At 37.2% G+C, this 60446-nt stretch overlaps 3 protein-coding genes and 1 long non-coding RNA gene across 5 annotated transcripts; 2 read left to right on the top strand and 2 right to left on the bottom strand.

Moving 5' to 3' along the window:
- Positions 1 to 12389: 12389 nt before the first annotated feature.
- On the bottom strand, positions 12390 to 19824 carry LOC117396055 (suppressor of cytokine signaling 5-like). Its single transcript, XM_033994716.3, has 2 exons — positions 19299 to 19824; positions 12390 to 17539 (listed from the first exon to the last, which is right to left on the bottom strand). Exon 2 carries the CDS (start codon positions 17324 to 17326, stop codon positions 15746 to 15748), a length of 1581 nt encoding a protein of 526 aa, XP_033850607.2. The 5' UTR covers positions 17327 to 17539; positions 19299 to 19824; the 3' UTR covers positions 12390 to 15745.
- Positions 19825 to 20262: 438 nt separating this feature from the next.
- On the bottom strand, positions 20263 to 30503 carry LOC117395237 (RNA polymerase II-associated factor 1 homolog). Its single transcript, XM_059004560.1, has 14 exons — positions 30321 to 30503; positions 29402 to 29431; positions 28592 to 28684; positions 27550 to 27671; positions 27079 to 27145; positions 26528 to 26629; positions 25576 to 25681; positions 25104 to 25172; positions 24418 to 24521; positions 23541 to 23657; positions 22883 to 23011; positions 22151 to 22256; positions 21473 to 21557; positions 20263 to 21348 (listed from the first exon to the last, which is right to left on the bottom strand). The coding sequence occupies exons 1-14, from the start codon at positions 30362 to 30364 to the stop codon at positions 20897 to 20899; spliced, it is 1626 nt and encodes a 541-aa protein (XP_058860543.1). The 5' UTR covers positions 30365 to 30503; the 3' UTR covers positions 20263 to 20896.
- On the top strand, positions 30294 to 33713 carry med29 (mediator complex subunit 29). Of its 2 annotated transcripts, none has more exons than XM_033994128.3 (5): positions 30294 to 30383; positions 30941 to 31164; positions 31684 to 31742; positions 31947 to 32031; positions 32673 to 33713. In XM_033994128.3, the coding sequence occupies exons 2-5, from the start codon at positions 30970 to 30972 to the stop codon at positions 32898 to 32900; spliced, it is 567 nt and encodes a 188-aa protein (XP_033850019.1). In that variant the 5' UTR covers positions 30294 to 30383; positions 30941 to 30969; the 3' UTR covers positions 32901 to 33713. The 2 variants fall into 2 exon arrangements, with proteins under 2 accessions (XP_033850019.1, XP_058860544.1); XM_059004561.1 differs by having other exon boundaries at positions 30315 to 30383; positions 30871 to 31164.
- A 19620-nt stretch (positions 33714 to 53333) lies between these two features.
- LOC117395255 (uncharacterized) lies at positions 53334 to 60092 on the top strand. Its single transcript, XR_004543484.3, has 4 exons — positions 53334 to 53499; positions 56163 to 56362; positions 56887 to 57174; positions 59044 to 60092. It is a non-coding gene; the product is annotated as an uncharacterized LOC117395255 (long non-coding RNA).
- Positions 60093 to 60446: the final 354 nt, after the last annotated feature.

Below are 60446 nucleotides of genomic sequence, written 5' to 3'. Positions count from 1 at the left end.
AGTACAAACACAGGCTGTTTGGTCTGTGAGTTCAGGAGCCACTCTGCACTTCCAGTTGTCTGCCAGAGACATATATCAAGTAGGCTAGATCAGCTAACATTAGCATCATTCTAGTACCCAGCAGAGTATTGCCAGCAAAACTGAGGGAGGCCTTCCAAGGTCCTAGATCATTGGAGGGCACAGGCTGTTGCTTCAATAATAATAATAATAATAATAATAATAATAATAATAATAATAAAAGCACTGGCTGGTCTATGAGTCCAGGAGACGCTTTTCAGTTCTCGTGGCCTACCATCGATAATGTAGGTTAGATACAAAGTGTCTTTCTATTAGTAAGAACTAATGCATGCGCTGGCTGTCTCCTAAATAGACACTGATTTAGCCTGTGTATGGCAGGCATCTGATTAACAGCTTCCAAACTCAAGTGATAAGAATCACTCGGAATTATTTCAAACATACTAAATATTAAGAGACTTAAAAAGAAAAAAAAATAGGAATTAACTTGAAACTACTTTACAACCTTAAATAAAGGTCAACAGAGGAAACCAGTGTTTGGGCTCCATTAATCCATTGTAGCCTAGAGATCTGCTTTTGTAAGTGCTTGAACCTGCAATTAACAGCAATCCACTGTTGAAATTTGAATGTTTTTTTTTTTTTTCTTCCCAGCTTTTAAATGTATTTCTGGTAATGATGAACTAGATCAGTTTTAGAGAGGTTATCACAATCAAAGCAAAAGGGTGATAGTTTAAAGAAACTGGGAGATCAACCAGTTATAAAACATTCTACTAGAGAGAAGTGGGTGTTCTTAGTGCTGCTGTATTTTTTTATGTGTTTCGTAAATAAACTTTCTCTTTTGGCTTGTAAAACTGAATCTCTTCGTGGATTTTAAAGTCGGAGATGGGGAGCAAGAAGGTTTTTTTTGTTTTGTTTTGTTTTTTGCCCTGCCCTAATAAAAAAAAGTTAAATGAATGGGAAAAAAAGAAATGTAAAACAGTTTTTAAGCTCTGTTTAAAATTGTTCATGTTTTGCTGGTTTATGAAGGCTGAAACATTTATTTTGAGGAAATTAATACCTTTGTTACAATACATTTAAAGAAAATTAACCTTGTGTGTGCGTCTTTACTTCAGAAAGGTAGGGCTATGAATATAGGCATCTATGAAGGCATGTCACGCATTTATTTACATCGAGAACTGTTTGTCCCATTGTGATGAAACGTGAGCATTTTAAGAACAAGATTTTCTTTTAAATAACATTTGTGATAAATATTATGAGATAACATTGTTTAAAGAAGACACTCTCATTGAGAATGGATTACACACGGAAAATTGCAGCCAGGAGTTCAGAACATGTATTACTGTCATGGAAAGACTCCACACCACCTGCTCTACAATTATGGAAGAATGTATTGTTAGATAATAAAATATTCTAGGTTTATATTTTATTTTATATATATATATATATATATATATATATATATATATATATATATATATATGGATATTTATTGTACTGTTTATATATATATATATATATATATATATATATATATATATATATATATATATATATATATATATATTAAAAAAAATTTAAAAAAAGGATATTAACTCTAGACAAAGATAGCTCTCAGCTAGGTGTGCCAAAGAAATAGCTCCTTCTGCCTGTCCATGTAGATCCATGTAGTAGCCTGGTCGGTAAGTGTCGTTCTTTACTGTCAAGAAGTTCCACTTTTTGCTTATTGTATTGTAAACACTGTTGTGGGGCTCCAATGCTGAGATGCCGATATTCTCCACCTGGCGGAGCTGATGAGTCCCGCTGTTCTGTTTTTGACACGCCCCCTTCAGGTGTAGTCCTGACTCTGACCACGCCCCACAGGTGTAGTACTGACTCTCACCACGCCCCCCAGGTGTAGTCCTGACTCTGGTCCCGCCCCCTCACCTGAATCGCAGGTGCAGCGAGGAAGATGGCGGTAAGGCGAGTTTGTACTGCTGGTCTAGCTGAACATTTCGTCCTAATCAAGGTAAGTGTTTGATTTATTATTTTTTTTGTTTTGTGTGTGTTGTGGCGTATGGTACTATAATCGAATAATTTTGTAAATAATTGTTTTGATGTTTAAATGCCACTGAACAAGAGAGAGAATAAATATGGAGTGACTTGAGCCAGTAGAAAATGCTATGCCAGAAAGAATCTCCTAAAAACACTGCTGCCGCTAGTTTAACATCAGGGCCAAAGATGAGGGGGTCTTTTAAAAAAAAAACAAAAAAAAAAACATAATATTAAGTTTATTGAAAGGGAATGGATAGTTATAGAAATAATGCGTTGTATGAAGGAAAATCAGCTGCCGGTAAAAATCCTACTTGTAATAACCCGTCCAAACAATTATAGTACAATACAAATTGAACCATCCCCACTCTTTACTTTTCTGATCTGTACACGGTGTGTTTATAGCTTGATCATACTGTTGCCTCAGTTTTTATATATATTTTTTTCCACAAACAGATGCATCGCGGATCAGACCGCAGGGCTCTGTCTGTGTGTCTATTAATATGAGAGGAGGTGAAGTGGGTGACTCCTTCAGGCTTGTTTCATGGTCAGTGGAGAGTTATTTTCTCTTGCAGATTGCTGTGCATTATTAGATTGCATTGTATTGAATACCATGTTCTGCATGATAGCATCATATTGTTAGGCTGCATACAGACATATATGTTTCAATATTACGAAAAACGATGCACACATACTTTTAATCACACATAAAACGTGTATAATTACTCAGGGTATGCATTTGCACACCCACGTGATTCGTGCATCCTAATGTACACTTTAGTAAGATTTACGGGTGACGGAATGCGCTCTCAAAACACAGACATGGGCGTTGCAGAATGTTAATGTCAATAAATACCATCTATCTGGAATAGAACCTGTGTTTGTTTTTCACATGCAATCAGTCATTTTTTAAATGTAATATTTAGCTTAAAAAAATACAGGAAAAAACAACCTTAGCAGAAAAAAGTAGCAGGATTTCTGTATTGTGTGGACAATACAATAGAGCGCAATGACAGTAATACACATTATATATATATATATATATATATATATAGAGAGAGAGAGAGAGAGAGAGAGAGAGAGAGAGAGAGAGAGAGCACAGTATACGAATGGAGTCATTCAAACTCTCCCCAACTGTGAACGGTACAGGATTGTTATACCTTGATTTCTAACAGTTTGTTTATTTGTTGATGTTCACAAACAGATGCATCGTGGATCCTGTCTGTCTATCAATATGGGAGGGTGTGAAATGGGTGACTCATTCAGGCTTGCTTCATGGTAAGTGGAGAGTTGACTTTCTCTTGCAGATTAGTGTGCATTATTAGATTGCTTTGCCGCCTTCATATTTGCTAAGAAATAAATAATTTGCGTTTCGCTTGGTTTTTGGTAACTATTAATAACTATAATTCGCCACACATATTCTGCAGCATCACCATTTATTCAAACGGGACATTTTGAGTAAGCTACAGCAATCATTCTGGACTTTAAAAGTATGAGAAACGCATATCTAAGGGAAATCAGTATTATCTATTTGTGTAAAATAATACATGTTTATAATTGAAAACATAAAATCACGGACTTCCCACAAAGTAATGTAGCCTTTTCGATGTAAACATGTACAATGCAGACATGATCATTTCAAAATAGTTAGTTCGGTATGGCCAGGAAATGTATCTTAACGTTATATGTCATTCAGACCAGATAGATTACGTGTTAAAGATAGCTAATGATGTTTGAACATTTTGTTAAAACCGTAGCAGTACAGGCTTGCATGTATGCGACTTATCCGGGTGTTCTGAAGCACGGACGATTGCAGTCATGCTTATTCGTGCAGATTTTGTTAATTCTGACTTCATGTACAGTTAATTCTGTTTGAGACTCTGCAGCCAGTACTCTCATTCACATCCTTCGGAAAGAAGTGTCGCTGCTGTGTATGCTGGTGTCGTTCTTTATTCTGTTTAAAGTGTTTGTTTCTTCATTATTGTTATTTGTTTCAGGGAAGCAGTCCGATTTCTGATGCACTTTTCATTTTCCTCGGCATCTTTGCTGGTCCTGCCTTTCTCCAGAATTCCTGGGAGGCTGAAGCAAGGGGATGGAGTCTGTGACTGTTGGCAAGTTGTCGTTTTTCACCAATTGATACATGCATCTGTTTTGCTTTTTTGACAGTAATGTTACGTTTCTGTGTTAACCCAGTAATGTAAAGTCGCGTATTTCCACGTACTTTGTGTATTTTATGTTGTTGAATTGTGGTCGCTATTTCCCTGCTTGATTACGTCTTGGATTCATTGTGTAATAAAGTTGTATTGTTTATTTCTGTGTCCATCGTTTTCTTCTAGATCCATGTTGTCTGGCTTTGGGTAAGTTGCTTGGTGCGGAAACCTTGCTGAGACCCGTGGTGAATACAGTATCTAACAAACGATGCGATGGAGATTTTTTTTCCCCCCAACTTGCGCAATTGGCAAGGGGAACTCTGTTTCATTTTTTGTTGGATACTGCGGAGGCCACCCCCTTTTTGTGTCGGTGCAGATTTTCCCGCCAAAAAACTTAGTATATAGGGTACCCGAGGGGGGGGTTGACCTTTCACATGTCAATCAAATGTATCCAGGATGTACCCAGCCCACCTCCCTTCCCCACTGGGGAAGGGAGGTGGGCTGGCTACGCCCTTGGGTGTGTATGCATATTTACACTGCCCTCTATCAGATATTGGGATGTTCACGGTTGACCCAATATCTGGAGGAGGGCAGTGTACATGTGCATACACTTGTATGGTGGTAATATCACAACATTGTTACTTTGAGCACACCATTGCAGCCAGCTCAGCTCCCTCCTTCCTTCAATGGGAGATAAGCTGGCTAGCGTTTTGTTTGGAGTGTTCAAAGTTACAATACAGCGATATTGGCACCATAGAAGCATTCAGGTATATACAATATCAAGAGCACAGCTGGAGCACTCCAAACAAGGCGGTAACCAGCTCACCTCCTCGCCCAGTGGAATGGGGAGGTGGACTGGCTATTGCCTTGTTTGGAGTGCTCCAAGTACCTCCGCTCTGGATCCCCTATATACTAAGTTTTTTGGCGGGAAAATTTTCTCCGGCACAACCAAGGGTAGCATCTGCAGTATCCAGCAAACCATGAAATAGAGGTTCCCCCTTCTCGCTAAGAGCGCAACTTAAAGAGAAACGACATCGCATGGTTTGTTGGGTACTGGCAGCAAATGTACCGGGGAAGATTTTATTTTACTTGCCAAAAACGCCACCAAACATCATCATCCGTAACCCGTCAAGTCAAGAAACAAGGCATACTACAAAAAAAAAACACACATTTATTGAATCAGTTGATGCATTCTGAAAATGTAACATTTCCAAACGTCAGCAACAACCGGATGTTTTTACAATTGCACGAATACTGCCGTAGCAATTAAGTTATATTTACTAGAATAAAAAAACAACAAATTAACAGGAATTTAAAAAGATACAAATATTGTTAAACTCAACAAGACATTACATTACTCCTCGTCATGGCAACAGATACCGTCAACGGGGAACAGCAAGATGAGCGGACCCGGAGCATCATCGTTTCCCTGAAATAATCAAATAAGCAGCAATGAGACACACACACGGTGATTAACTTGCAGCATGTACACAGTGCATCACCCAGGCCGTGTTGAGCTCTGTGTTTACACGTGTATCATCACTGCTGTGCAGCTGGATCCAAAGGAAACGTTACAAGCAAACAAACAAACTGTGCTTTACAAGATGTGTCTGAAAGCAACTCACATTCTTTAAGTCGTTCTGTATTTTGCACCGTCAAATGTTGGTGCAGTTTTTTTCTTTTTTTTTTTTACAGTACACTTAATCACATACTTTCTGTAGCCAGCTTGTATAATTTCAGCATCTATATTAAGTGAACGACCTCACATGAATAGTGACAGTTATTGCATACATGATGGTTGTAAGGAAGTATACAAAACTAATTAAAAGTACTGTCTGTGTTCACAATGAGTGGAGGAAGATACACGCTTACTTACCATTTAAACTTGAAGTCAGTGAGCCTCGGCAGGTATGAGCAAACGCGGGACCAGCGTTGGCAACACCAAGATGCATCTCATTCTGCAATACAAGTGATACAAAACAAACAAACAAACACATAAGCAAACAGAATATCAAATACACAATACAACAAACAAACACAGGATTGGAAAATATCTTCCTTCAGAAGAGTCAAGTTCTACACAACGAGTTCACAACATTGATTTCTGGAACATCATTTACATTGTTTTTTATCCTTCAAATGGTTCTAGAACCTAAAAACTACAACAATGTTCTAATGAACTTTACGGGTTTACACATTAACACACAGCAATCACTTTTGTAAGAATGTCATTCTCATTTTAACATGCGTCTGTTGTGTTAAACCGCACATGTGAGCATATCAGTCTGATACAAAAACGGATATTAAACACTACTGTGTTACATCACTTACACACAGGCGTATTAGCTTATAAAAGCAACAACGAAGCACACTTCACTCATCTATTTTCTAACGCTTCATATGGTTGCCCTTGACAAAGTTAACAAGTAAGCGAATCACATTAATTTGACCAACTAATAGTAGTTAACAAAGGATCATGTGTTTAAGCATGAGACGGTAGGTCAAAACATTTTAATGATCACCAGATCTCCCGAACATACAACTTCGGTATAAATGTATCCATCTATTTTCAAAGTGAATTCTGATATACAGAGCATACTGTCAGTTTGTTGCATCATTGTGGTCATCCCTTTCTATGAATTAAAACGTGACTGCCTGGCTATCCTGGGTACTGTGTTGTCATTTATAACATGTGCTTACAGTAGTGTGATGATCGGGCATCATCTTGAACTGTAGTTACTTCGAGACCAGACTTCAGGTGAATGTTCAGAGACTCACCCTAAGAAAATTAATAAATAACAACCAGTTAGTAAAACAACAGAATCACATTTTACAAAAAGAATACACATCACCAAGAGTGTATTATTTCAATGACAACGAATTACTTTCTTAAATAGTCTTATTCAATTGTTTTTCTATTTTCAGTTTTAATTGTAACACACAAAGTCTAATACAAGGTTAAAAAAACATTATCCTCAGATCAAATAACCAAAACAAAAAAAAACACGATTTTACACGTTTATATTTTAGTGTATCAGAGAGAGTTGGAAATGTTATGGTATAACTTCTAATACATTGTGGAATGCTCTGCCGCCTTCTGCCAGGGAAGCTGGGACTCAAACTTATTTTGTTACAACATAGCTATTTTTTTTATCTTAGTTTTCCTATTTTATAATCAAAACTGTATTTTGTCCCATTTTTTACTACAATTTATGGGTACGTTACACTGGGTACGGTACTCACACACCCACAAATAGACAAAGCTAGTTATGCTTTAATAGCTCATTTAAGGCACAGTAATTTGAGGAAAAAGCAGAAATTATAAATGTATTTATGAAACAGGTGAAAACATTACTACGTACTGCTTTTTCCGTTCAGGGCGGTGAGCGTCGGATGTGGTAGCCACTAGAGGCCGCTAGAGATCGCAAAATAACTTAACACTATTCACGCTCAAATACAAGATTCTACCACATTTCTCACCCTTGACCTTTATTATAATAATTTAAAGGAAAGAAGTGCTAAAAAATTCTAAAGTTATTTATAGAAATATAGTACAACAAAGTCCACGCCACATCATATGCGACTTACACCGAACCCCTAACATACACCTAATCCCTAAACCTTTCGTTAAATGCACCTGTATTTACATTTTAAACAATTGCAACGCCTGGGTAGTGTAAATATTAGTACCGGCAACACATAAACTTAAACACATTAAAACAAATAGTTACCATTATGCGAAATGCAAAACAATATCTTACCTTTAAAACGCCGGTTTCCCCTTTTCCTCCCAGAGAAATAGCCATATAGAAGTCCCGCAACTGGATTTGGAAAACAAACGCTATGGATTCTTCCTAGGCTATCCCGCAGGGAATAAATAATTTAAAAATAATTTTTAATTTAGCAACAGCACAAACTCACCCCGCCGCCATCTTGTCCTCAGCACCTGCGATTCAGGTGAGGGGGCGGGGCCTGAGTCAGGACTACACCTGAGGGGGCGGGACCCCAGTCACGACTACACCTGAGGGGGACGGCCAGCAGGGTCAGCGCCCTCTGGTGGAGAATCTCGGAATTTCATCATTGGAGTCCCTGTGTACAGAAATGACTTATTTCCACATTTTGGGGAAATCACCAATAAAGAGAACGGGCTTTCTATTGATGAAATATTCCACCTTTGTTCCTAATATTCCCACAATTGATTCAGAAGTTACTATATATGTTTAACATGTTATACCTAGAGGTTACAAATACTTCAATATCCTGATGCTGTGAAACATTGTGTTCTATTGACAGGTTCATTGCTACCATTACACTGGTGTAATGCATTTTAAAGCACACAGTAACCATCAACTATGGAACAACAGTTAAAATAAACAAAGGAAAGACAACAATTTTTTCTAACTTCATATTTAATCATTTTGCCAGTCATTACAATAAAACAAAAATATTAAAATTAACATTAACAAAACAGCAGTGTTATTTGTGCAAGCTAAGCTTAACAGTCAAATTCGTCTATAACATAATCTTAATTTTAATTCTCAAAGCTGCTGTGACTTGAATCACTTCTCAGATGTATAGTCCGTCAGGTTTTAAAACAGTTTTACACTACCCTCCTGTATCATTGTGCAGTATATATTTTTCTTCACTTTACAAATACTGTGAGGGAGGAAGCTACGTTACTATAAACAGTCCCTGTGTTGGTCCACAGCTACTAAAAGCCCCCAATTCTCCATCTGCTGGACAACTAAAAAAAAAAAAATGTATTCTGTATTATCATTTTCTCAAAATGTTCTTTGTGGCATAGCTTGTGTTAACAGGAATTCCAACAAAAAGGGAATTACTGTCCCAATAAAAGAGCACTGGGGCAGCAATAACTCGGGTTCAGCGTACTGCAGAAGAGAAGGCTTCTTGCAGTTTAAGTCTATCAAGTGTAAATTAACTGTTCAACTGCATAACGATACAGGTTCACAAAAGAGTTCACATTGTAGCAATTTAAATCCAAATAACATCAGTAGCATTCATATAAATCTGTGATTCTGATACCCAGTAATTGTGATCAGGTCATAGCAGTGAACTAATACCACGTTTCCACCTGAGACCGAGTTTGAAATGTTTCTTGTTCATTTCCATTGGTAGCAGAAAGAAACCAAACCGAATCGGGACTCAGTCAACTCCTAGTAGGAATTAAGCCTCGCAAATGCATTAACTGAGTTTCTCTTTGGTCTTGATGCCTAGTTCCAGATTGGATTGTACAGTGAGGGGTCAAAAGTTTTGCATCACCTAGAATTTTTGGATTAAGATCATTAAGACATTTTCATTTAAAAAAAAAAAAAAAGAAAAAAACTATATGAACATAATTTAGATCTTTTATTTAACATCATGTAATCAAAGAAACTACAAAATGATATTGCAAGTCTACCAGAAGCCATAATGGCAGTACAGTAGTTTGTCAGTTTTTCGTTAAGTATATGGAAAGTGGTATGCACTTCATTATGTTAGAGTAACATTACTGAGCAGGTTTCATTCGACTTCATGAAGGAAAATTAGTTCATTCTATAGGGTGATGCACAACCTTTGGCCATAGCTGTAGATTACAGATGAAACTGGTGCAAGGCAGTTTGAGTTTTACAGGCTGGCATGTGGAAACATGGCATTAGAATGAGATAAGCCGGTCTAGGAAAATTCAGTTAAAGACACCTTTTATTTTGGAGCACTTTGCATTGTGCTCAAATTGTGCTGTACTCTATACCATAAATACTCGTACTGTTTTTCCTTCAGTGCAAACAGCATCTAACATTGAGGCTGCAGATGGGTTACACGATTATCTTTTAAACTCATCAGTGCCCAAAATGAACTGCTCATTTGAACAGGCGTCGAGCGAGACGACACAACATTATCATTTTAGAAAAGTACACAAGTCAATGAACATGGAGTAGCTTGTTTTTCTACAAGCGGTTTGGTCAGTTATGTGCAAAAACTTCAGAAAATAGAGTTCAACAAAGAGGGCAGGTCTTTAACGGTTTGCTAATAAGAAACAATAACGTCAACCCTGTGTTTATATATATATATATACATAATCTATACATATATTTCAAAATAGCTTTGTTTGTGCTAGGAAAGCGACAAAGCCCTTCTTTTAACAATCTAGAAATGCTAAATTTACACTGGCCCTAAAACGTATTCAGTTAACCCACTTTTTAAATCCATAGTTTTACATCATGGTTCAATCGCTGTGGTTGATGGAATTCAGGGTGATTTCCCAGTGCTAGAAATACTCTAATACGGCTATTGAAATCAACCTCTTAACCCAGCATAAATTGTATTTAATTGTATCCCCTTCAGTCACAATTTTTTATAAAAAAAAAAGCATTATAAAAATAGATCCATAGATAAGATATTGGACGTGATATATTGATTGAATGTGTGGTTTTTTTTTTAAATTTATGAATTACTGGTAATTAAACCTTATTACGATATACAACTACAACTACAGGGTAACAATCTGAATCATTTCTTGGCACTACTATATAAACATTCAGACCACTCCTCCACTGCTGGCACCGGTCCTACAGGCTTAGTGAATTGGATCAGCACCAGTACATAAACCCCCTAGCCAGTACACACAGACCTCCCCATTATCAATGTGCTTGATTTTCTTCTAACCACAAACAAAACAAAGTACAAGCCTCACATCCCTTAAAGTGGGTGTAAAAAACAATAACAATTCCATAAACGTTATCTTTGGCTTCCATTAGCTACAAACAGGTCTGAAATGTGCAGTTTTGAAAGAAACACATAGCAAGCACATATTTTCATTTTAAAACCTATGGTACTACTAGGTGAAAGAAAGTTTTCAGTTTTCTCTCAGGAAAGTTACTGAAAGCGTGTCAGTCAATAAGGGGAGTACCTGGTTGGTAAACGACAGGAAAGAAGCCACTGAAGGGACCCGCCAAGTGAAATGATCAAGGAAGTGCAACACTAAATGAAAGCACGGCCTGCAAACCAAGATTTCAATAAGTTAATGTAGTACCTGATGTTTTAAAATACAAGTGTGTTTATTTGATACATTTATAACAAACTCATTTTCTTATTTGCGATCAATGCAATTGTAACAAAGGTTATAAATCCATACCCATCCCCTTCGCTTCTGTGTGGGTTTTCATTTCAACCCTTGACTGTTTCGCTCAACTTTTCTCTTCAGTTTCCTTATCCTTTGGTCCACAGGTATTTATGCTATCCACACAGGACAGCATCCCTGTTAAAGGGAATATTGAACCAGGATGCCACCGCATATGTTAAGATATCAAGAAAACGCAGAGGGACTAGAATTGGGCTTGGGGCTTGACTTAAACACCTTGGTTTGGTCACAGTTCAAGAGACCTCACGGGTTTTAGGAATGAAGGAAAATCCTCTGTGCTTCCAATGTCAGATACCAGCAGTACAAGCTGTTGATATGTTGTACACTTATAATTAAACTTCCCATTGAATGGTGTACCAACCTAACCTTTAATACCCATGGTCAGGGCTACCATACGACAAGTACACTAGGACAGTTTGGAACCGTTCAGGCTTTTCAGTTCCCATCGCAATGCATTCTGGTATGTTTTACCTGTCTCGGGTACCTTTCACAGCAGGACTACACTTACCAGAATGAATAGGGGTGTGAGTTGAACCGTCCTTGTGTACACAAAGTAATGTGGTAACCCTACCCATGGTTTTACCTCAAACTAACATATACGATTAGTCCAATTACTCTTGCCACCACACTATAATTCACTTCCTGTGCTGTGCTGCTGAAGCTCACACTCAGTGTCTAATTTAGGTCCAGGCTACAGGGGCCTGATGCAGTACCTGCTGCACAAGAGTTGAATCTGCAGTGTGGTGGCTAGGTAAATTGACATCAACTGAACAAAAACTGACTTTAAAAGTAAAAGGCTTAGGTTTACTGGCTTATGAAGTATTTAATGTTTGCATGACCATATGGGATCCCAACTTCTAAACAGTATTTCTGTTTGAAGAATCCTCTCAAAATGTAACCCATCAATGATCACTTAAACCACTAAAAGAAATGATCACCGAATGTCGTAAGCTGTTGTTTTCTCGATCAATTTGACACGGAGCATCTCCTCAATAGATTTCCTTCATCGATAATGTTAAACGCACTTTGTTTCTTAAGAAAAAGAGGGGGGGGGGGGGGGGGGGGGGATCACCTTAAACAAAACACTTTTTCAAACTGTTGCAAATACTACTTGCACAAGTCGCTAGCAAACCCCCATGTGGCACCTGTTTGTGTGATGTGGGCTGTTGAACTAGCAGACCAAAAAAAAAACCGAATACGTTTGTCAGTGTGTGAATTCTGCAGGAATGTAGAATATTGAAGGCAACAGAAACACAACACTAGTACTTCAACATCAGGGGGTAAGGATGCTGTGTTTAAGAGGCAGACATACTGTTGGCTACCAAGCTCCACACTGGCCCAACTTGTGCAACACTAGCTCCACCCAGCCTGGTTCAACTTCACGTCCTGCAGATAGTAGGCTTTTTGCGGTGAATAATGCCATCGTCAGTATTTATTTAGCTTTGAGAGGCTTTGTCTTGCCTCTTCTCAGCTCAGTAGTTCAGTGCGATTGTGAGTGCAATGGAAAAATGGGCAAGCATGGAAATAACTTAAAATCATTCACCACTGCATAGCAAGTTGAGGCCAACTATCCCTATACAATCGCTACATGCAAGTTTTTGTTTTTTTTTGTATTTAGGTGTAGTTCCATTGTCCAATTCTAAATTGTTATGATGTAATGTTGAGGCAGTAGCTGGCATAATCATAAATACTACAATTATGTGTTTGGAGGACTACACTAGCAACAGTCTATATTAGGGTTGGGACGACTTACGATAACTCACTAATATTGTATCGAACAGAAAAATTGCATCATAAAAATAATTACAGAGTTATCGGAAATGTATGATATTGTATTCATTATCACCGCCTTTTAATGACAGCTGATTTTTTTAAAGCTATTTTTGGTTGAATTATTCCACAATTCCATCTGTTCTAGTAATATTAAATAAGTGGTTTCGAGCAGTCGCCACCTCAGCCCTAACGATGTGGTTGTGAGGCTTTTGCGATGGTTTTGTTATTTCGGTAGTCTTGGAGAAAACTGAGGTTCCCAATGTGCAAAATATGCTACACTAAGGTTATCATACTAACAGAAAACAACTGTGGACTATTTTAGAAAATAGCAGGTAGGCTATGTGTTTTTCTTGCAGCCACGCGTACAGTTATTCTATGTAAATTTAAAACTAATTTATTATTTCTTTATTGTCTGCAGTATATGTAAGGTACTGTATGGTATCATAGCTTGTAAATGCGGCAACATTAACTATGTTTTTGTTTTGTGTACTATTAAGTAGTGCTGGGACAAATATCCGAACGATTTCATCTGCTGGAGTCGCTGATTGCCATTGTCACTGCTGCTGCTGTAAGTAGCCCTGACTGTCAGCTAAGATCAGTCCCACGCGCTGGTGAGTGTTGCTGTTCACTCTAGTTGCTAAATAAAAGAGCTATCTATTTTGGAACATAAAAGTTGTATGCTTGCATTCTTACCGTCGCTACAATGTAAATTATATATTTAGCCTCTGGATATATTGTCCAGCTACAGACACATTCTTCTTTGCCTGGGCTTGCTCAGAGCTGTCTGTCAATTCCAACAAAGCTGTGTCTAAATACAGACAGATATGAAAAGAAACACAGTTGCCGGATGCTCCATGCTCACATTCAACACCGTCTTAAGTAAAGAGTTTTCGAGCTACTGTTGCATATAATGACATTTAAAAACCAGAACAGATTTTTTTTTTTTTTTTTTTTTAAACAATCGTAGAGCGATCCTCTGGATTTCAGTTTCATTTTCTTTGAGCGTTTCTACTTTGTTAGTCACATGCCTTTGTTAACTTCAGGGCTTCAAATGTTCTGTGTTTATTTAAGATTTAACATAGCTGAAACCGTGAAATTTAAGATTTTAAAAAATGTTATGTGGAATTTACAAAAAATGGACTGTGAATTTGGCAGGGCCCTACGTATAGGCTAAAGTAAAAAAAAAATGCGCTGGGTATTCATTTGATTTTACCGTTTGTATACTGTACACTGTACAGTCATTCTTAATGTCACGTGTACAAAGAACACAACACAGAAATGGTATTAATGCATTTAAAATAAATCGAGCACTAAAATGTGCATGCGTTTTTTGTTTTATTTTTTAAACCGGACACTTCTCGGTTTAGCGAGGGACCGATGTATTTTAGATTTGTATAATCAGCAGCATCTAAATGAGCAAACACCACCTCGCAATTATCGTGCTTTTTTATCCCGCTATTATCATTTCAGAGATTTTCAATATTGTCCCAACCCTAGGCTACTTACTCTGTGCTTATGTCTCTGCTTTGATGCTATTTGGAATAAGCAGTCATGTCCAAACCTTTCAGGAGCACCACTTTCCCAGGACAGGTTCTCAAATGGCTATGCAGTGGTTTTATTAAATTTTCTTTAAATAAAAATCCATGACCAAAAAATGACATCTTGCCCTACTTGGTGTGTTACAAAAACCATTCTCGTTATTAAGGGTTTGTATTGTGGAAAAAACAAAACAAACCAAAAAAAAACACATAGCTTCAGTTATTTCCATTCTGGATTTGGAATCCTTAAAAAGTAAGCAAAAAGAAAACAGAGAATACCGGCCCTCATTTTTGGCCACCAAAAAAAAAAAAAAAAAAACGTGTCACGTCAGACCAGGGCAATCTAGTTTAGTAATCCATATTGTTGCCTTGGGTGGAAGCTGATGGCCACCAGCATTCTTTAGCCAATTGGCTCGTTCATCATATGTTCTCATTGTCCAACTTGTCGTTTATAGTTTATTTTCTACAGCTATGGCCAAAAGTCTTCCATCACCCTATTGAATTAACTTCATAAAATCAAGAATAACCTGCTGAATAATGTTACGTTAACATATTGAATTAGATACCGCTTTGTAGTTTGCCATACACAAAGAAAAACTGCAAAAAATTGAAAAAAGTGACATTTCAAAATCAAACATGAAATACTGTACTACTATTATGGCTTCTGGACTTTTTATAATTATGTAGTTTCTTTGATTATATGATGTTAAATAAAATATTTAATTATATTAGGGCATAGGGCAGCAGTGTGGAGTAGTGGTTAGGGGCTCTGGACTCTTGACCGGAGGGTCGTGGGTTCAATCCCAGCTGGGGGACACTGCTGCTGTACCCTTGAGCAAGATACTTTACCTAGATTGCTCCAGTAAAAACCCAACTGTATGAATGGGTAATTGTATATAAAAATAATGTGATATCTTGTAACAATTGTAAGTCGCCCTGGATAAGGGAGTCTGCTAAGAAATAAATAATAATAATGTTCATATATATATATATATATATATATTTTTTTTTATTATGTCTCAATCCTAAAATTCTAGGTGATACAAAACCTTTGGCCATAGCTGTAGTCTGTAGTAAGCCACTGTTAAGAGAAGGAGTAAACATTATACCCTCTCCCACCATGTATCCAGCCTCCTAACCCGCACCTTCTGCTTGTAATGGTATTCCTTAAGATACTCCTTAAGCGAGCTAGGGATGGGGAGGATGTCGATGCCGTCATAGGTGGCACAGCTGGAAATGACCGCACGACAGATGTGCTGAAGACTGAAAGGAGCGGAGCGGTGGGTCGGATTGGAGAGAAGAGGTTCGAAGAACATGCAGGAGTTGGGGTCTTTGTAGTGCTCCAGCAGACCCGTGACAGTGGTAGCGTGGAAGACGCTGGGGTCGTGAACGTCAAAGCTGAAGTTGTGGTTCCACTGCTCGATCCGGGCATGCAGGGACCGCCCGTAGCGACGGAAGCTGACCGAGAAAAGGTAATCCTCCTGGGCCGAGTCACGGAGCAGAAAGGAACCTTCTGGTTTGCCTTCTAGAAGGGCTTCAGCCTCATAGCGGTCCATCACGCCCCAGTAGCAGGGCAGGTTGGTGATCTGGAGAAGATCTGGAACCAGGCAGTGGATGTAATCAATTTGGGTGTGGACCCGGTAGCTCTCCCGGAACTTGATGAGCTCCTCTTGGGCAGTTGGTGGTAAAGTTGGTAGGGCTGCTGGAGCAACTACGACTGCAGAAGGAGAAAATGTAGAAGATGAAGGAGGAGGACGAGGATCAGCAGAAGTGTTAGAAAAGGCCACCTGCATTGCTTCTTCCAAGGTGTCCAAGGGATTTTGCTCTTCCTGCTGCAACCGTAGCTGCTGTAAAGTGGCCCGGTCATCCCCTGCCAGCTCGTTCATCCCGTGTGCCAGCTTTGGTCCTAGCTTGTAAAGGGGGTTGATCTGGGCGGTCACCTCAAGCGTGTGGATTTGGACGTTGGGTGGCGGATCCACTCCTTGCTCAATACTGATTCGCCTCCTCTCCCTCAATCTGTCATCCTCATCTTCTACTATAACCGAAGAACAACCACTGGCACACCTAGAGCTAGTGTCGTCCCCGCTGACTGCTACTGTTCCATTTCCACCACTGCTGCCCAGAGTTTCCAGTAAAGCAGGCTGAGAAATTGGTGTTGTGTGCTGCTTGATGAGGTTCCACTTCTGGGCTAAGTCGGAGCCAGCCGGGAAGGGGCATTTATCAAGCATGAGTTCGCTAAGGTGGATCTTCCTCCGAGAGGCGCGCAAAGTGGGTGACTGAGCGTTTTGGCTCTTGATGGGGAAGCATTGCCCCACAGCATCCTGAATCTTCTGCCGCAAGGATCGGCCACCAGGAAACTTGCTACCACCTGCATCCTCTTCCTCCACCACCACAGAACTGTCTGATTCTAGCTCCTGAAGGGTGGTGGCACTTTCCTGCCCAAGCCTTTTTCGCCTCTCCAGAACAGGTGATACTTTGGTCCCAGGCGACTCTGCGTTTAAATCTTCCAAATATTCTAAAGTCTGGTTCGCTATCTGTGCCTGAGGCAGCTGGCACTTCTTTTTTCCTCTTCTCCGGCTGCTGCACTCCCTCCTTTCCTCTGAACGGCTCTGTCTCACTTTGGGACGGGCACCGCGGTCACTGTCCCTGCCTCCTTGGTCCTCGTTGTCACTGGACTGGGACATCTTCTCGTGTTTTTGGGTGGTGGCTGCGTTTGTCTGGATTCTAGATCGTGGTCCCACAAGTTCAGGGTTCAGGGTAGCTGCTATGTGGTTTATAACTCATTCAGATTGAGAGTTATCTCAGATGGAGCTCTCTCATACAGAGACTCCTATAATGCTTGCCCATGCTCTGCTCACATATCGTTGTACTTTTCATGTCCCTGGGGGTAGCTGCATCTAGGTAAGGAATATAAACCATTATTGTTTCACAGGAGTTAGCTTCCACACTAAAGCTATTTGTAAATGAACTGCAGTACACTTAGGAGTCAGTTTCATTACAGTAGTTGAGTATACTCTACCAGGATAGGACACAGCAGGATTTCACAGCATTGGAAATCACAATGGACTGCATCAACCACCTGGTCGGTGCTTATTTAAGGATCACCCCTAAAAACAGGGATGGACATAAGACTCCCATTGCATAGCAGTTTGATCCATTCCAGGTTTTACGATGAGTTTAGTAAGACACACCTATAATCAAGCTCATAATAAAACCTGGAATGGGTGAAACTCCTACGCAATAGGAGTCTTATTTCCTTCCCTGTAAAAATATGTGGTGAATTCAAGCCAGGGGTAGTCCCCAGTGCTGTAAAATTCCCATATAAAATCTGTGTGAGGCATATCCCCATGCAAGGCAATTACTCATTGTGTGAAACTAGATGCACAGCCCAATGAAAAAGTAAAACTAACATTCTGTGTGGAACTGTGTATTTAAATTAGTTTCTCCATATTGCTATAACAGGGGCTGCTATTAACTTTATGCAGGAGAACACTAAACTGAAACACATACACATTTAAAACAAGACATTCTTTCTTTATAATTCAGCGCTGGTAATCCCCACAGTAAAGCTTACGATAACCACAAGCTTGAAATATGTACTTCTATTCACAAAAACCAGTTTTGTTTGTCTGATACCTGTACCTACTTGTTTTTCTAACTCATTGTTTAACTGGAGTATTACCAGTACATTCTTTGTTCGAACTTGAACATGAAAAGTTCCTTTTCCTGCAATGATGAATTTCCCAGCAGTAGGGATATTTTGGAGGCAGTGATACATACATTATGCAATTTGCATATATGTGGTATTAACATTATTTAATATACATTTTCATGATTATCAGCTTTTGGGGATATATGATAATGTCTCTCTGTCTGTACATCTGTAAGTCACAGTTTTACATGTAAGTCAGCCAGTATACTTAATACTAACACCTCATTTTCTTAACTGATGACGCACAGGTCTGAAATACCACTTATCCAAATTTAATCAAACTGTTCATTTCCATTTCTGTAAATACATCCTTATATAGGCAGGCGTGTTATTTATTTAAGAGTAAGCAAAGTGGAAATGATAACTCAATTTTCCTGTAAATGATAAACAAGCCACATGACAAAAAAAAAAAAAAAAAAATCTCACACGATTTACCTTAATTGGTGGACGCTGTTATTATTATTATTATTATTATTATTATTATTATTAGCTGTAGTCGTACTAGTATTTCACGGTTAATAGAAAACACGACAGATAAGTACTGTATATAGGAACTAGCACAACTCAACTAACCTACATTCAAAACCAATATACTGGAACATACTGTGCAACGACATACTGTATGATCAATAGCAAGCACAATCTGGTGCAAATCGTATTTAAACACACAATTGTCATTTTCTTTTTAATTAACTAATGTTTCAAAAACACAATCTTAGTAAAACGAAATATATCTCCTTCCGCGTATTTAAATAACCCCACATATTCCATTACTGTAAATTCACATTAATACACGCACATTTTATATATATATATATATATATATATATATATATATATATATACACACACACACACACACGCTACAGGAAGACACCCTAACAAATACACCTTATAAATCACGATTTCTGTGGTTATAAAACTTTAATGTGCCTTTTACCTACCTGGTAAAATTGCCAACGGAGACACTTATAATTTTAGATGCGATTGCTTTGTTTAATTAAACGTTAAATGATTCACAAACGTCATCACCTTCTGTTTTACACACAGCTGATGTTCTCAAACTATTACTTAGTTCATTTCCTGGTTAAAGAGACAGTAATGGAGTCAGAGAAGCCCAGGGGTTGTTGTTCAAAGATCGAAGACTGGTAGACTATACTTAGGGCGCCACCAGGTGTAAGGAAGACCGTGTGCGTGTGTTATATATAGACACACACACACACATTAAAAAATAAGATATGATAACATACTTTAAATATTGCTAAAATGACAGGATCTTAAAATATTCCTTAACCCATAAAATGCCATTGTCCTTGTTCGAGGACGGGATACTCTGTAATTTTTTGGAGCATTTTTAACTGGCATTTTCCCTGTTAATTTAATTTTCTTGAACTATACTGTTATAATAACTGATTTTGCTAAGCACAAAAGCAAAATGCAATGTATCAAATTACATAAGTGCAGCTCGTGTTGATTCCCCCCCCCCCCCCAAAGATAAATGTATTTAGTAATCCACGGGCTAAGACATTGCTTTCAATTTGATGCCAGTCAGCTGTCCGCAGAATGGGTTAACGTCTTGTACAAGTCTAGTTTTACCACATTTCATCAAGACAGATTTTTTTTAAAATAAAAAAATCCTGTGAATGTTTCAATACCAATATCAAATGTACCTTTTAAAATACTCACACAAAGAGACAAATCAACAGCTTTGGTTTTTTTTTATAAATAAAAAGAAAAGGGAGTCTTTGTATACATGTTTAAAATGACAAAAACCTGAATCACTTTCTAATAAACATGTCCTAAATCAAAAGGCAATTTTACAAGCTCCACATTACTCTAGGGAAAAAAAAATAAAATAAAGTGTCCTGTTCTCATGTATACTCAATAAAGGAGGGTTTTTAAAAAAAAAAAAAATTATAAAACTTAATTTTGACAAAAACAATTCAGGACTGAAAGGGTTAAACACATTGTGTGATAAACCAGTCACCTGATGCTGTGCATATGAACTCTGCATGCATTATCCCCATTGCCTTCCAGGATTAGTTCAAGACTTTTTAAACATACTTTTTTTGTTTGTTTGGGTCACCAACAAACTGGGGCATTCCAAGTATTCATACAATATTTCTCCCCTCCAGTACCCAATACAGTTTCCCCCCAGTACAGATACTGTAGGTAAACATTAAATTTATATACACACTTGTACTAACAAGTCTCCGACAACCACCAATTTTATAGAGCATGAAATGCCATGTGGATATAAATTCCATTTTTTTTTTTTCTTAAACACACAAGCAAGGAAATGTGACATTTAGACCACAAGATCTTGTTTTAGTTTCATATTTCTTGATGGAAACAATAACGCGATGTGAAAAAATGCACAGAAACTTTGTTTTAACCAGGTCTTTCATGGAAGTTCAAATAAATTACCAAGCCTGGTTGGGAAGATCTGAAAGAGCCACTGTGTTTGAAAGCAGACTGAAAGTTGCTGCAGGACCAGAGAAGCTGGGACATGAGGGTGCGCGAGGTGTGCGAGAGTCTGTGTTCAATCGCTGTCGCTGCTGGAGTCCGAGTCTTGCTCACTCCCACTCCCGCTGTTCTGCTCAGCCTCGGAGTGATCGCTGCTGCTGTGGGCCGGGGTGGCGCTGCGGGAGCGGGAGCGGCTGCTCTTCCTTCCTCCCTCCTCCTCCTCGCTCCCGCTCCCTTCCTCACGGCTGCTCTCATTCCTCCGCGCCCCTGCCTCATTCTCGCTGTCTCCGTTGTCGCTGTCGTCGTTGCTCCCAAAGATCTCCTCTTCGTCGCGAGCCAGTCGCTCCTGCTGGTCGTCCCCGCTCTCGCTGTCGCTGCCCTTCGGAGAGCGTCGCCTCTGCCCTCGCTTCCCGTCGCCCTTCTCTTTCTTTTTCTTCTCCCCTCCCCGCTCCTCCTCATCATCATCATCATCCTGTTCGCTGTCGCTGTCCGAGCTCTCGGCCTCACTGCCCTTATCCTTCTTGTCACCTGGGCAAAGAGGAACAAGAGAGGCTCAGTAAGTAGAACTGGTCGGAACCTTTATACTCTGCTATGTCTCACAGGCTGTATCCACACCAGCATCTGAACAGAATGACAGCGCAGCACAGTTTACCTGGATCCTGGCTGTCTTTGTCCAGATCCATCTCTTCTTCCTCATCCTCAGGCTCATGGTTCTCCAGCTGTGCTTTGCGGGCTTCCTGCAGACAAAAATAAACAACAACAAGAAACCCAAACATTATTAAAAAAAAGTCACAGTTGTTTACAAGAGACAGCCTTTAAAAGGCCAATTCCTCAGACAGACAGGTTTGAAGATAGAGCCTTCCTTAATCCATCTAATCAGAGCCCAAAGGACCTTTGAGATATTCTCAAACTACAGCTGTGGGCATAAGTTTTGCACCACCCTACAGAATTAACAAATTTTGCTTCATAAAGTAGAATGAAACCTGCTGAATAATTCGAGGTTAAAATATTGAAGTACATACCGATTCCATATACTTCACGAAAATTGACAAATTTAAAAATGTAACATTTTGAAATCTAACATGAAATACTGTACTACTATAATGGATTCTGGTAGACTTTTGCCTTGTCATTTTGCAGTTTCCTTCATTACATGACATGACGTTAAATAAAAGATCTAAAATTAAGTTTACGAAAAATCCTGAAACTGCAGGTGATGCTAAACTTTTGGCCACAGCTGTATATTTCAGTTATCTTTTGTAAACACCCATTCTTCCTGGGAAGGATAATTAGCACTGAACAGCGAGACGGCAAAACGATTGTGTTTCACCTGAGCCTCAAGCTCCTTCTCGTTCATGTCTCTGTGTTTCACCACGAGCACAGCGTTGGAAGTAGACTGTGCGCCTGCCTTGGCTCGTCTCTTACTCAGTCGCACTCTGGAAAAAGAACAGGTTGTAATAATCAGCATGCAAAAAAGAGTTTGAGTGGTTCAGTACTTGGGTAAGTATATGGTGCAGCAGTTTAGAGAAAGTGGGGTTTACACATCAGCACACTTTAGTATAGTATAGTGTAGGGCAGGGTTTCCCAGCCTGCTCCTGGTGGACTCCTGTCTGCTGGTTTTCATTCCAACTGAATGCTTAATTACTTAACTGATCCCCTTAATTGAACTAATACATTTTCTTATTAGACATTTTTCATCGTTTTCAGCTCCCAAAAAAGTTGTTCATATCGAGTTAACTGTAAGATTTTATAAGTAACTTGAAATCTGCAACTTTCTAGGAGCTGAGAACAAGTGACAAGGTCTAATAAGCAAATTATTAGTTCAATTAAGGGAGATCAGTTTAAGTAATTAAGCACTCAGTTGGAATGAAAACCAGCAGACACAAGGGTCCTCCAGGGAAACACTGGTGTAGGGGACCACTGCGCTGTAGGAGGCTAAGATGAGACATTAAACCAAGGTCCCAGTGTTGTGGTTCATTTTAAAACAGGTTGTGGTCGGGCTGGATTTCTCTCTTGTTAAATTCTGAAACACGTCGTCAGCCTGGAACCGTGCACCTCTCACCTAGTTTCCAGTTCATTGTAGTAGACGCCATCTCCATCCCTGAAGATGAAGAAATAATTCTCTTCATATCCCTTGCTGGCCTTGTTCTTGACGTTCCAGTTGTACTCCCTGGCAATCTTATAATCATACCTGCGTTTAGGAGGAAACGAGCGCAGTTCATACAGAGAGACACTGCATTGTTCAACCTGGCTTTTTGAGTGAAACAAATTAATCTCATTAACAATAAACACAGACGTCTGGATTCTAAGCCTGGTTGTTTAAACACAACATTTTACTATTTATATATATATATATAAACACACTACTGCTCAATTGTCATTATTTTAAGCATGTTCCTTATTTAAGGGAGTTATGATAGGCTGTAGCATTATACGATTCAATTCTAGCTCTAACTACTGGTAAAAAAAACCTGGATATAATGTGCATTTTGTGGATGCTTCAGTCAATATTTTTAAATCAAGATTAAAAGACTTACTTTTAACCTGAATTAAAAAAATTTTTGTTTTTATCCATTTTATTTGCTTATTTTTTGTAACTGTGACTTATCTGCCATTCTTATTCATTTCCTGTTTTCTTCAACTGTTTTGATCTATTTATTTATTCTTAATGTTTTTTTTTTATTGTTATTAAATGATATTATTATTAAAATAAAACGTACACTTCCTCAGGCATGTAGTCGATCTCCTCCTCGACGTCCCTCTTACGCTTGGCCATGGTTTCTTCGTGGGGCAGGAAGTAGGCCACAAACTGATTGCCCTCCTCGTCCATCATACCTCTGTGGAAAGAGAAGGGGGGGGATGAGAAAGCGTCAGAACAGCCAGACATCGCCTGATCACAGAAATGCCGAGTCAGTCTTCAACAGACAGACATATGTAGGGCAGGGCTTCCCAAACCTAGTCGTCGGGACCCCAGGGTCTTTTGGTTTTCATTCCAGCTGAGCTCTCAATTACTTAACTGAACCCTTAATTGAAGTAATAATTTCCTTAAATTTGACCTGTTTTTTTAAATTTTTCTCAGCTCTTAAAGTTGCAGATTTCAAGTTAGCTATAACTTTTTGTAAATAACTTTGCAACTATTTTTAGGAGCTGGGAACAACTGAAAAAAAGGGAAAATTAAGCAAATTATTAGTTCAATTAAGGGTTCAGTTAAGTAATTGAGAGCTCAGTTGGAATGAAAACCAGAAGACGCGGGGGGGTCCCCTCCAGGACCGAGTTTGAGAAGCCCTGATGAAGGGTACCTTTTGTGGGTTAGATACAGAAGAGTCTGGGTCAATGAAAGAAACAGTAAGAATCATTCAACATACTTTGTTTGCACCAACTGGAAAGCACCATTTACAATTCATGTCCTTTTTTTGTTTTCAACATTTACAGTTTGTAAAATGAGAATGTGTTTATGTAAACAAATGCTATTTAAATCCTAATATTCACCATTTAATCAATCTGTTTTTTGTAGAAAACATACCTGTCGTAAAAGTAAAAAATATATTCATAAAACAAACTGATCCCATGTTGTATTCTTGCATCAGCTCGCCATACCTGATCATAGCCTGAGACATCATGTCTACACCAGTGGGTCCTGCAATATCCTTCGGAGCTGGGTCTGAGTCGAAGATGACCTGGGCACAAGGATTAATCCACATCTACAGGGGGTGACAAGAGCACACAGCATCAGCAGAAACCAGCACCAGCTTACCAGGCAAGACGGTTCAAATGCTGTCTGTGGATAAATACACTTGAAGACGCTATTTGTATTTTTAAAATATAATACATTTTGTTTTTTGCTTGTTTGAACCAGGCTTGAAACTGCTGTGTGAACAACAAGCTACAGACACAGGTTTGACTTATTCTTGCTGTGAGAAGTGTGATTAGTTCAGGGCAGATTTATCAGGGGCCTGATTGTTCATACTCCTGGCACCTGGTCAATTCAATAATGTACCCAAACAAAGGACGTTCTGAAACCCAGGCCTGGGTATGGGCTTGTGCGAGTTTCAGGTTTATCTCCTTCAGTCACTGTGTTCATAACTGTACCCAGTTAAGTTTCCAATCTATGCATCTATTTTTTAAAGCATAAATGTTTTTTGGCAGGACAACTTCTCGAACGCCATTACATTTTTTAAATTTAAAACAAAAGATTGTGACCGAAGGGGATATAGGATAAGGCCATGCAAAATTGATTTACACAAACTAAGCCCATTACCCTTGCAAACAAATGTAACAATTACCTTGAAGTCAGGGAAGACATGCATAACTTCCACTGGAGTGACACGAGGTTTACTGTAGTGCTGAGTGATCTGCAGAAAGAATCAGAGAGAAGCGCGAAACAGTCAAGATTCACTTAGCTTTAAAATGGCACATATTTGAAATCTAGTTCAATGCCTTGCAAAATGTGAAAATCGATATTTGATGCAAACTCATGAAACGCATTATAAATAATTAACAAACCAACAACAATTGTAAAACAGTAATTACATTAGTATCCTACAAATCTGAAAAACAGCCCTCAATATGTGTTTTATTAACCTCCTATTACAGCCAAATCCTAAAATACCTCAGTTATTAATAGAGCTGTGTTTGAAGGTTCGTTCGCTAGCCAGGAATTCGAAAGCACTGGGGGGGCACCTATAGCTGTTATCTCAACTCATCATGAAGTGATTTTGTTTTTTTGGGTTTTTTTTTTAAAGCTGCTGGGCTTACCGGTTTCTGTGCATCCTCAAAGGTTTTCTCAATGGCAGCGATCTGGCTGTCCCTGTCCTTGTAGATTTCTTCCTCTGTGAACTGCTGCTTGACTGAAACTCCAATCCTAGACAAAGGGAGATGGGAAGACGATGCATTTAACAAAATAAAAATCCCAAACAGCAGAGGGGTTTCGAGACATTTCTTTCAATGCAGCTTACGCTATAAAAACGCTTTGCTGTCGAGTTGGAGAATGAAGAAATGAAAGTTCTGCCTCCTGATAACATGAGCTGGAGGGGGGGGGGGGGGGGGGGGGGGGGGGGCGAGGCAGACAGTGCAGTTTTCGAAATTATTAGTGTTAGCGTATATTTTGTAGGTTTCAAAAATATTCTACCATAGCACTTCTCTTACACCATCGTGTACACTAGGCATTCAGTATATATTTTACTGAAGCACTACAACTGCAACAGGTACACCCTCCCCAGTGCTTTGGCATAACATACCCTACTCCATACACGGCAACAGCACCATATAAAATTGCTACGTATAACGATTTGGATTTTAATACAACTTTTGTTTACGTAATGTGCATTATACAAATCAAAAAATCAAATTTTGCATGCGAGTGACAATTAATGTGTCATTTACAGTATTCACACATTGTCAAACGGTTTCTCTTAACAGAGAAAACAAAAAAAAAAAAGAAAACAAACCACAGTGTGTGAATGTCGCCTGACGAACCTTCGAAGGTTTAGAACTACCTTCGAATTCCTGGCTAGCGAACGAACCTTCAAACCTTTGAACAGAGCCCTACTGTTGTGTGTTTGGTATATTATGTGATTTCACCCATTATAAAGTCCAAATATTGTATTACATTTTTTCAAGATATTTTTAGTTAGGCTAATTCACTCTGTAACCCGGGCTCTAATAGGCAGGCAACTTGTGAAAAGGCAATTAAAGTAAAACTACTTACTTGACTTCAACTTTCTCATTGGACACCCCATATCTGTTGAATTCAGTGGAGATATACTCAGTCTTTCTCATCCACGGCACAACCTTGGCGTGTTGCTGGGATCTGAAAATGGAAGTGGTCAACAACTTAGTAAACCAGGATAGAACTCGGTATATCAGAGAACGCCTGCAATTACTCAATTTGTCAACATGACTGTGTTATTTTGTTTTGTCCTGAATGCTCAAGTAATAACTTTGTACTTCTTCGGCACACCGTCTCTGCAAGACATGTCCACGGCTTTGTGAATGCAAGACAAAGACTTTACACACTTCTCTGTATGTCAACGCAGCACAATGATAAAATATTAAACTCCACTTATATGCAACCCCCTGTACTAGATGTCCACCCATTCCAGTTGATATTGCTCCAATTTACATAGTTTACCAAAACTGTTTTGCAGGAAGCTGGTCTTTTTTTTTTTTTTTTTTTTTTTTTAAAAGGTATTTGTAATAGTTTTGCAATGCAAACATAGTTATTGTAAGTAATAATCTTTCTTTCTTTCTCTTTCTTACCGCTTGGAACTTGAAGGAGCCTGGATGTCCTCTTCCAGTAATTTTTCATCAGCTGGGTCCAAAATTACTGAAAACAGAAACATTCATGATCTATTACAAGCTCAGACTGAACCCTAACTGGTGAAGTAGACTTTACTGTAAAAGGCTGCTTGTTATACACAAACATTCTATACGTCAGCTTGACTTGACCGGCAGAAAAAGTGCAATCAACTATATTCAAACATTACTGGGCGCGGCATCCAAACGAACCATTAATTAAATACTCAATGGAATAAAAATAAATAAAATAAATAAATAAAATAAAACAAACAATCTGCAGTAATTGATTTGGCAGATAAGCAGAAACTGATCTGCAATTAAACGAGAAAAACAAAAAACACATAAAACGTCTAGGCTATCCTTGCGGTATTTTTTTTTAAAAAATTTTTCCCTTAAGTCTCCCCATTGGCAAGAAGGTACAGAAGCCTTTACTGTTGGGGTCTATCCGGTAGGTGTCGGGATTAATGAGGTCGATCGTGACACCCAGATCAGGCTCCGTCAGCAGCTCATGCCTGTGTTGTTTCTCCAGAGAGGTTGCCTTGTACTGCACAAACCTGAGGGGATCAAACGAGCCCACTTTAACACCACAAGGTACATGGAGACACTGTTCTTTGGGCCATTCTTGTTGAGCCCACAGAATGGTTAGTAACTCATTCTCTCGGCAAGCTGAGCGATCACGAAGGGGTCCGAACAGGAAAAGAAGACAAACAGCTGTGGCCAAAGGTTTTGCATCATCCTACAGAATTAAACATTTTTGCTCCATGAGGTTGCACGAAACCTGCTGAATAATGTTACGTTAACATGTTAAATTCCGTACCGCTTTGTAGTTTTCCATATACTTAACGGAAAACTGACAAACTGAAAAATGTGACATTTAGAAATCTAAATTATGTTTATATAGGTTTTTTTTTATTTTTTTTATTATGTCTCAATCCTAAAATTCTAGGTGACGCAAAACTTTTGGCCACAGCTGTACGGTACGTTAAAGGTTTCAAAAACATGACAGCGTTTTTTTTTTTTTTACCACTGTTTCTGCCCACTCAGTATACAGTATGCGTTTTACTCAAATAATGTAAAAGGCGTGGCTTAATTGGACCGACTGAGTCACGGCTGACTAACCCACATTGCTGAAACACCACAACTATGATAAGAGCTATTCCAGGAAAGAGTTTCATAAGCAGAGTGAAACGTGAGTATTGAGCGTTAATGCATTGAGTCAGTGTAAAACGCAAAAGACACTGCCATTTCTGGGACACATCAACTATACGCCCCCCCGGGTGTTGACTCAGCAGAATCCAGTAATTACAGTGGTGGATAACATTAACATTGGGCATAGGAAACATAGCTCTGGTGGAAAAGTGCTCATCTAGAACTGAAAATAAAAATTTAAACTGGCGTTGCCAGTTAAATACAGACATGTATTTTGTGTGTGGTGTTGAGTAGAGTTCTGAAAGGTATTAATATAAAAACAAACCTATGCTGATCAAAAGGATAGGTGATGAACTTTGGATCAAAGGGGATGTCTGGAAGGCTATTGCAGTATTTCACCCGACAGACCACCCCAGACCTGAAAAAGAATAAAAGGAAAAACAGGACATTGTTACCAACTTAGTGTATTTTTTTTTCTTCTGTCTATTTAAGTCATTACATCAAATCATGCCACTGAGCACTGAATTCAGTTTCTACATTTCCATAGTGTATTAAAAACAAAACTACAGTGACAATGAAGGATCAGTAAGAAATGTATTCTTTATAATACATTTCATATTATACAGCGGTCCTCGTTGCAAATACAAAATGAATACAGGTAAATAACTACCACTGTACTGCATTAAATAAAATACCAGAACCTGTATTTTAACAATAATCAATGTGGAAATAAACATGCAAAATGGGCCTGAGCTGTATGTATTTACAGGACACCTGAAAAAAAAGAGTGTTACTCTATGCATAATGAATGAATTACAGATCCAAAAAGATCTTACACCTACAAGCTCAAGTCAGGTTTGAAATTAGACACTGTTACTGAAAATTAATTTCAGTCATTATTAAATATCTCTCACTCTCTCTCTATATATCTCGCACTCTCTCTCTCTCTATATCTATATCTATATCTATATATGAGAGAGAGAGAGAGAGAGAGAGAGAGAGAGAGAGAGAGAGAGAGAGAGAGAGAGAGAGAGAGAGAGAGAGAGAGAGAGAGAGAGAGAGAGAGAGAGAGAGAGAGAGAGAGAGAGAGAGAGAGAGAGAGAGAGAGAGAGAGAGAGGGTTTATTTAGGCTTACCTTTCTGGAATAGTTCTGTGTGAGCTGGATCTTTAGGAGACAGACAATTAAATAAATAAATAAATAAATAAATAAATAAATAGCTCCACAAGGTTTATTCCAATTAGTTTAAAAACATTCACTTAAAATTATACACCCCTGCCTGTTGAGAATATGGCTACATCCATCCTCCTGCACAGATGTTTGGATAAATATAAAATAAAATGATAACAATTCATGCACGCTCTGCAGGGTGTATATGAATACAGAATTAGCAGTACCCTTATAAATGTTTACCATAGTAAAGCACAGCTCAGTGCAAGCATGGTAAAGCACAGGTAAGCACTGTTGTGCAGTAAAAATGCATAGTACAATCACTTTGTAACAACTGTAAGTCGCCCTGGATAAGAGCGTCTGCTAAGAAATAAATAATAATAAATAACAACAAGGAGGAAAGCATGTTTGATGTGTCACTTTAAAGAACATTAATTATTCAATAACTGGACTTTTGCAAAATGACAACTTGTGCCCTGTAATGTATGTGACTCTAATTTTAACTACGAGTTTAATCAAACACACCTGAACACAATGTTACCTTTTCACACAGTGGCTAATCAAGCTCGTAGTAAAACCTGTAACAGGTGAAACTGCTATTCAACAGGAGTCTTATTTCCATCCCTGAATATATAGTTACTGCAATTGTATACATGTTTATAAACTTATTTCATAATAACGAATTTGCTACGACACAGGAATGCAGTACACGGGCGAGTTAGCTTACTAGTATGCATTACACACGAGCATAGTTTGGACACGGCATGCTAAAAATAAATACAACTATTGCGGTCGTTAGGGATAGCTTCTTTCATAATACCGATTTGCATATGTCACTGGAATACGTACACGAGTCACAAGACAACCTGAGCAGCTCGTGTCCTACCTGTGACCAGCCTCTCGAGCCTGCGTCTGGATAGTAGGAGCCATCCTCCCAACCAAAGCAGAGGTAACACAAACGGTTCAGATGTCGAAAATGCAAAACCATAAACTCCAAGCAAACCTCTTTTCGCAGGCTGGGGTCCCTGGCTTTAAAGGGGGCGGCTACACTGCTGCCTGAAAAGAAAGAAAAAGCACATAAAAAGTCATATATCGTTGTCCCGTTGTATTACAATATGCTTTTCTAGGCACACGTAGGGACACCTCTTAACGGTATAACCACATACCAACACCAAATACATTTTGTTTGACTTTCTTTAGATTTCTAATACTATAATTACAATATGTGTTATATGTATTAATTAAATACTAAAAACTGTGTACTTATAATAAATAAAAGACAATATGATGGCCTTAAGAATATGTATGAGTGGCGGAATAGTTACTATTTGTATTTATTTATTTAGTTTTTTTTTTTTTTTTTTCTTCTTCATATATTTATATTATCGTTGTGGATAATACGGGAACCGTGTGTGCCTTTGTTTAACGAATTGAAGAACTACAGAACCCACAATCCTTTGCTGCATAACACGACCCACCGAAGTGCGCCTGTCTCTCTCACGTCAGATCGAAACTGATTCGTGCAGGAGCTGAACATGGCGGCACCTGTGAACGCGGCAGTACAACTACAACAACAGCAACAACAACTACTGAACCAAGCTGCATTGCAGCAAGTGCAACCGGGGCTTCAGGCTACAACTCTCCAGCAGCAGCAACTCAGCCAACAGCAGGATTTCGATCCTGTTCACAGGTTCAAAATGCTGATCCCACAGCTAAAAGAAAGCCTTCAGGTAAAACTCAAACCGAGGAAAGGTGTCTTTACGAAAGGTCCATGCATAAGTTACGACTACTTGAATTCGTAACAGAGCGACACAAACTAGTGTAGCATCTGTGTTGACACTTTACATCAAGCGTCTCTGATTTCATGCTGGGTATTTACACAGAGACACTTATAATGTAAAATGTTACCAAATCTACTGCTGGCAGCAGCCCTTTTGAGGTTTGTTATTGGCAGTACAAATTCTACTCCCAGTTTGAAACATCAGCAGGAAGCAGTTTTTGTCTTACAACCTTGCACAGAATAAATAAAACTGTGCCTTTTCTTTCTGTTGTTGTTCAAAAGTATACAAGAATAATATGTCAGTGTAATTAGGAGATTGGGTCTAAAAACAGTCGATACATGTTTTGATTTCCGTTTTATTCTATCAAATTCTCAACCATAAATACCATGCTGTATTATAATGTAAACGTAAAGGTGTAGAATGCAGAATGAAACCACTATTTTTCCCAATTTTTTCCCCCCTTCCCAGAATGTTATGAAGATTGCATCTCAGAATCTAGCACACAATACCACTATTGACAATGGCATGTAAGTAACACAACACTGTGGACCTGTGGGCACAACTTTACAGATCGTCATGCATTTAGATACAGTGGCTAGTGAATTAACCCACTGGGCCATCTAGCTATAGTGTTAACATATTCAGTATTTCTGGAGGGATTTCCTGTTTTTTTTTTTTTTTTACTGTGTAGGTTAGTACTTTGCTATACTGACCATTTCTGTCATTTTCAGCAAGAGCAGCGATGCTTCAGTCCAGCGGTTTGACAAGAGCTTGGAAGAGTTTTATGCTCTGTGCGACCAGCTAGAGTTGTGTCTGGTGAGTTCATTCACAAATGCATCTGTTGAAGAATTGCTTTGAACCCAGTTCTATTTGTAGATTTGTAGCAGACCATAATCAAACCATTTTTTTTTTTTTTTTAACTTTAAAATTTACCACCTTGTAGTATCACAAAGCACAACATTATAGGGTGTACCGCAAATACTACTGTGTAAACAGTATGCACAAAGGATGTATATTTGACATGCATGTGGTTAACAAACTTGTTTAACACAAAACATTTTTGATTGGTTTCACAGACCCTGATGAGCACTAATATTAGACTAACCAATATTATTTTGAGTAAGGTAATCCAAGATTAGTACAATTCGTGGTCTGTGAAACCAGCAAATAAACTCTTAACTAATCACAAACTGAGGATATACAGCTAAGGCCAAAAGTTTTGCATCACCTGGAATTTTAGGATTGAGAAAAAAAAAACTATATGACCATAATTTAGATCTTTTATTTAACGTCATGCAATCAAGAAACTACAAAATGATATTGCAAAAGTCTACAGGAAGCCCTAATAGCAGTACAGCATTTCATGTTTGATTTTGAAGTGTCACTTAGCTTAGTATTTCCAGGCGTGACAGGGGATGTATCCTACTAACATACCTGTTGTATGATTTGTTTTTCAGAGGCTGGCTTACGAGTGTCTCTCCCAGAGCATCGACAGTGCCAAGCACTCTCCCAACCTGGTGCCCACGGCGACCAAGCCAGATACAGTGCAGACAGAGAGCCTCTCATACTCCCAGTACCTGAGTATGATCAAATCCCAGATCACCTGCGCCAAGGATATCCACAACGCCCTGCTGGAGTGTTCCAAGAAGATCGCAGGCAAGGGGCAACCCCACGGAACCCTGTGACACGCTTTCCATAGCTGAGACCCTTGCAGGATGTGCAATTCACTGTACTCTGCCGAAAGCCCCCCTGCGATAATGTTTGTTTCAAGTATATTTACACTTAAAGAAGAAGTATCTTCAAATATAAAATTATGTATTTTTGCAACCATTCCGATTTGATTTTGGATTTTTGGAGTTTCCATATTACATTTATTTTGTTTTTTTCCCTCTCAGAATATGCCTTTAGCTTTGAACTTGTTTTGAGATGGGTTTTTTTTTGTTTTTATTTTGGTTTGAGCTTGCCTCGCCTACATCCTAAGGAGTTTAGGATTTTGACCCTCAAACCAAAAGTTTAGGATCACTTAGAATTTTAGGATTGAGACATAATTAAAACCAAAAAAAAAAAAACAATTACAAAAACTATATGAATATAATTTAGAACTTTTATTTATCATGTAATCAAAGAAACTACAAAATGATATTGCAAAAGTCTACTGGAAGCCACAATAGTAGTACAATATTTCTTGTAAGATTTCGAAAATATCAAACTTTTCAAGTTTTCATAAAGTATATTTTTTGTTATGTTGGATTGAACTGTTTTTTCAACAAAGTATAAACTATTAATGCGACATTCTGTTTTTAATATTGGAACTGCAGTACACCCATAAACCCACAGTGGGGCAGAATTGTGTCAATCTCAAACTTCATGTCCTGTGGACAGTCATTGAAGGAGGACGTCACTAGTACACGAGGTGAGCAATGCTCATAACCCATTTCAGTGCTACTGTATATATACTGTCCCTTCTAGTGTGCAGCAATAAAAAAATGCATCCTTTACACGTCTTCCCCATTTTGCATGGTACTGCTTTTTGAAAAATGAATTGGTGATTCCCTATGTGTAGGAGTTAATTAAGGACTGGGGAATAGGTTTGGTTTTTTTTACTCTCAAAGTGATTTGTCAGGGTAATCGTTATTACAGATGTGAAGTGTTGCTACTGCAAATTAGATTTGATATACAAACACTAGCTTTCAAGAGTTTTATTTTTACTCTCGATTGAGTGTTAAGTTGTGTAAAATACACTGCTGTGCAAAAGTCTTCGACACATTCAGGAGTTACAATATATATCGATGTTATGAGCATCAACAGTTTAATCAAAGCCTCCACTAGTGTTTTCCATTATTATAACAACTTTGACTGTTATTAATACAGCTTAGTTTAGGTGAGAAGAAACCAAGCATGCCATTTAGCAATCTTTAATTCACACTGATCAGAATCTTCAAAAACCTGTGATCACAAGAACTATACATGAGCGGCTAATATGAAGTGTTAGTAGCTAATCCATCGCATTTACCCAGTGCTTCTTAACAGGAGAGATGCGAGAAGCGTCAAAAATAATGTATACGTGACAAAGTTCTGTAGATGACGCGGGTTGATTCTATGGTAGTATTAAATCAGTTTGATTCGATGGTAGTAATACACATAAAGCTGTAGCTAAAAGTTTTGCATCACCTAGAATTTTAGCATTCAGAAAAAATGATATCGCAAAAGTCTACCGGAATCCATAATAGTAGTACAATATTTCATGTTACATTTCGAAACGTCACATTTTTCAGTTTTTGTCAAGTACTGTGGAAAACTACAAAACGGTGTGTAATTCAATATGTTAAGGTAACACTATTCAGCAGGCTTCTTTCGACTTTATGAAGCAAAATTAGTTAATTCTATAGGATAATGCAAAACGTTTGGACACAGCTGTATATCTAAATCATAAGTCGGTTATATTAAAGGCCGTCTACTTTGGTCAAATATATGCTTATGTGAGTTCCCATTCCCTTTGAATAATGTTGTATAGCATCAAAAATCTGCATGATTTTGTAACTTGAACATGTTGTTTTGCATTTTTGCAAGAACCCCTCAACGTTACTAGTATAATCACTGGTCCAAATTGCGCAATGCAAAACGCAGCACTGAACCACACTTTTCTAGTAAAAGAACGAATATTTCACCAAACATAGACCCGCCCTTTATAATACAGGAATGTAAACAGTGGAGGTTAAATGTAACTCAATGCGGTGTCAAGCAGAGAGGCACGTAGCTCTCCTAAAAGAACGTTTTGTTCCAGGCTGAACGGTGACGTCACCGCTCCCTTCAGGTATGGCCAAAAGGATTGCATCACCTAGCTTTTTAGCAGTGATACATATTAATAATAATCTTTTAACTACCTTGTGTAATCAAAGAAACTACAAACCGACATCGCAGAAGTCTACTGTACAGTATATCATGTTAGATTTCGAAATGTCACATTGTCACATTTTTCAACGTTGTCAATTTGTCGTTAAACTACTAAGCGGTATGTAATTCAATATTGTTAACGTAACATTATTCAGCAGGTTTCATTCGACTTTATGAAACTATATATATATATATATATATATATATATATATATATATATATATATATATATATATATATATATATATATGAGTCTAAGAATTAAAAAAACGAGGCAAGTCACTGATTCTAATAAGACTTTTAAAGACTTGTTCTTCACTGACAGGGACTTAAAATCTATCTGCATACCTAAGATTAACCTGAAAATCATTTCCCCCCAATGTTTTAGTTATGCATAACATCATGAAAGAGCCTTGCATATTTCCATCGTTGCAATGTAATTGCATCTAATTCACAACATGTGCTACGGTTGAAGGGCGTGGTTACGTCACCGCTCAGCCTAGAACAAAACGTTCTTTTAGGAGAGCTACGTGCCTCTCTGCTTGACACCGCATTGAGTTACATTTAACCGCCACTGTTTACATTCCTGTATTATAAAGGGCGGGTCTATGTTTGGTGAAATATTCGTTCTTTTACTAGAAAAGTGTGGTTCAGTGCTGCGTTTTGCATTGCGCAATTTGGACCAGTGATTACTATTAACGTTGAGGGGTTCTTGCAAAAATGCAAAACAACATGTTCAAGTTACAAAATCATGCAGATTTTTGATGCTATACAACATTATTCAAAGGGAATGGGAACTCACATAAGCATATATTTGACCAAAGTAGACGGCCTTTAATATAATCGACTTATGATTTAAAGATATACAGCTGTGTCCAAACGTTTTGCATTATCCTATAGAATTAACTAATTTTGCTTCATAAAGTCGAATGAAACCTGCTGAACAATGTTACCTTAACATATTAAATTACATACCGCTTAGTAGTTTTCCGTATACTTAACAAAAAACTGACAAAATCTAACTGAAATACTGTACAGTAGACTTCTGTGATATCATTTTGTAGTTTATTTGATTACATAAAGGTAAATAAAAGATTACATTTTTTTATTTATTTTTTTATTTTTTAAAATTATGGCTCAGTGCTAAAAATCTAGGTGATGCAATTGTTTTGACCATAGCTGTGTATGTATGTGTTTGTGTGTGTATATACACACACACACACACACACACACACACACACACAGAGAGAGTATATTCATTTGGATATGCATTTATTTGAAGTTCTACTGTTTCCTGGTTCTCTATGTCCAGTTCATTCAAATGGTCTAACTGCAGTAATATCATGTGACCTGCAGCACAGGAAGTGATGTGATCCTTATACAACAATCTGTATAGCAAAGTAAAAAAAAAAAAAAAAAAAAAACAGAAAAAAGAAAATAAATTAACACTGTGAGCTGGTTTCACAGATACCTAACATTAAGTAGTCCAGGATAAGTGCTAGTGGAGGTCAGTGAAACCAGTCCTATAGCTTTAGTGGCCTGACCTGCAAACAGCAATTTAAATCTTTACTTTAGTATCTGAAAAACCTGTATAATCAAAAAAAAAAAACGACTTGATAAAGGAACCAAATGTTGTCAATGTTTATCAGAAATAGGAAAGAGAATTTAAAGCATAGGTTACCAACGCTTTTAAAGATTTAGTGTTTAAAAGTTATTTTTATTTTTAGAATGCTGATATTGATTGCACCATTGTTTTTTTTTAATTTCCACATACAAGTAAAACTGTACTTTTTATGTTTTTGTTTGTAAAATATCTTATTGCATCACTTCCCCATTTAAGTGGTAGACACCTTCCACTGCAACATGTGTCATGGGATACTGAGACATTAGAGAAGTGCTTCCCAACCTCGGTCCTGGGAACACCCAGTCTCTGCTGGTTTTCATTCCAACTGAGCTCTCAGTTACTTAACTACACCCTTAATTGAACTGATCGTTTGCTTAATTAGACCTTTTTAATTGTTTTTAGCTCTTAAACAGTTGCAGATTTCAAGTTAGTTGTAACATTTTCTAAGTAACTTAAACTCTGCAACTGTGTAAGAGCTCAAAACAATTAAAAAAAAAAAAGGTCTAATTAAGCAAATTATTAGTTCAACTCAGGGTTCAGTTAAGTAATTGAGAGCTTGGTTGGAATGGAAAGCAGAAGGCACAGGGGAGTCCCCAGTGAAGTTGTGTTCTCAAGAAAATCCTCCGTTCCAGAATTAAACTGCAGTAATTCCACTGATTTACCACTAGATGGAACCGCAGTCTGTTTTTTTATGAATACAGTTTGAAATTCCTGAAATGCAATTTCTAGAATAAAGCAGAGGAGGCTTCATGTCTACCAATCTGTATTATATTAATATAAGTAAAAATACACCATTTTAAAACAGCATTGTTTAAAGAACTCGCGAGTTAGCTGATTGACATTCTGAATAATTTGCCCATCAAGTGGTAATTCTGTGGAAATACTGTAGTGTTACCATCACTTGTGTTACAACACAAAGCATCCCTCTCTATGTTGTGACACAGCTATTGTCCTCTGTAGTAAAACTCCATCTCACAATATAAAATAAGAAACTGAAACCTAAAAATGATAAGTTTCTTGGTGTTTTCCTCCCCACAGTGATGATAAAGCTCAATTTTCTATGTGTTGAGCTTCACAGCCAGCGTGAAATTTCACTGGTTTGATTACGGGCTCGTCTAACTTGACTGTCCTCAAAATAGGATGCAGCATTTTGTAGCCAAAAAAAAAAAAAAAAAAAGAATTTAATATTGATTTAGATTGTATCAAAATATATAAATACAGTTTGTGTTTTGATTTTTTTCTGACAACTTTATTTGGTACTTAATGGGTTAAGTGAGTTGGACATGCGAGTAACATTAACCAGAATTAAACACTGAAGTAATGCTATCAGGAGACAGACCCCATTGACTCCCATTACATTTCAAAGTACTGATGATAAGGGGAGGGTGACATTGACAGGGCAGATGCTATTGTCTGGGGATTGAATTTGATCTCGCCCAGTTTCTTGTGAAATACCGATATTCAACCCTTATTGTAACAACAGATATTTCTTTTCTCCTTCTTGTGGCTGGGGGGTTGGCATATACTGCTTCAAAGAATGCATAGGAATAGTATAAAATGCATACTAATGAGGTTTGCCTGGTAATGTTTTGTAGCCAGATGCATGAGACACAGAAATAAGAGCTACAGACAACTATTCTGTTTAAGCAGGAACACATGGATTTAATATTCTGTCCCTCATTACGTGAGATTAAGATTTTCCCCAACACTGCACAGAACACTGGACAATATGATCTCGATTTCTGTCAACAGATGTAATAACTATTGCATCAGTGGTTTATGTGATCTACTTTCCACCTTCCTCGCTGTTACGAATATGACGCCACTGTAAAGTTTGTATTCATTAAATGAGATTTTTTATTGGAAAATATTTCAACTGTGTGTTGAGGATGATGTTTTTGATGTTTTGTTTTTTTGTGTATCTGACGTTTCCAGTGACAGACGTAGAAATCTACCGCTGTGGCTTAACTTCCTGTCTGAAAAGCGCAATGTACAGTACAGCGCCGGCATACGAAAGATACCACACATGTACAGATAATTTTAGAATTAAATATTGTTTACACGATATATTACCGTATTATAAAACGTTATTATTTAGCTGGAAATGAAGCTATATGTTATTGAATGTTGTTTTTTCAAAGTCTGTTTTTATGAATAAAAAAAGAGATATTCAGTTTATATTAAGTTATTTTATTGACGACTGAGTCATTTCTAGCAATACGGGTACAGTGACTAGTTTGAATACTGCCTGTAAGTGCCTGTTTTGGTAACCTCATATATATATATATATATATATATATATATATATATATATATATATATATATATATATATATATATATATATACCCAATATCTTATGCTAATTAATGGTAATACCAAGTTTCGTCACAATTTAATAAGTGGTTTACCATGTATATGCAAAACTGTGGGCAGATCTCAGAAGAAAAACAGTAACATATACATTTGAAAGTGGATAAAATGCATGCTAATGAGATATGAACAGTACGAACCCTTCAAAGCATGGCTTGCAGAAACAGCGTATTTCACAAAGTAATGACTAGCCATAACCCCAACTCTAAACGTCATTCAAGTTTGCCAATATGATTCACAGAATTCACAGACCTTCATGCGGCTCCATGGTAATCAACGTGCCTCTGTTCGCACGATTACAATAAATACAGATGAAAACTCCTCCATTGAAAACAACAGGGGACACTTCATTTCCCTGCCCTGGGGGAATTACCTTCACTGTGCAGAAGCCAGTAAGTGATGTGTCAAATGAACACTACACAGTTAATGGAACACAGAGTTGTATCACGTTCATTTCAATTTCGATATCCATACATTTCTTTCAATATCCATAGTTTCATACATTTTAAAACTCTCTAAAGCTATTTTTGGTAACACTTTACCATTTACTTAGTAAATCCTAAATACACGCTAACTTGCTCATACTTAGTGTTGTTATGCATAGTTAAAATGTACAGCTATGGCCAAAAGTGTTGCATCTCCCTATAGAATGAACTGCTACTGCTTCATAAAGTCGAATGAAACCCGCTGAATAATGTTACGTTAACATATTGAATTACATACTGCATTGTAGTTTTCTATATAAAATTACAAATGACAATTTAGAACTCTAACATGGAACCTAACTGTTCTACTATTGTGGCTTCTGGTAGACTGTAAATCTAAATTATGTTCATTTTTTTTTGTTTGTTTGTTTTTTTCATTATGTCTCAATCCTAAAATTCTCGGTGATGCAAAACTTTTGGCCATAGCTGTATTTAATGTGTAAATCATTTATTGTTGCCATAATTTATGCCAGTACTGTTTGCTTTAAGCTGTAAACTTACTTGAATCCCAGACTGGCACATGGTGAGTACACGTGTTTCAGTCTGTGGTTGTAAAATGTCAAAAAATAATTACTAGTGCGATTCAGGATCGCTTTATATAGAAAACAAAAAAAAAAATCACAGATCCCAGGTGTTCCTATGCCTGTGGTGTTTCAGACTAGCTTGGCAACACTGCAGAATTGAAGGATATATCATTGGCTGCGTTCCATCTCTCTCCATATGAGAACAAAGGAAGTCCGCATAAAAAAAAAAAGCACCTGCCATAACATTGTCAATCGGGTGTGTGGCCACCTCGGTCAAGGTGTTTACCATCCTGGTAGGATCCCTGACAATTCCTCAATGATTACTGCTTCTAGTTAGATGTTTGCATTAGGGGTCGAATTCTGTCCCTCTCATTACTTTTGTTTTTGGTTCCTCGGGTCTATCATAAATTCCCCAGCAGCTCACCTGGTACAGTGTCAAGCTTTGGTTTAGCTTCTTTCTTCTACATCTGCTTTCAAGCTCCTGGATGTAGAGGCAATTGGCTTGCCGGTGGGATAGGGGGACACCCAGTTAGTTCAGTCAATAATCATGTGATAGATTGTTTATTAAAACAGACTAGACAACACCCCTACATTGTACATATTTTTACATTCAATCCTTTGGCCTTTGAGGCACCCCTGCCTATGAATTAGATTGCGGATAAGTGGAGAGGCTGACCATAGGGAAGCCATGGGCTCTCTACAAATGTGATATGAAATTGTACATTACCTGCTGTAGTAAACTGTAGTAAACAAAATGCTACAATTGTCGTTCGGGGAAATATAACACTTTTTGGCTGTAGTAGAGTTCATTATTGACTTTGTTTTGTTGGTGTGTGGGAATTTTTTTTTAATCTGTTTTACAATGTATGGTACTGTATATAATAACTAAACAAAAAAAATACCAGAAAAGGACAGTAAAGGATGTCATTTTTTATTTTAGGAAGTAGGCTTCACAATGCTGTTTCCAATTAAACAAGAACATAGTGTTCTCTTGAAAAAGGAAATCAAATCCATTTGATAAGGCTCTTAGGGTTTTTTGGTGTTATAATTAGCAACTTTGTTGCATTTCAATCAATCAATCAATCTTTATTTTATATAGCGCCTTTCATTGTTGACCACCATCACAAAGCGCTTTACAAGATAGTGAGGAACAATGAATAACACATTACATACTGCAGTAAAAAACAATGCAAATACATTACATTTCGTCAGTGTTGGGGAAGTTTTCACAGTACTCTGTTACAGTTACAAGTTATTTTTGTAACTAGTTACAGTAACTTATTACTTTGGAAAACATGTCACTAGTTACAGTTATAAATAGTTATAAAGCACAGTTTACATTTCTCAAAGTATTCTTTGAAGATCCAGCTATCAAACACACTCGTTCAATTTTCTAACAAGATGATATGAAAAGTGTGTTGGGAAGAATGCAGCATACAGTAGGATTTTATGAATTTCTCTAGTTTCTTTGATTTCTCACATTCTTAAAACAAACAAACAAAAAAGTTATTTTCCTTGTTGTAGCATGTTCTGGAATTTTTTAATACATTTTTTCTTCCTGCTCATAAATCAACGTGTTTTGAAATCTGCCCGTCATTCTGATCTGCTGATGTTGCCTTGGGGTTAGTGTAGCATGTTGTGAAGTGAAGTTGGTTTAGAAACTTGTGTTCATGAACCACACAAGGCATGTGTTATTATTTTACAGGGGTCACACAACGACTGCAAAATACTAAGAATGTAAACTCCTGCAGTTTAAACAGATGTAAACATTTACAAATTATAATAATAATAATAATAATAATAATAATAATAATAATAAGGAATATACCCAATTCTACATAATAAGGGTGCAATTCCTTCGAGGGTAACACCTACATCACAGGAGTGCTAGGACATTGCTGAAACCCCTTGCTTTATTAATATTCGCTAATAGTAGACAGGCTTTCGACTACTGCCATAATCCTAAAACTACGAATCTTAAGTCAATACCTTGCCAGTGCCCCATGACAATAAGACTAGTGCAAGGGAATTGTATGCTGATTTCGTAAGTATAAACATTCCACTTGTGTTATTACACAAGTGGAATAACAAAAATGTATCCCACGCTAGATATACCGATGCTTGTGGTATATCTATCTATCTATCTATCTATCTATCTATCTATCTATCTATCATGGCCTTTCTAATCTAATACAAGAGAACTGTTTGCTGATTTTACTAATAATTAATAATTTACTAATGATTTTACTGTTGCACAGATCTATGTACGTGCCGAAAGATGTGGACACTTGTGGTTGACATTACAATCTTGCTATTCAAAAATTCTTATGCTAGTCAGCAAAGGTTTGTGATGATTAAGTTGATGTGTCCCAGAAATGGCAGTGTCTTTGCGTTTACACTGACTCAATGCATTAACGCTCAATACTTTGTCACAAATCTCACGTTTCACTCTGCTTATGAAACTCTTTCCTGGAATAGCTCTTATCATAGTTGTGGTGTTTCAGCAATGTGGGTTAGTCAGCCGTGACTCAGTCAGTCCAATTAAGCCACGCCTTTTACATTATTTGAGTAAAATGCATACTGTATACTGAGCGGGCAGAAACAGTGAATAAAAAAAATAAAAAAAGTTATTTAAACTTTTAACGTACCGTACAGCTGTGGCCAAAAGTTTTGCATCATCTAGAATTTTAGGATTGAGACATAAAATGAGATATTAAATTCAATATATTAACGTCACATTATTCAGCAGGTTTCATTCGACTTTATAAAGCAAAATGAGTTAATTCTATAGGGTGATGCAAAACTTCTGGCCACAGCTGTGTGTTTGTATCAACCAGAAAAATATAACCCTCTAATGTAAACACTGAAACAATAAATGATAAAAATGCATAGGCCATTTTACAGAAGTCAGACTCCTTGCTTACTAAATATCTTGGCATCACTGGTCACTGGGACACACTTCATACAGTAGCGATGCTAAATACATGTTGTTAATGTATACAGTTCCATCTAGATAGAATTGTGTCATAAATATTAGTACATGGCAACAACAGTGTATAGTAACTGTATTTACTATTTTTAGTGTAACCAATAATTGTTCTTTCTCCAAATGCCTCCAAAGGGGTAGAATGAGCAATATGAGCAATGGGGCAGCAGTGTGGAGTAGTGGTTAGGGCTCTGGACTCTTGACCGGAGGGTTGTGGGTTCAATCCCCAGCGGGGGACACTGCTGTTGTACCCTTGAGCAAGGTACTTTACCTAGATTGCTCCAGTAAAAACCCAACTGTATAAATGGGTAATTGTATGTAAAAGTAATGTGATATCTGTATAATGTGAAATAATGTATAATGTGATATCTTGTAACAATTGTAAGTCGCCCTGGATAAGGGCGTCTGCTAAGAAATAAATAAATAAATAAATAAATAAAAAAAATATGTCCCAGATAGTTTTAAGTTTCGGGGGGAAAAAAGCCCTTCTTCAGCTGTGTATTATTATTCTATTTCTTAGCAGACACCCTTATCCAGGGCGACTTACAATTGTTACAAGATATCACATAATTTTTACATACCATTACCCATTTATACAGTTGGGTTTTTACTGGAGCAATCTAGGTAAAGTACCTTGCTCAAGGGTACAGCAGCAGTGTCCCCCACCTGGGATTGAACCCACGACCCTCTGGTTAAGAGTCCAGAGCCCTAACCACTACTCCACAGTGCTACCCTATGTATAAACACACTGCAGTAAATAAGACTAGTGGCATTTGTAATCCAATACAAGAGAATCGTTTGCTGGTTGTAGATAAAGTGCAAATCTATGCATGTGTCCCTGGTGAAAGATGTGGACACTTGGGTATTAACACTGCAGGAAGCTAGTAAGAAAACACTTTGTCGGGATTCAGTTGATGTGTGTTCTAGGAAATCAGAGTCTCTCAGCATTCACACGGACTCACAGAAACTAAAGCTGCACACCACTAGTGGCTAATTTTCAGACCGGGGCTTGATTTTTAGCATGAATTCAACTGGTACAGTCGCCTGACAACAGTAGAATTTCTGACCTGACACTGGGTTTTGAGTCATCAAACATGCAACACCAGTAAATATTTAAAAAAAAAAAAAAAAAAAAAATCAAATAAAGTGTATTTCAACACAATATAGCCATATGGTTTGAAATTTCAAAAACATACATTTTCAAATAAACGTAGATGAATGTCAAAAGTACCGATAGGACTACAGTGCCCATGTATGATCAGGTTCAAATCTTGTTTTTTTATTTTTGACGGGTCAAATGTAAAGGCTTTGCGACGTTGTTTTTAATGTAGGGCACACTGAATCTCTGATGGGTCTGTGTATCACAAGGTATAGCAGTACCTATAGAAGTACGTGGGCAATCACTTTCAACTTATCATAATCCAAACATTAACAAAAGTACGTCACCCATAACACAAACGTTCAATCCTAATACTGTGTGAAGTCAGGCCAAGGTTTTGCACTTCACGGACAGCCTCTCTATGGTTGTCATGGGAATTGCTTGCTGTGAAACACGATGCGGTATCACACCTTTTGTATATCAACCACAAGGGACGCAAACCCTGTCTTTAAATTCTGGTAAACAACTGTGTCAAGGGAAGGTGCTCCTACAGTAACTGCTCAATTCTGCCCACCAGTGATGTCTGTCTCCTCTGTATCATTGCACCTGAACCACAGAGTAGGAGTTTTGGGGGTTTCTGTATTTGGAAATTAAATGTTTTTAACACAGTGTATATGGGAAGTGCTCAAAAAACAAACTTAATTAATGCCATCAAAAACAGAAAGCAAAGGGAGACCTTTTTAAGAAATTGCTCATTATTACACATGCAAATAATTTAATCAAATGCATTTCTCGAAAGTGATATTTATGGTAGTGTCAGTTTTATGACTGGTAAATATGAGTGATATTAGTGTGTGCCAATATCCAACCAAAGTGATATTCTCAGGCGCTTTTCCCCTCACTGACTATATTCTGGTCAGGTGATTTCAATGTGGTAAAAATAAGCAGAGAGTTACCAAAAATATATTTACAAAAACATCACAGTGAAAACACATATATTTCTGAACCGTAACGGTCATAGTGTTTCTCCCTAACTTCTGTTTGATTAAAATCCAAATGGCTGTTTTGTTTTTTTTCAGTCTTGATCACGACTGAATCTGCAGTTTCCATCTCTGTTAATCTATGTTCGCTTGCAAGATGATTTACAGCTAAAACGTGACACAGCCTATCAAGTGCACCAAACCCATTTCCTGGAAACTACCCTGATCTCAGTTTGACACAACGCTAAAATAGTAAAAACACAACAGCTGCTTGTGCAAAAATAACACCTAGACTTGTTTCTTCTTGCTGATAGAGTGCTAATAAATTTTTTTTAAAAAGTGCTTGAGTTTCCTAAACTTGTTCAGGTTTGAGAAGCTTAAAAGGAAACGGTGTGTTATAAAATACAGTGAAACCAATGTAAGATCATCTAGGTTGTAATTCAATATCAGGATCATGAATACTTGTTTTAGGTATGGGCAATGTTAGTATTTTTTATTTTACACTGCATTCTTTGACCCATAAATTAGCTTGCAGATAAACGGAGAGGCTGCCTGTAAGGAAGCCATGGGCAGGGGGGCAGGACAGCTGCCCTCTCCCGTTAGACGAAGCCCAAAAGCAGGTGGACGCTGGGGAGGAGGAGGCGAACTCTGTCGCACAGCGGGGAGCGTAATGGATTGAGGTAAGACATAAATCCTTTCCTTGCTGATCAATGGACTTATTGTTTATCGAAGGACACATAAGATACTAGCTATTCGATTTTAACTATTTGTTCTGGTATTGGAAGCACCTAAAATATGCTTGATGTTTACATGTTGTGATCTGAGGTTAAAAGTAAGTTCCCTGCCAGAACCACAGCTTTGCTTAATTGATTATTGATTTTTTTGGCCGCTGATCTTGCCTCTCAAGGGGAGAAGGAAGCTACCACCCTCTGAAAGGAGGGACTGATCTGGCGATGACAAAACCAGGCACTTCTGCCCCATCAAGGGGACTGCCTGTAATAAAGTGGAGACTGATCGAAGAGGGAGCAAGAAATAATTATCCCTCCCCCTTAATCTCAGCCTAGGGTTCTAAATACAAGCGGTTACATTTCTCCAGGGAATACACAGAATAAGAAGCATGAAAATGGGATAAGTCTGTGTGAAGGTAAAGGGGCTTGACTATGAGTCCAGGAGCTGGTGTTCAGTTATATTTGCCTGCCATAGATGTAATGTACAGCTATGGCCAAAGGTTTTGCATCACCCTACATAATTAACTATTTTTGCTTCATAAAGTCGAATGAAACCTACTTAATAATGTTACGTTTGCATATTGAATTACAGACCGCTTTGTAGTTTTCCCATATACTTAAGATTGAAAAATGTGACATTTTGAAATCTGACATGAAATACTGTACTACTAAAATGACTTTTGCGATATCATTTTGTAGTTTCTTTGATTACATGATGTTAAATAAAATATCTACATTATGTTCATATAGTTTATTTTTGATTTATTTATTTTTAATATGTCTCAACCTTAAAATTATAGGTGATGCAAAACTTCTGGCCATAGCTGTATGTGGAATCTGTCTTTATATGTGCTTGTTCTGTGGCCAGTGCCATTGGCCCTCAGTAAATATTCCAAATTCATCAGGAAGATGTTCTGAATAGGGAATTTGTTTAAATTTTTTAATCCTCAACAATGATAATGCACTCTTGGCATGACAGTGCAGTTTATAAAGCCGTGAGAGCCAATACAAGATTCAGGTTGTATCCAGTTCAGGCTTCGGGGCATTAGCTAAATGCTTGAAAGACATTGTAGCTGCTCAGAAGGAGGGGAAACCCAGGGAAAGTTGATGTGGATATGCCTTGGAAATGTAGAAGTGAAAGTCCATGTGTATATGGTATATTATTTAGTATGGGTGGCATAGAGACTGTGGATAGCTGCCAAGCATGTGGGCGATATAAGAACTACTCAAAACAATGCACAAAGAGTTAGAACAACTGATCTGCACCACAGCTGACAATGGCCTGTCTAACTCGTGATGAAAACTCAGACAGATCAACACTTCCTTTAATGGGCAATATATATATTTATATGCATAAGGACTGTGCAGGGTTACCAGACTTCCCCGGAAATCTGTGATTGTCCCAGTTTATCAGCCTTAATTTGATGTTCCGGTCGGAAACAGTTAAATTGTTAAATCGTCCCGGTTTTGCCATTGTATCCTCTTTTTTTAAGTACAAAATATAGCATTTATAGCATAACTATATATTAAATATAGCATTTAATATAGCAGAGTGCGCAGCAGTTTATTCTTGGTACAGTAGTTCCACCAGCCAGGTTAGCCTTTTAAGTTAGTCCCAATTGTGTCTTGATTAACACAGCCATTTTTCTAACTGATTTAATTAATTGACATGTTTTGGTCAGACGACAACAGAAAGAAAACAGCAAACTGTATTACACACATTCAACATTTAGCTTTTATATTACAATGAGGCTATGAAGAAAATAAGTCTGGTTTTTCACTCTGGAAATCTGGTAACTCTAGGACTGCGTGTCAGTGGTCTGTCTCTTACATTACAGATTTGTTAGGAATGCCAAAAATTGTCAGGGGCTGTTTCTCCTTACCAAGCTACTGTTGTCCTCCTGGGTGTAAATGGGCTAATGGCTTTGTAGGACTGGACAGCCACTGATTTTATATATATATAACTACAAACTAGACAAGAAACCATTCGAATACATAAGATATGTGGATGATGCATTTGCAATATGGACACATGTAGAAGAATCTCTTGTATTAGCAAATTATATCCACCCCAACATTTCGGTGGATTTAAGGTGGGCAAAATCTGAAATTGAATTCTTAAGACACCTTGGTTAAACTAATAAAAGAGGAATTCCTAAAGGAATGGGTATAAGAATAAAAAAAAATAATCTGTACAACAGAGAAAGGAATTAAATAAATCTTAAGAGGATATAATGAACACATTATTGAGAGAGAATTGAGAAAAGTTGACAAACTCAATAGGAATGAACTACTTGATTACAAGAAAAGGTAAGAGATGGTTAAGAGAAAGTGCCATTAATAATTACATATTCTAAATTATTATCCAGCACTTCAGAAATTGTTTGGAAGCATTTACGTATACTTCATAATTAAGAAAAAATGAAAAAAAATATTTCTGAAAGCAGCGATCGTAGCTTTTAGAAGGGATGCAAATTTGTCTGACATTTTATTCCGCAGTAAATATAAAGGGATCATAGATACATTAAGGGACATTGAAACCATGTAAAAGCACATGTCAAGTGCGGAAATATATTAGTAAAGATAAAAGTGAAATTGTAAATAAAGAAAATAAATTAAAGAAGATATTTGCCATAACATATGCCGGCCTCATTTTAATGTGTTTTCAGACGGGGTGATGAATTGCATAAAAACAGACACAAAATCAGGCTTACACCACACAGGCTAGCATTTTAAATTTACTTTCCGATACTGATAAACAAAAAATCTCCCCAGGCTACGTGATGACAGACCGTTGACGAGTATCTCTGACTCTCAATATGTACAGTAAACATGATCAACACAATAGGCAGTCTGGCAACGTCAGTTTGCTTGCGGCACAATAACTTGGAAATTCACCACTGGTAATAGGTAGTCCCAGAGATCTGTAGTCTTATTTAGAATATACTATCGTTACCTTAAATGTCATGCTTTGTCAAATCAACTAAGGAATTTCCACAAAGACCCTGTCTTATGATCAAAAAGCTGAGAGAAAAGCACACCCTATGCCTGAAGCCTCTATAATTATGGTGTTTTGTAAGAAGCAGACAACTCAGAGTGTGTGTGTGTGTGTGTGTGTGTGTGTGTGTGTGTGTGTGTGTGTGTGTGTGTGTGTGTGTGTGTGTGTGTGTGTGTGTGTGTGTGTGTGTGTGTGTGTTTGTTAAGGCAATTCCAGGAAGTTTACCGCTGGGATACCCATGTGGATGGAATTTGCTTCCTCTATCGGCTGATACGTTTGCATTTGTCACACATGAGGGGGTTTTCTCTCTGATTTCTGTCAGTACAGAAAATAGAAGAATCGGATCAACTGTAAAATGTAATTAGCAATCTCGCCGATAACGGCTCTCAGCTGCATTTCCATCATTCTGAAACCGCACGCTTCACAATCACTGCACAACCCCACGACATGCGTGGAGTCAGCTGCCACACTGCTATTTAACTAGTCAAACTAGTCGACTATACAGTGATAGCCCTAGTTTATTCTGATACAGCATCGATTGTTCTCAGTTTAAGCAGTGTGTAAAATCATTGACAAAAAAGAACGGTTATCTTCAAAAAATGTAAAAACAAAAATCTTTTAAGATGATGTGGGAGAAAAAGATGGTAAAACCACGTGGGTGTGATCAAAATCTAGGATTCACCGGTGATCACGTACAGTAGCTTACTCGAATAAGAGTTCACTTCCCTGCAGAGAAGTTTCATTGTCACCATCTCACCTGACATTTTAAATCAAGCGAGAGTCTCGACCTTTGGACTTAAAAGGGTTAATATACAACCATCATTTTTACATCCTGTTTTTATTTTATTTGTATGTGCTTTTTTTTATTATTGCTTTATTAACACTCTATAACATCGTTGTTAAGAATATATTATATATTTATAAAACATTGATAAAAACATTAATAATTAGCACCTTAATATGTGTTACCAAAAATGATATCTTTAACCTCTGTATTAGCTCAAGAAACTAAATAGAAATCAATCATCTTTTTTTTTTTGCATTCCAATTTTACAGAAGAGTGGATCGTATTAACATGGGCTAACTGGGTATCAACCATCTTAAACATGAAAAACTATTTTTAAAACCATGTGGATCACAGCCCCTTTAATATACCTATTAGAAGACTGTTTACCTTTGCATTATTAACAACCTCTAGGTGGGACTAGAGTCAAAGATCTCAACTCTGCTGAACAGGAAACATTCTCCACAACAACACAGCTGGTAAACACATTGCTTTCCATACAGTGAGCAGCACACCTGTCACCTTCACTCTTTTGGTTAAGTTATCACTACTTCCTTCCAAAAGTACTGGGCCTACGTGCCTTTGTATATCAATCTTTGGAACTCGTTGCTTTCGAACATAAAAACAGCCTCTTCACAATGCTTTTTTTTTTTTAAATCACTTGTAAATATGTATTTTAAAATCTGACCAGGGTTGTAAATCCTGTAAATACTGACTATGCTCAGGATCGTGTAAATTGGAATTGTTTTTATTTTGTTCTGCTTTGTATTTTGTATGGTTTTTTTTCAAGATCGTTTTAAGTGGTTTTTTTTTTTTTGGGGGGGGGGGGGTTTTGAATGATGATTTGATCATTTTATTTCTTGTCGCCTTCTCCTGCCAGGACCCCCTTAAAAATGAGGTGTGTATCTCAAGGGTTCTATCCTGGTTAAATAAATACATTTGGTCAAATAAAATTGCTGTTCAGTAAAACCCACTTAATATCAACCCTCCACTTATTATCATGTTACTATTTCAGTACCAGAAGTGATACCTTATCAGCATTACTACTGTATCAAATGTGTTCTAAATCTCTAGCAATGTCGTGTCTACTCATTGTTCCTTAAAAAGGTTCTACCAAGGTATCCCAGATTTTGCTCCATAAAGTCGAATGAAACCTGCTGAATAATGTTACCATAACATATATAATTACATACCGCTTTGTAGTTTTCCATATACTTAATGGAAAACTTTTGCATTAACAATTTAATATCTTAAATTACAGCTTGTACATAAGCCTGTAATTTGATCGAGGGGTTCTGACGGCAAAGTAAACCACAAGAGCTAAGCACAAGTGCTGTCAGTCAAGCCACGAATCCATGATCTTTAAGGATGTCAGAACAATTAATTGTTATGACATGGCCAGACTCCCTCCAGTTATATGCACTCATAATAAATTGATAATCAATAATTCAATATATATTCCCATATACTTCAAATGGGCCAAGACAGAGGAGATTATTAAAAGTTTCAAGTTTCACACCATAGCTCTGTGGTACATATAGCTGTTCCCTGAGCTCTTATTATCTGTATTGGGTTTGTGTGAGCCAAACAGTCATACAATTACTGGGCTACATGCCAATTAACAGTTATTCAGAGGGAGCCAACAAACTAACCACAAAACCACTCCTCTGTAGAAAAAAATGCACTGTGGATGAACAAATCTGTTAAGAAAGAGCACACACATTTTTAACAATTATTCACCCAAGATGGTTTATTATCAGTCACAGTGGGGGGTTTTTTTTCTGTTTTTTTTTTTGTGCTAGAAGAAAATGGCAACTATACTTTCACGCTACCTCAATATAAAAACACTTTATTAAAGGCACGTTTTCCTTTTTTTGTTGCATAAAATACTTTATGCAATAACATCTAAATGCTTCAATAAATTGTGCAAATGAATAACCGAATAAATGTCAAAACCGTCACTCTCTGCAGTTTAGAGGCTCTCAGAATCGTGTCTAACATCTAAGTACAGCTGGTACCCCAGAGTATGACTGAAACTAAATCATTCCGCTCTAAACCTTAAGAAAGATACATGAGTCTGGAGAGAAGTTTACCTTTAAATGCATCTGATTAACTGGTACACCCCAGCCGCTGCTCTGCACTTGTGTTTGAAGAACAGGCCCAACTTGACTAAAATAGATAACACCGCGATTAAAATTAAAAGAAAAAAGGTTAGTATAATACCCAATGCATTTTTTCATTAATAATACTGAAATCATTACCCAAGAATAAAGCACGCAACTTTATCAATGTTCTTACTCTTGTGTCACATGTCTTCTCATTCTCACATGCACAACTGCAATCGATTGTAACCATATTATACACCCTGGCACCAAGCATACAGTTTCAGTATGAATAGAACCGATAGCTTCAGCATTGATATCATTCTTTATATCATTTCAAAGCATGGTATCTAGTTCCAGATACCATGCTTTGAAATGAAAATACACGTGTGAGCTACAATGTTACTTTCAATGTCACAATTTTTGGCAACACTTTACATTAAGTGTCTCTAATGACTGTGTTTGTACATAGTAGTTACTTTGTAAACGGATGTGCACTTACACATATTTATAATGTTATTATGCATAGTTAAAATGTAACGTGTACATCTTTTTGCATGATATAACCCTAACCCTACGTGTCACACTTTACATTTTAAATTGTGAAAACCACATATTAAAATTGTGATGAAACTTGGTATTACCATTATTTAGCACAAGCTATTGGGAATATCAGTTTTTAGGGAAATTTGGAGGTGTCTGCCTGGGTCCACCTGTATAACACAAGTTAACCCACAGTCATTTTAACAAACCGTTATATTGATACCTTACTTGCTTACCTAATGATATCCAGGTCTTAAATATCACTTATCCAATTTTCATTAAAGCTATTAATTAATTGCCATTTCTTACATACTGTTGAAATATGTCGTGGTTAATTCTGAATTTTCAGATGTGGTGGGGGATGAAAGCTACTGACACACTTGTTACTTGTGTTAAAAATGATTGGAAAACCTATAAAACATGTTCCCCCAGTTAGTCATTTTCAGAATACCGTAATACCGGCTCAACAGAAAGTTTCTTTTTTTACGAGCAAATGCAACCACATTGTAGTTCTGTTTTGTATTGATTCTACTTTGCTTACGGTGACAGGAGAAGGTGCTGTGAAGTAGGCTTTCGTTATTACTAGAGTTACCAGACTTCAGGAGAAGAATGGGATAGTAGTTACTTAGTACATGCATATGTACTTCCGCATAATTACAATGTTATTATGCAGTTACAGTGTACTTAATGTGTAAATCTTACGTATGTAAGTACATTGTAACTATCCACAATAATATTGCAATTATGTGATCATAATAAGCAGAAGAGTGACATTAAGCAGATCTGATATATTTACTTAATATCACAGTTAGTATTAATTTCCTCTAAAACGTGTTTTAAAGTACAGCGTGTTCTCTTATTGTTTCCATCTGTCACACAGGCTTATACAGAAGCCGAAAGAGTGGCAGGCATTTGGATAGGAAACAGTTAACATGCATGTTATTTTTAGCATCAAAAACAAGCCCCCTCATTCTGTACGCATGCAATCTTATCACAAAACACGAACATGCCTACGTGCTAATGCAAGTTCCTTATCATCTAACTCCGGAAATGCACAGGCAGCTTGCACAAACAACAGTTTATTTTTTTTTGTTATTAAAAAAAATCACTTCGTAACCATTGGGGAAAAGAAAAGAAAAAAGGGAACTAAGATATGTGAACTGGGTAAGCTTGGAATTTTTTCATTTCTTACTTCATGTTTTAAAAGTAAGCCTAGTCATACCGCCACAGTCTAAATTAAATCACTTCATTTGTGCGAATTTAGTTTTGGAGCCTTTAAAGTATATGGCTGGTTGGTTACCTATACAGGATTAAAAATCAATCAATCTGAAGTAGCTTCAATGTATTGCCCCCCTACATTTTTTTTACAATGTTAACAATCATTTAATAAGCGATTCTTATTGCAATTGCTTTTTTTGTTTATTTTTTATGTCAAGGTGCTTTGACTATGTTGCTGGATCTTAACTTCTGTAAAGACATGATTAAATGCAATATATCTCTGGCAGCAACTAGAACTGAATAGTCCCTAATTCCTCAAGCAGCTCAACACAATCTTATCAAAGTGTGCAGTTGAACTTTAAGATCAAACAGTGGTGTTGACCTACAACACAGGAAGTGATGATGTTATAAGAAAGCAGTGGTTTAAACTTCACAGATCTAGAGTGTACTTGTAAAAATCTTCCCGCAGTAAAGTAAAAAAAAAACAAACAGGCAAAGAGTTTGCATTTTGTTCCTAATCTGCTTTATCAAGAGCAGGTAATCTGGATAAAACACTGATACTGGAAACGAAGAGTTTATGATACAGTGTTACAGACATACTGCAATTGAATTTAAATATACAACTGACATGTCAAATGAGATCAGAGATTAGATTTGCACGGCAAAGCTTTTGAAGATTAAATGTTACCTGGTTTACTCATTTGACAAGTTTCAGTACCGAGTTAAACAGCAGCTTTAAATGTAATTCTGTTGCTGTTTTGTTTTACATTTCCTTTAGTATCATTTGGTTTTAGTGGATTTTAAGATTGGCTGGAGGTAGCTAGGGTTCCAGGTTTCAAACTGGGATGTTTGTTTTTTTTCAATTCACTGACAACAAAGCAACGCTGAAGTTGTTAACATCACAGAATATAATAACACAATCATAATTTTAAATTAAACACTGGTTATATTTATTGCAGATCATAATTATTATGAACATTATTTTCATTCTACTGTCATTGAATCAAAACATGCACAGAAAGCCAGATATTCAGCTATTTAACACCTTTTTAACATGTGATGTACATATAAGCACAATTATTAAACAAATAATCCATAAAACTGACCGGGACAAAAAATGAAGACTGAAAACCGGGACAAACCCAGTTTTCCTGGGATGTCTGATAACCCTAAAAGTGACAACACTGTGACACTGCAAGTTAGTTCATACTGTTTATATGTCAAAATATGAAAATGTCACCCCAGTAAAACCATTCCAGCAACTCCTACGCTTTCATTTCCCCAATCTCCAAATATGGCAACAGAATTTCAGTAAATGCTGATTTTTTTTATTTTTTAAGAGTGTTGTCATGGGCAGTGTCACCTGTCCTCTAAAGAGATTATTTTGAGAATGTACCAAAGGTTAACAACTTTCTTCTAAGTATTTGTTCTAAATATAAATCACCCTTTGATTCCACTTTGGTTTCTTAGTCCATTAACAAGCACAGTATTTATTTTAAAGCAAAGGGTAACAGTTTCTTACAAATAAATACATATTTTAAAAGGTCTGCTACTACAATGCTATAAAAGGTCTGGGTAACACTTTACATTAAGTGTCTCTAATTACTCACTAGTTACATAATAAATGCACATGTACTTACACATAATTACAATGTTATTATGCACAGTTACAATGCACTCAACGTGTAAATCTTTTTGAACAGTATATGTACCGGTAAGTATATACTCATATCAGAAAAGGGTTAGGGTTAGGTTTAGAGTTATCATGCAAAATAATTTACTTTAAAAAATGGACTGAAGCTATCACTCATTAAAGTTTCCTAATTAATAGGTCAAGACGCAGTTAATACATAATTAAAAGGGAACTACAGCTTTGGTTAAATCACTTGCCCGTTTGCAATGACGTTACCAGCCAGATTTTTTTTTTTTTTTTTAAATTACAGGAATTGCTTCAGTTCCCAAGGCACCAGATGAAGCACAGGCAAGTTACGATTAACAATTTGCAACATTATTACAGTAAACATGTTGCAACAGTTAACCATGGCTGATACTTACAATCAAGTGCTTGACTACATTTTAAGGTTTCCATGAGGACATATTTGTCCTCGCTACTGTGAATCATTTTTTTTTTTATTATTCTTTTTATCTGCTTTATGAATAAAATAAAGTTTTATACTCAGGAGACCGCAAACCTTTAACAGTTGCCAATAATTAATTATATACAGTACTACTCTTATTCCATACCACTGTTTATTCAGTTTCATTTTAACATTTGCTATTCGTATTTCATCAGGTCATTGTTTAGTTTACCTTGTACAGTTTTAGTGAATGAGTCAGGCTCCACAAGTGTTGAAAATCTGCTGTGTGCAGTCTGACCTGGGTATTAACCTTCACATTGCTATCACAAGCACACACACCCGTAGACATTCAGCTGTTCTCTTTAGCAGATTCCCCCTTCTCTCGTTCCGAGTGTAAGCACTTGAACTTTCTAGATACCAGGACACAGCGCAAGCTGCTCCTTCCCACATATATACGTGGCTTCTAGAATACGGGAATATATATTTTAGTAGTTTGAGAAGTGTGATTTTTTTTTTTTTTTTTTTTTGCAGTTGAACTTTAATTGCACTGTACAGTTTGGATAGTCACAAAGGATCCCATTGACAGAACAGCGACAACAGACTGTGGTCGGCTAATGCTGGCCTCCCAAAGGAAAAATTGAAAAGGAGAGGAGAAAGTGCATTTGGTTATGTCCCCAGATTGTGGAACTCTTTGTCCTTTTCTATTAGAGACGCTGCTTCGGTCAATCTTTGTAAGTCAAGATTACAATCTTGCTTTTGTAGTTTAGCCTTTTTAATCTGTTTTTTTGTTTTTATCTGTTTTATTTTCCTCTTTTTGTAATTTTTTGTTTTAACTACCATTCTTAATCATTTCCTATTTTTATGAGTGGTTTTATTTTGATTTTATTATTATTATTATTATTATTATTATTATTATTATTATTATTATTATTATTATTATTAATAATAATGAATACTGCATACTTTTTTCTGTTTTAACCAATGGGTAAATTGCTTTGAGATACAGAGGTATGAAAGGTGCTATATAAATAAAATACATTTAAATTTAATTAAAAAATTTAATTCAAAAATCGACTTGGTTGAAACACAAATATGTGTATATTCATAAAATATAGCAGACCGTGATATTGTTGTGATACAGCCATCTGAAATGTGTTTGCTCCAGATGGAAATTACATGCGTGCAAAACCTGGAAAAAATGAACCAAAGCTGAAATGTCTGCTGATTTTCTGATTTACGGCCCTGCTTTCTTTAGAGCCTGTCCTTTGACCCTGTCCTTTGACCCTGTGAACATCTGCATGTGGCTGACAACAGTAGTCAGCACAGAAACGAGCGTTCCCCCAGAGTCACTTGCGACACTTTGGACAAACTCACATTGATGTCCAACTGGATGAGCAGAAATATAGGGGTACAATAAATCACAACGAGCAAGCAAGAAAAAATAATTGTGAGGTTCTTAAACGCTTGGTTGATTCTGTTTACCTTGGCAAGCAAGAACTGGCATTCAGAGGGCAGGATGAAGGCACCAATTCCTCAAACAGAGGTAATTATGTGGAATTACGTCCTCTGATTTCTGACTACGACAGCATGTTAAGCAATCACTTGTCAATAGCAACAGTATTCTCAGGTACCTCTAACAAGATTCAGAACAGCGTCTTCTCTTCGGTGCCTCAGGTTCTGCTAGATGCAGAAGTACAGGAAGCCGGTATGTAGCTGTGATGGTAGATGAAGCAACCAAAGTTGGAAACGCAGCTCAGCTGTCTTGTGTTTTCAGGTGTGTGACTGACAGTGGCCCGAAAGAACGGTTGTTCTGTGAAAATGTGTTACATTTACTAAAATAAAAATAATAATAAATGCTTTTTAACAGACCAAATTGCCATTGAGCGTATTTTCTGTTTTAGATTCTAGAAGATTGTTACCTTTAAAAATGTGCATGGATTAATTTACCGATTAATCAACTAATGCCCATGAATTAACCAATCAAAAATTGACAGCCCTAATATATATATATATATATATATATATATATATATATATATATATATATATATATATATATATATAAAATACAAAATAGATAGATAAATGTTCATTTTTCATGCATAATTTTTATATAGAATACGCTTTTAGTGTATTATCCATGCTTTTTTACAAAATATATTTGCTTGAGGGTGTTACAGATATACACATACAGACAGCAAACATTCCTTTTTAATTCCCAAGCTGTAGCCAATAACAAACTGCATCACCTGCTGCCCTTAGCCTCCTGACATCAGAGCTATATCCTCTCTTCCCATAAGTGAGATTAAGTCTTTGACCTTTCCATTTCTCAAATATCAGTTCCCTACCCGAACGGGACGTTTTTCTAAATGTGCTTTCCTAAAACTAGACAGGCTTGGATATTACAGTATCGCGGCTGACAACCACAGACTGTGACTCAAGCTAGGGTAAGTTCACGATATACCATCGAACTGGATGGGGAAATTAAACCACGTGCAGTATTGCTCAATACTGTACTTCTCTTCCTTGGGTTGCAGTAGGTCAGAAAAGTGTAAGATAAGCAATACATACAAAATAATGCATTCCACTCAGAGGGATGTTTAAAGCATCCCTGTGGATTCAATGGAGCTCCCACACATGGCTTGTCTCACAGCTGGTATACCAGGGTGTAACCATTAACATGTCCCCCCTGCAACACTCGCAGTAAATGTAAGAAATATCACATAGAACAAATGTGGGTAACAAGTGTCTCTAATTACTGTGTATTAACAAGTAGTTACTTGGTAAATACATGTGTCCTTATACACAATTACAATGTTATTGTGTATAGTTACAATGTACTTAATTAATGTGTAACTTTTTGCATGATCTTATCTCTATCATGAATAACACAAGTGATGTTAGTCCTATTTTCACAGACCAATCACTGCTCCAAGTTATTTTTTTCTTTCCCATAGAAAATGTTAAAGCCAAGTGAAGTTTCAATTTCTTTCACTTCATTTTTGGTGTATCCTTACGCCCAACTCGGCATCAACGTTGGCACTGACTCTTGATCGGGAAGTTGTAATATTTTGGTAGCAGACAACACACACACACACAATCAGCACAAGTGGGAAATTTCGCAAACTTGTCAAATCCGCATTCACGACTTCCGCATTTTAAAACTATTTTTAACACAAAGTTCACAACAGGAAAAGTATAGATGATTTGGGTAGAATTTTGACAAGATGCACATTTAGGTACAAACCGGGCTCTTATTTTGTCAATGGTGTCGTTTCGTGCACGGTACCAGCCGACTAAAAATCATGACATGGATAATGGCATATATTGTGTTCTTTCTTTCTAATTCAAACACGATTTATAATAAATTAATATGTACAGTTGACCCTGACTGTCTCTTTCTCATCCAAAGTGCTCAAAAGAAGACCAGTGATGTAGTGGAGCCAGAACACCCTGTAATGCCCTAGAACGTGTCGGAACGCCCTAGAACGTGCCGGAACACCCCGGAACGCCCTGCAATGCCCTAGAATGTGCCAGAATGCCCTGCAATGCACTAGAACATGCCGGAACCCCCTAGAACGCCCCGGAACACGCCAGAATGCCGTTCCAGTACTATTTGCAATGGTGTAATCGAGCCGGAACACGCTTTATAGGCACGCCGAGTCACATGACTCACATTTCCCGCACAACTGTCTGATTCAGTCAGTAGTCCTCTTGATGCAATGAAAACAGCGTTAGGAACTTCTATTACAAACAACTTCTTTAAGGCTAAAAACACTGACAAAGACAACAGCATCGACAACGACTGTGTGAAGTAATTAGATAAATGCATTACCTATTGTATGTGTTACTAGAAGTTCAGTGTACAATTAAAATGCAAATTTGTATAGTAATAATTGTTGAAGAAAGACAACATTGTAGTGATGTTCCAGTACTTTCAGATTTAAGACTACAACACTGAAGAAGGCATTCTTATACAATAGCTGTGATTTGACCATGGTTACAAAAAGGTAAACGGCAGGGGTTTAGATTTAAAATTCAGTGACACTCCATATGTTGCTGGTTGACCATGGAAATATGTTCAGATTGGGAGTTAGGCCTTGGCTGAAGTTCAGTGCTTCACGCAGACCTCAAGGACACACATCTGAGAGTACATTCCAAAGGAATGAAATCAGAGCTGGCTTCGCAGACCACTCTAACTCCCTGCTTCTCTCTCCACTAACCAGAGGGGAGGGAAGGGTCATAGTGCTTCATATTTGTTTATTGGCAGGGTTTGTACTTGAACAGCCAATTTCTATTTTAAGTAAACTCAACCCCATGTATGATTATATCCTGATCTAATATCCTGATCATATTCACAAAGCCTCAACTCATGAGCTATTTTTAAGTCAAATTAAAATGTGATATTCATGTTATGTACAGCTCTGGCCAAAAGTTTTGCATCACCTAGAATTTTAGGATTGTGACATATATATATATATATATATATATATATATATATATATATATATATATATATATATTATATACACACACACACAATTATATCGTAAAAATCTACCAGACACCATAATATTAGTACTGTATTTCATGTTAGATTTTTAAATTTGTCAGTTTTTCATTCAGTATATGGAAAACTACAAAGCGGTGTGTAATTCAGTATGTTTACGTAACATTATTCAGCTGGTTTCAATCGACTTTATGAAGCAAACTTTGTTAATTCCATAGGGTGATGCAACACCATTGGCCAGTATTGTTGTCACATGAACGCTAACCAAGGTTTTGTAATATTTGTTTTATTAAATTTATCATTGT

The sequence above is a fragment of the Acipenser ruthenus genome, chromosome 30, assembly GCF_902713425.1.
Source record: "Acipenser ruthenus chromosome 30, fAciRut3.2 maternal haplotype, whole genome shotgun sequence".
NCBI lineage: Eukaryota > Metazoa > Chordata > Actinopteri > Acipenseriformes > Acipenseridae > Acipenser > Acipenser ruthenus.
The sequence above is the reverse complement of the archived record's forward strand: the minus strand, read 5'-3'. Positions and strand labels throughout refer to the sequence as shown.

Coding starts and splice junctions, on each gene's coding strand:
- med29 (XM_033994128.3), top strand. CDS start 30,970: ATGGCGGCACCTGTGAACGCGGCAGTACAACTACAACAACAGCAACAA. Junction 31,743..31,946: donor ACCACTATTGACAATGGCAT/GTAAGTAACACA, acceptor TGTCATTTTCAG/CAAGAGCAGCGATGCTTCAG. Junction 32,032..32,672: donor ACCAGCTAGAGTTGTGTCTG/GTGAGTTCATTC, acceptor TTTGTTTTTCAG/AGGCTGGCTTACGAGTGTCT.
- LOC117396055 (XM_033994716.3), bottom strand. CDS start 17,326: ATGTCCCAGTCCAGTGACAACGAGGACCAAGGAGGCAGGGACAGTGAC.
- LOC117395237 (XM_059004560.1), bottom strand. CDS start 30,364: ATGGCTCCTACTATCCAGACGCAGGCTCGAGAGGCTGGTCACAG. Junction 25,682..26,527: donor AATGAGAAAGTTGAAGTCAA/GTAAGTAGTTTT, acceptor CCCTTTGTCTAG/GATTGGAGTTTCAGTCAAGC. Junction 23,658..24,417: donor ATGTCTCAGGCTATGATCAG/GTATGGCGAGCT, acceptor CTCTTTCCACAG/AGGTATGATGGACGAGGAGG.